General features: G+C 46.8%; 1 protein-coding gene across 1 annotated transcript; it reads right to left on the reverse strand.

Moving 5' to 3' along the window:
- Positions 1–386: 386 nt before the first annotated feature.
- Positions 387–48,033, reverse strand: ADAMTS15 (ADAM metallopeptidase with thrombospondin type 1 motif 15). Its single transcript, XM_081889775.1, has 8 exons — positions 45,557–48,033; positions 26,307–26,439; positions 19,985–20,152; positions 16,183–16,466; positions 14,053–14,230; positions 11,142–11,323; positions 9,774–9,949; positions 387–4,615 (listed from the first exon to the last, which is right to left on the reverse strand). Exons 1-8 carry the CDS (start codon positions 46,550–46,552, stop codon positions 3,835–3,837), a joined length of 2,898 nt encoding a protein of 965 aa, XP_081745901.1. The 5' UTR covers positions 46,553–48,033; the 3' UTR covers positions 387–3,834.
- Between the last annotated feature and the right edge of the window lie 22,207 nt (positions 48,034–70,240).

Here is a 70,240-nt window from a genome sequence, read left to right on the forward strand (position 1 = left end):
ACCAAGGTTCCAATCATCACCCCCTTGGCCATGATGGACGGGGCCAATCCTTGCCTCCCAGCCTTACCCTACCTCATAGGGTTGTTGTGGGGATTTTAAAAGGGGGGAGAAAACCATGTGCTGCACCTTGAACCCCTTGGAGGAAAAGGTGGGGTAGAAATGTAATAAATAACTGGGTCTGATTTTAGAGTTCTGACCGATTTTTACCTTTTCTGTAGTGCGTGTCATGCACACCACTTGTAGGGTATCAGAATATAAACAGTATAGATAAATAGAATACAAACCTTTTGAAATCTGAAAGTTCGTAATATAGATTATAGAAGATGCAATGTGCCCTTCAGTGATTATATGTGCACCAGGACCCAAAAAACTGCACAACAGCCAGATTGTTTAAATACTTAAAGTTTTATTTTAGGTTTGCTATCCACACACAAACAGCAGAGACCAACACATAGTATACATGGTATACACAAAGCAGCCAGTACAATAGGCATTTCCATCCTTTTGCTGTATATCTTGCAAAAGAATCATATCTTTAACAAAAATTAAAAGCCCCTCCCTTCCCAAACACACTGCAATGGGCAAGGATGTCAGTGCTGCATAGTTGATGGAAACCAACCGTTTTGATAAAGGGAAGCCTTTGAAGCTATCAAAGGCTGGATTACTGGGCATGGCAGAAGACAACAGTTAAAAAAAAAACCAACACAAATTAAAATGCATTTTCAGAGAAGTCAGAAAGTCAGTTTGAAGTCTGTACAAGTCACAGATGTGATATCTGCATTACAGAATTAAGAGCACATCCTTCTGTCTCCCCCAGAGAGCTGTAGTTCTGCAAAAGGGTGAGATTTCTATTCGAGACTCCTCTACGCCAAACTACACCATTGCAAGTAAATTTGCAAGGTGTACTAACCCATTATACCACATGTAGCTCTGCTACTCCTTTGTGGTTCTTTTCCTTACTCTTCACTGGCAGACAGGCAAGCAACTACTTGCAAGCCTGGTAAAACTGATATAAATGCAATGTACACCTGTGGTGTACAAAGACCTAAAGCCTAAGGTAAGGTACATGTGGCCTCTCAATGTTATTGGCCCCCTATCTGTGACTATCCTTGGCCACTGGCTAAGCTGGCTGGGACTGATAGAGTCCATCAACATCTGGAGTACTACAGGTTCCCCATCTCTGTCATCTAGAGCTGTACTAATATGTTTTGAGAGGTGTAACTGGTTGCCCACAGGGACAGCCAGGTCTAGAATTTTGAGGGCCTAGCTCTAGAACTTTGGCCACATGGTGCTTTTAGAGAAGAATGTCAACTGAAACCATTTTGCCCCACCCAGTGACTTTCCCAATGTCCTCCATGTTGTAAATATATATATACCTGATACTTTCACAATTTTTTTCTTCTCAGCATCTTTAGAAGAAAATAAATATACCCAGAAGTTCTGATCCCATTCTCAAGTTCTTTGTCTATCGCTGCAGATCTCTTAGTTTCAATGGAACACACCAAGCGTGTGAGGACAAGCAGAATATCAGGCCCAGCGACCTGAATTCACAACCTCTCTTAATATATAATTCCATTTTACAACCTTGTAAACAATCGGTTAAGGAAGAAGTGGGAATGCCACTGTTTTTAGTCAACAGAAATCCCCATCCCCAAATACCATAGAATCAGCACCATTTTGAAATCAAGAGTGCCTCTATTTGCTACATGTGGCAGAGAAACAAACAAAGTGGAAGGGACTCTATCAAGATGATGAAGGGTATGGAAACGAAGCCTTATGAGGAACACTCCCATGAGGGAGTTGGGCATGTTTAACTTGGAGGTGACTGGGAGGTGATATGATAGCCGTTTAGATATTTGAAGATGGCTGACTATCACATGGGAGAGGGAGCCAGCTAATTTTCTCCTGCTCCAGAGAGGAGGACCTGAACCAATTGATTCAAATGATAAGAAAGGTGATTCCAACTAAACCTCTGGTGCTAAGAGCTGTTCAGCAGTGGAATGGGCCACCTGGGAACATGGTGGATTCTCCTTCATTGAAGGTTCTTAAACAGAAGTGGAGGTGGGGCTATCTGTCAGGGATCCTTTCACTGTGGTTGCTGCATTGCAGCAGGCTGGACTAGATGAACCTTGGGGGTACCTTCCAACTCTACAATGCTATGAAAGCTATTGACCACCTTACATCCAATGAAAATAACTTGGAGAGAAAGGTGGTGTTGATTCACCCATTTGCAGACACATGAAAAGGCACTAGCAGAGTTGAACTGAAGGGCATAGACATGGATGGGCAAAAGGCAGGTTGACTGGGAGATCTCTGGCTGATTTGCTGTTTAACAGCAGCAGCATTTTTTTATTGGGGGGGGGACAACGACTGCCATTCCCTAGAATTTCAAACCAGGGCTTCTCCCAGTCCAATTTGGAGTTGCCAGGGATTGAACCTGGGACCTTCCGCATGCCAAGCTATGGCCTCTCGTCTCATGGTGGGAACAAGCACGCGATTCTCACTATAAGGGAACAACCATAGCATTACTGCCTGGAGAGTTAAAGACGAAAACCTTAAGGTGCAATATCACACTAATAAGCTCCAGATATCAGAAGTGGAGTAATGGGGACCACCTCTTCAGTATATCCTTAGTATAACGGTTAACTTAGCCCCAGGCATCAAAGCAGCTGTAAATATCCACCTGACCGTATGATTTCCCCCTTCCCTGCAAATTGTTCAAGTAGCACACAAGGATGGCTGCAGGAAACTCAGTTTGGCCCTTAAAGATTTTTCATGCACAGCACAAAGTCAGCTTGGCAAATATCCAGAGCACTTCAGAGAAAGAGGCGTTCAGATTCACAGGTATTTTGCAGAGGCTTACTGCGATCTCTGGAAATACTCATAATACAGCAATGAATTTGGAAGAGGTGTGGCTTATTAATAACTCCTAAGAAGAGAAGAATCTGGGTTTTCTCACTCCATTGTGCATGTGTTGGAGAGATAAAATGCCCCCTCAAACTGCTATAGGGGTTGTTCCAAGGGAAATAGGCAACAAACAAATGGTTTACTTCAACCAAGAAAGACAAAAAAAGAGTAGAAAAAGAGGTCAAGCACCATTTAAACCTACACGTTTGGCCCGTAAACATGAACAGAAGTAAAGCAACCCATCCATCGTCAGCCCTGCACAGAAGCCGGAAAGCAACAAGGGGGTGGGAATTTCTAGAGACCCACAACGCATCAGGGCTGGTCGGCCTTGGAGGTACCTTACTGTACCGGTTGGAAAGCCTTGCATTTTGCTGTGGGTGCAATGGTAATCCCTTATGGTCCTTTACAATGGGAGGGTGTTGGGGTGATGGGTCCCCAATAGGAGATGACCCCTTTATATTTTGGAATAGGCTGGGGCCATGACTCTAAGGAACGGCCGCCATTGTCTCTGGTCCATCTTGGACGGCAATTTCTCTCAATCTCCGATCTTGCCTTTCTACTTCATGACTGCAGGTTGCACCATGCGAGGCAGAGATTGGGTGGTTTGGCAGCTTCGAGGTAGTTGTTTATTCCTGCTTCACCACTGAGCGCCCAGATCGTCAAACCCTCCTACTCAGCCCCTTCTCATTGGCACTCTCCCTTGCTTGCTCTCATTCTCTCTCTCTTTTGGCCCATTCAGAATCCTTTAGTTCGTCCAAATGCACTATGTAACAGATCCCACTCCACTCAGTCGACTCCCTTTTCCCTCCTTCCCTCCCCCCGGAGGCTATTTTTGTTTCTTTTTTTTTTTTACACTTTCAGCCACTTGATCGTCAAGAGCCAGAATTATGCTCATTAGGCCTTGGTCAATACAAGGGTCCAGCCCGGTCAGCACGGCCTCAGGGTGCAAAAGTCCAGCTCCTGTGGCTTCTTCCTGAGGTTGCAGCGGTCGCGGGGCAGCAGGACGGCCCCCCTGCCCATGCACTTCAGCATGCGTCGCTTGAAACCCCGGCCACATGTTTTCGAGCACGGCGACCAGGAGGAGGCCTCCCACACCGGGCAGGGGTCCCCACATATCCTGATGTCAGTAGGCCGCTGAGTGGCATCACACGCAGAGGCCGCCTGGCCAAGGGCATCACGACACTGCACCATGCGCTTCTGAAGCCCATTGCCACAGGTGACCGAGCAGTCCTCCCAGCTGGTGGTGGCCCACTTGTAAGAGGGGCGTTTGTAATCCGGTCTGCCAGGATCAAGGCGGTTGGAGAGGGTGAGGATGCTGTTGGTGAGGACTGGTGGGCGCTTCCCATCTTTGCGGTATGAGGACTTGTCCTCCCTGCTTTCTTTGGGCAAGTAGAAAGAGTAGCGGACCCGAGGCGGGGTCATCTTCCCCACGGACAACACTTCCACCGTCAACGGTTCCTGGATGGGCATAAAGGCTTGGAGGCTCTCCACAGCTGTCCCGGTTCCACTATAGCGCAACACACTCCCCTTGACCATCAGGTCCCTCTCGACTGCCGAGACGATGAAATGCCCATTCAGGAGGTATTTGCCGTGCCCGTTTTTCACAGCCAGGTAGTTGTCATCACTGACCAAGCCCTTGTAGCCCCGCTGCCGGATGTCAATGCTGGAAGCTCCTGCTGGGATGAGCACCACAAAGTTGTAGCCATGCCTGGATGAGAAGGGGGGGAGAGAGAGATTAGATGTGATACAAGTTAGCAAGTTCGAGAGGGAGGTACTGGATATAACAAACTTATCATTTGGCCTGACCCCGGCACCGACAGACGAGGAACAAGCACTTGGAGCAGTCGGTGGAAAAGAAGCCCAGTAACGAAATGTCTCTGCAACTTCTGAGTTGGAACTGTAATGGTCTGAACCACCCTCGAAAAAGAGGTCAAGTGTTTCATATATTAAAGAAAGAACATTTAGATGTAATATGTCTGCAAGAAACCCACATTGCCAGGATACACAGAAAATTGCTGATAAACAAGAGACTAGGACTGGAATTCATTTCGTCAGACAAAGTTAAGAAAAGAGGGGTAGTGATGTATGTTAAAGAAAGATTAGAACCAAAAATGATTTTTAAGGATGAACAAGGAAGATATCTGGCAGTGGAAATTCAAATACATGGAGAAAAGATCTTGATCGTAGGAGTTTATGCACCTAATGAGGGGAAGGCAGAGTTCTTCAAGAAGTTGCATGAGACTTTAATGGACCACATGGACTCTAAAATCATAATGATGGGCGATATGAATGGAGTCGTCTCCACAAATATGGACAAAGCGCAAAGACAAACAATCTCTAAAGATGGGAGATTACCAAAGACCTTTTTCGAACTGACTGACACCATGGACTTGATTGATATTTGGAGAACAAGGAACCCCCTGGAAAGAGAGGGGACCTTCTTCTCTGAAGCAAAGATGACGTGGACCAGGATTGACCAAATATGGATCTCTAGCAATCTGGCACCAAGGGTTAAAAAAACAGAAATCTGCCCAAAAACCTGCTCCGACCATAATGCAATAAGGATGGACATGAAACTGACAACAGCTGGAAACTTCAGATGGAGAATGAATGACACCCTACTTGGAGATGAAGCTATTTACAAAAAGGCCCAAAAGACATTGAAAGACTACTTCGAGGTGAATTTAAGATCAAATGTGGAAAGAAGAATAGTGTGGGATGCTAGCAAGGCCGTGATGCGTGGTTTCCTAATTCAGCAAAATTCTATAAAAAGGAAAAAACAGAATGAGAGGAAAGAAAAAAATTGGGAACAAATGAAAGAAGGAGAAAAGAAGCTGAGATCCAAACCTAAGTCTCAAGAGATTTTAAGAGAAATAAAGTACCATCAGACTCAGTATATGGAATTGATAAATCAAGAAATAGAATGGAAAATAAAACAAATGAGGCAAAAGACTTTTGAGTCAGCAGATAAATGTGGGAAACTGCTGTCATGGCAACTGAAAAAGAGGCAAAAGTTGAACACGGTAACATCCCTCGAGGTAGATGGGAAATTCATTAGTAAACCAAATGAGATCAGTAATTGTTTTCAAAGTTTTTTTAAAAAACTATATGCACAAGGGCCAAAGCATGAACAAGAGATAGAAGAATTTATAAAAAAATATGGACTTCCAAAGATCACCGAAAATAATAAAAGGATTTTGAATGAGAAAATCACAGACCAAGAAATAGAGGGTGCCATCCAGGGTATGCAATTGGGGAAATCACCAGGACCAGATGGATTGACCGCGAGGTACTACAAAGCACTCAAGGAATGGCTAATACAACCATTGAAAGAAGTGTGCAATCAAATCTTGGAGGGGAAAAAGGCTCCTGAATTGTGGAAGCAAGCATTCATCTCACTCATACCGAAAACAGAAACTGAGAAGCACCAAGTTAAGAACTACCGCCCTATCTCACTTTTAAATGTGGATTATAAAATTTTTGCAGACATTTTAGCAAAAAGATTGAAAAAAGTGCTATTGGACGAGATTCATAAAGACCAAACAGGCTTTCTCCCAGGGAGACATATGTCAGATAATGTGAGGAACATTATAGACATTTTGGAGCTCTTAGAGACGAATATAAACAGAAAAGCAGTTTTGATCTTTGTGGACGCGGAGAAAGCCTTTGACAACATTTGTTGGAGTTTTATGAAGAAGAATCTCCAAGGGATGGGGGTAGGCCAAAAATTTGAAAATGGTATAGGTGCAATATATTCTGAGCAAAAGGCTAAACTAATTGTGAACGGTATGGTGATGGATGAGATTCCAATAGAAAAAGGGACACAACAGGGATGCCCAATATCCCCCCTATTGTTTATATCGGTCCTGGAGGTATTGTTAAACATGATTAGAAGAGACCAGCTGGTGGAAGGGATACAGCTCGGAGCTAAACATTATAAGTTAAGAGCATTTGCAGATGATTTAGTTTTGACCTTGTAAAAACCAGAAGCCAGTACAAAAAGGGTATTGGAGCTTATTGAAAAATTTGGTCAAGTGGCAGGTTTTAAATTAAACAAACAGAAGACAAAGGTGTTGGGAAAAAATCTAACAATGGAGGAAAAAGATAGTTTCCAAAGGGAAACGGGTTTGGAAATAACAAAAAAAGTGAAATATCTGGGGGTAAACTTAACATCTAAGAATATGAATTTGTTTAAAGATAATTATGAGAAATGTTGGTTGGAAGTGAAGAAAGATCTTGACATTTGGTCTAGGCTAAGACTCTCCTTGTTAGGCCGAATTGCTGTTATTAAGATGAACGTATTGCCGAGATTGTTGTTTTTGTTTCAGACACTGCAAATTTTGGACAAGATGGACTGTTTCAAGAAGTGGCAGAAAGACATATCTAATTTTGTCTGGCAGGGCAAAAAACCCAGAATAAAATTTAAGATTTTGACTGACTCAAAGGATAGAGGGGGCTTTGCCCTGCCGGACTTAAGACTTTATTATGAGGCAGCAGCTTTTTGCTGGCTGAAACAATGGCTACTTCTTGACAATACAGATATCTTGGATTTGGAGGGATATGATAACAACTTCGGCTGGCATGCATATTTGTGGTATGACAAGGTAAAGGTTCATAGTGGCTTTAAAAATCATATTGTCAGAAAAGCACTATACAATGTGTGGAATCGTTATAAAGACTTGTTGGAGAATAAAACCCCCAGGTGGTTGTCACCCATGGAAGCCAAGGCGGTAAAAAAACTTAATATGGAATCAGATTGGCCAAAATATTATGAAATTATAGAATACGGTGGTGAAAAGCCTAAATTACAGAGTTTTGAGAAACTAAAATCTAAAGTTCGAGACTGGTTACATTATCGTCAGATTAATGAGATGTTTAAGCAAGACAGGAGACTGGGTTTTCAGAAGGAGAGGTCAAAGTTAGAAATAGAGCTATTGGAATCCAATACTAAGAATTTGTCTAAAATGTATAATTTGCTGCTGAAATGGAACACTCAAGATGAAACAGTAAAGTCAGCAATGATTAAGTGGGCACAAGATATCGGACATGATATTATGTTTGCGGACTGGGAACAGTTATGGACCACAGGCATTAAATTTACGGCATGTAGTGCCTTAAAAGAGAATATAATGAAAATGATCTATAGGTGGTACATGACCCCAGTCAAGCTTGCAAAGATATATCATTTGCCCAATAACAAGTGCTGGAAGTGTAATGAATGTGAAGGAACTTTTTATCATCTTTGGTGGACCTGTCCAAGAATTAAGGCCTCTTGGGAAATGATCTACAATGAAATTAAGAAGGTCCTAAAGTGGACATTTATAAAGAAGCCGGAGGCCTTTCTCCTGGGCATGGTCGATCAAACGATTCCAAAGAAAGACAGAACTTTTTTTATGTACGCAACCACGGCAGCAAGAATTCTTCTAGCAAAGTATTGGAAGACTCAAGAGCTACCTACTCTGGAAGAATGGCAGATCAAGGTGATTGAATATATGGGACTAGCAGAGATGACCGGCAGAATCCGTGACCAGAGGAGAGAGACGGTGGAAGAGGACTGGAAAAAATTTAAAGTGTATCTTAAGAACTTTTGCAAAATTTTGGAAGGATAAGATGTCAAGGGTTGTGAAATTAGAGAATTATAGTTGTTAAAGTCTAAACTTAAGAAAATTTAAAGAAAGTTGTTGTTTTAAAATTGAAAGAAGGATTGCTAAAAGCTAATTTAAAAACAAGGGTGCAGTGAAGGGAAGGTTCGGGGAAGTAATGTATGTTTGTTTGTATGTCTTTTTTCTCTTTTTGTTTTCTTTTCTGTTTTCTATGTTGTTAAAATTAATAAAAATTTATTTAAAAAAAAATACAAGTTAGCAAGTTCGCACAGCATAGGGCTTGCATGGAGTGCAGAATTCAGTCTCAGAACATCTCAGGATGGAAGCTTTTGAGCCAGTTGGGCCCAGAATTAGCAACAGCATCCTCAAGCAGTTGATGGGAAGCCTACTGTGAGCCTTTGGTGTCAGGAGGGTGACACCACACATTTAGAGCACTATTATACTACTTTAAACAGTCATGGCTCCTTCCCACTCAAAGTATCCTGAGAACTGTCCTTAGTTAATGGTGCTGAGAGTTGTTCGGAGACCCCATCACAGAGCTGCCATTCCCAGAGTGGTTTAACAATCAATCCCTCTTTGCGGGGAACTCTGGGAACTGCAACTCTGGGAGGGAAATAGAGGGCATCAGCTGAAACTGGCTTTGAAACCAGCACTTCCCTTCTAAACTAGATGTCAATAGTCATTTTACAACATAAATTGCGCCATCTCTAAGAAAGCTTCAAATAAACATACAGAAGATGTCTTGAGCTGGGCAGCAATAGTAGCCAATGTGGCTTTGCAACTCCCACCATCCCTGACTGGATGCAACTGGTGGGAGCCCATAGCATCTCCTCACCAATCCCCACTCTAAATGTTGATACTTATTCTCTGTTATTGAAATCTAGCCTTCTATGGTCTGAATCAGACATTTGTTGGGTGTAGCTCTGTAATGTCTACAGAAAGCCCCCCAGGATCGCAAGCAGGGCTCTTTCCCAACACTTTCCCACAGCTCAGGGGCAGAGCATCTGCTTTGCATGCAGAAGGTCTCAGATTCAATCCCTGGCATCTCTGGTTAGGGCTTGGAGAGCTGCTGCCAGTCAGTGTTGACATCCCTGAGCTAGATGGACCTATGGTGAGACATGACATAAGGTGGTTTTCTACATTGCATGCCAGAGGTCTGACCTCAGACTTTCTGCACGCAAACTGGGTGCTGCCTCACTTAGCTGTGTCTGCATTCCTCTCTCTGGAAGCAGGCAGAGGTTTTTTAAAAAGAAGCTCACTTACATGGGTTTGGTGAACAAGCCAGAGACCTTCTTGCAGGTCTTGTTGTCTCCACCACACACGCCACATTTGTCATACTTCTTTTTGGAGCCCAGTCTCCCATCGCATCCAGCCTTGATACATTTGCCCTGGACACACAGCGAAGTGGAATCTGGAGAACATGGCGTGCCATCCACCACCTGGGCAGATAAAAGTACACACTTATTCATGCAATGCACAGTTAAACTATGGAACTCATTGCCACAGGAGGCAGTGGTGGCCACCAACCTAGTGGCAGTTAAAAAAATGAATTAGACAAATGCATGGAGGAGAGGGCTAGGAATGCCTACTAGCCATGCTCTACCTCCTGGTTGGGGGCACCAATGCTTCTGAAGACCAGTTGCTGGAAATCACAGGCGGGGAGAGAGAGCTCTTGTGCTCTGGTCCTACATGTGGGTTTCCCATAGACATCTGGTTGGAAGGCAGGTATATACTCCCCTTGAAAGAATGGCACCATGACCAGAACTAGTCCTGAACAATAGCAGAGCCCAATGCACACTTGTACTGGAATGCAGAATGCCGATCTTCCACCCATGAAGATGGAATAGTTTGGGACACACGCTTTATGTTGTGTTTGCATCCCAGTATGGCTATACCAAATGTGTGGGGTTAAGGGCAAGTGAAGCATCGCTAGGTTGTGGGTAAGGTAAAGGTAAAGGGACCCCTGACCATTAGGTCCAGTCGTGACCGACTCTGGGGTTGCGGCGCTCATCTCGCTTTATTGGCTCAGGGAGCCAGCGTACAGCTTCTGGGTTATGTGGCCAGCATGACTAAGCCGCTTCTGGCGGACCAGAGCAGCGCACGGAAACGCCATTTACCTTCCCGACGGAGTGGTACTTATTTATCTACTTGCACTTTGGCATGCTTTCAAACTGCTAGGTGGGCAGGAGCTGGGACCAAACAATGGGAGCTCACCCCGTCGTGGGGATTTGAACCGCCGACCTTCTGATCAGCAAGCCCTAGGCTCTGTGGTTTAGACCACAGTGTATGAGTGTATGATTCACGCAAATCCAGATTACAATCCACATCATTCAGTTGATTCCAGAACACCTCCATTTAGCTCAACGGGGGAAGTTTATTTATATTTCAAGTAACATTTAATTAAAACAACCTCATATGTTCTTTCTCTGACGACGGTTCTTTCCAGTTATTAATTCTCATTGGTTCTTAGTTGAAAGTTTGCAGAAACACATTATCGCTGATTAAATTTTGCACTGCATATCACTCCCCTTCCATCCCCACTGAAGCCAACTCTGCAAACAGCTTTTGCCCCCACATCGGTCTTCCTATCCCAATTTACCAAAGAGACCACGGTTTGGGATCCCAGCTCACCTTTGGAGCCAAGACGTAGAAGTACCCGGTTCCATTCGCTCTGCAGATCAGCTTACACTTGTCACGAGGAGACACTCCGGAATACTTGGGGACCCAAGAGACTGTGGCCGTGAGCCGGTTTGTGCTGTGGTTGTAGCCATTGAAAGCCTCGCACTGCTCTTCCCGAAAGCTCTTCCCGGGGACTGTGTGAAAACAATTTCATGCAGTTAAAAAAAGAAAAAGAAACAACCCTTTGGGGCTGATTCACACATTCAAACAAGTTATCAGGTTATGCCATTATGTAGCGACTCTCCACTGAGTGTCAGAGCCATCCCCAGTGTTTGACGTGCTATTTCACATGCCATGTCTATTTCACACATGCTCACGATTGCAGACAGTAGTTGAGAAAACTCTTTGAGGCCTGTGGCCCTCCAGATGTGGTTAAACTACAATACCCATCATCTCTGGCTATTGCTATTGCTTGCTTGGGCTGATGGGAGCTGGAGTTGTCCAAAGGAACAAAGGAAGCTTGCCTTATATTAACTCAGACTGTTGGTCTATTGGGTTTAGTATTGCCTATACAGCTCTCCAGGGCTTCAGGCAGAAGAGTTTCCAGCCCAGCCTGGAGTCTCCAGGGGTTGAACCTGGGTCCTTCTGCATGCAAAGCAGATGCTCCATCACCTTCCCTGCCCCCTGATTTAGGGTCTCCTCCAAGTGACCATTGTTTTGAAGAAGGCAGGTCACTTTGCTGCATGCATTATATGATGCAGGTTACACTTGAAGGAGGGCCAAAGTCTCATAAAAGAAGCATGTTGTATAAATGAGTTTACATAGGCAGATCAGGGATACAAGAACCTGTTGCCCTCCAGGTAAAGTTGGATTCCAGCTCCCATCAGCCCCAGACAGCGTGGCCCAATGGTCAGAGTCTGGTATTTAAGGTACAGTTTGGAATGACTGCAGGGGACCAACAAAGTACAGTGGTACCTCAGGTTACATACGCTTCAGGTTACAGACTCCGCTAACCCAGAAATAGTGCTTCAGGTTAAGAACTTTGCTTCAGGGGGGCAATAGGTGGCGCATTGGAAGATGGCCAACAATAACATCTCTCCGACCCACACAAGGTAATTAAGAGGCTGCTATGGGAAGTATGCAGTCTTCCCGACCCCCCAAGGAGATGGGGGGGACCTGCCTTGCCAGCGGTGTCCATAATGCACCCCCAGATTCGAAAGAAGGGGGTGCCGGTCACTTGGCACCAGCCCTCGGTGAAGTCGGCTCTTCCTGACGCTGTCTCCAATCTGCATGTGCTGGTTCGCTTTAGCTCGAAAATATAATTGGAAATATATAATTGAAAAGAAGCTAAAGCACATACATCAAGCAAAGTTCGGGAGATAAGACTGCTGATTAATGGATCTCTGGGATCGGAGTGGCGGTGCGGGACAAATAAATCAAGTGATGAAGCGCCATTAAGAGACTGGTATGTCTGGAGTGAAGAAGGGGGATGGAGGAAAAAACTTTTCTTTTCTTTGCCTAATGTGAGTATTAATAACCCTCCACCCCAAAGAAAGAAGAAACGCCGTATTTTATTTATCACAAGCAGGAATTTAAAAACTGGGGGGGGGGGGAATTAAAGATCAAAGAGAGGATTGGTAAATATCGGAGAATGGAAAAATTCTATGACGCAGTTTTAAATGGCGTCTCGCAAGACAGGCTTGTCTAAGAAAGACGGGGGGAGGAGGACCAGGATTATTGGAATGTGAATGATGATTGGAATGCGATCTTATCCTGGCAGAGCCCTCTTTGAGATATCTGACAAGCCTGGGAAAACTAAAGGGCAGACTGAAGATAAACTTTTGAAGGAGGAGGGGAATGGCAGCTGTCCCTATGAGATATGACTTGTGGAGTGTGCAAAACCCACACAGACGATGTTTGCTTCCAACCTGCTTGTGAAGATTATCAGAGATCGCAAAGAAAGGAATATATGACAACAACAAGAAGATGAAGAAAGTAATAAAGAGACTATCTGGACAAAACTGGATAAAACTGTTTAATTAAAGCAGTAATAGAAGTGATGTTCGGACCCTCGTTCGGAGCTTGATGTATGGGTACCCCCAACAAAATTTAAAAATCTGGCTGTATAATTTGGAATTAATGTGATTTGAAACAATGTGATTTGATTGGCCTGTTAATAAAAATTATGTTTAAAAAAAAAAGAACTTTGCTTCAGGATGAGAACAGAAATCGTGCTCCAGCGGCGCAGCAGCAGGAGGAGGCCCCATTAGCTAAAGTGGTGCTTCAGGTTAAGAACAGTTTCAGGTTAAGAACGGACCTCCGGAACGAATTAAGTACTCAACCCGAGGTACCACTGTACTGAGTTTTGACATTGTTATAATTCAGCTACTGTTGGGGGAATATTGGAAAACTAATAAAAATTTATTTGGAAAAAATAGCACTGAGTTTCATTTCCCATATATTTTTAATATGAGAAATCATATACTATATGTTTGCTTTTACTATATCCTGCTCTTGTGATTTATTTCCCCCCAGAAGTCTCTCATCCAGGATTTGCCTGTCTCATCATCTGCTGAGATTCATCGGTGCTTCAGCCTCAGATATTTATTAACTATTATTATTATTACTGAATCACTCTTCTTCAAGCATAGCGCAACAAACATGCACAACAAAATTAAATAAGTAATTAAAACAACTGCAAATTGAGAATATGCATAAAGCAACAGTCACAAAAAGTTCAGTCCACACGTTGCTGTCCAGTGACAGGCATTGCCAATCATCTGGTGGCGGCGGCGGCAGAAGCTGGTGCAGGTGGCAAGAAGATGCTCCAAAACCATTCACTGGCTCCACCCAAGCTGCAGCCTCAGATGGTCTCAGACCATTCACTGGCTCTCAGCCAGGCCCACCCCTTTGCAAAGCTCACCTGAATCAGAGCAGGGGTCCAGACTGCAGGAGCGGTACTTCACTCTCACTCCTTCACAGTACTTCCCTTCGTTGGCAGGGGGCGGGTTGTTGCATTCCCGCTTTGCCAGCTGGACTCCTCCACCACAGGTCCGAGAGCACTGGCCGTAGGGTGCCCATTTCCCCCAGTTGCCATCCACCTGCCAAGGCACACCGCAGAGAGGCAGACATGAAACCCACAGCCAACATTGCAGCTTAATTATATTCATCACATTTCTACTTAGGATTTATCACTAGCCTTGATAAAAACAGCAACAACAACATGAACTTTGTATGCCATGGTTTGCTCAAGCCATGTTAGGCAAGAAAAGGCTATCTTTTGAGCATGTGCAAAACACCCTTCTCTGTAGTCAGTAGCTTCAATAATATTATCTCCTGCTCTGCAAGCAAAGGACAAGAAAGCAAGCCGGCAAGCAATTAATCAAGTCAGTTGCTCATGCAGTGCCCAACAATTCAGTCTTGCATTGTATTGATGGGTAGCCTGTGGCCCCCTTTAGATGTCAGACTCCAACTCCCAACAGACGCAGCCAGCACAACCAATGACCAGGGGATGATGGGAGTTGTAGTCTAGCAACACCTGGAGAGCCACAAATTCCCCATCCCTGGTCCAGATATGGCCACACTTGTGGATGACATGACATGCAGTGCTATTTTTCTTGAAAAAGAGGTGCCAGAACTCATCATGAACACCTGATAGGTGCTGGAACTGAGTGAAAAGGCCCTGATGACATGCAATTATGAAAATTCATTATGTAATTAAATCAATATGCAATTAATTTAAACCCTTGCGGTGGGCTAAAATAGTACTCTGGTACTCTGGATGATGGTGCTGGTGCAATCATTGTACAGTGGTACCTTGGCTTACGAACTTAATCCATTCCGGAAGTCCGTTCTTAAATCAAAGCGTTCTTAAACCAAGGCGTGCTTTCCCATAGCAACGGGGGACTCAATTTACAAATGGAACACACTCAACAGGAAGCAGAACATGTTCTGCTTCCAAGGCAAAGTTCACAAACCAAAATACCTACTTCCGGGTTTGCAGTGTTCTTAATCCAAGTTGTTCATAAACCAAGCTGTTCTTAAACCAAGTACCACTGTAAAAGTCTGTAGATGGCAAACATCCTCTCCAGTAGCACCCCTTCTTCCTCACACAAGAGGCAATGCCTCTTCTGATGCCTGCCTGCTAAGGCACAAGCATGCAACACTGCTTTCTGCTCAGAAGCTGTTTTTATTCCAATGCAAATGTGACCAGTTGATCCATCAACCAATCTGCTTCAACCTTAATTGTGTGCCCCTCCAACAAAAATAAGGCACATGCAACGTGGAGCAAGGATAGAGATCAGCACTGAGCAAATTGCAATCTGCTCTCGCTGCTAAGCATCCCAAACATACAATGGCCCAAAAAAACAACCAGTGGAAAGAAAAGGGATAGGTTTCTAGCATCACTACCTCTGGGGAACCCCTTCATGCAGAACTCGTGAACTCCTTGATTCTGTGCAAGCATGCAGTTAATACTGGGTGGAGAATTCAGCGCTTTGAGAAGCTCAGCTTTTAGGGTTTGTTTTGTTTTGTTTGTTTGTTTGTTTAAAGCAAGTTTCTAGCTGTTACGCCTGTAAAAGAGGAAGCGTGTCAGTGATGGCCGGTGAAATCTCAGAAGGCTGTCAAAGATTCAAATTCTCTAAAGCCCTCGGCTTAGTCAATGGAAGAGGTTGAGATGCGTTTCACACATCTGTTTCATTTACATGATTTAGAGCTTTGTAACGCATAAGTCTAGACCAGGGGTCAGCAAACTTTTTCAGCAGGGGGCCGGTCCACTGTCCCTCAGACCTTGTGGGGGGCCGGACTATATTTTGAAGGGAAAAAATGAATTCCTATGCCCCGTAAATAACCTAGAGATGCATTTTAAATAAAAAGGACACATTCTACTCATGTAAAAACACACTGATTCCCAGACCATCCGCGGGACGGATTAAGATGGCGATTGGGCCAGATCCGGCCCCCGGGCCTTAGTTTGCATACCCATGGTCTAGACCTCCACAGATATCAGCCCTCCCCAAGCCACATCCTCAGTACGGAGCCAACAGGTACTCACCCGGTACTTACTGATGTTATGCCTCTCGACACAGACACCCTTCAGGCAGAACCTCCCTTCTCCACAGCTGGTGCCATCCGCCCAAGGGAAATGGCGCGTCTGGCACATGATGTGTCCCCGTGCCTTCCCTGTGCACCACAGCTTGGTGCAGTACTGCATGTATGGGCAGGGCTTGGAGCCCATGCCAAAGGCCAGCTCACACTGCTGGTTGAGGTTGTAGTTGGAACCAGGGAGGTCTTCGGGCAGTGGGATGGGCTTGGTGGGTTCATCCAAGAGGCAGTCACCTGGAAGAGGGAGGGAGAGGAGGGAAACGGGGAGGGAGTCAGCAAAAGAGAGACTTCATAGATTTTGACAGCTTCCCCAAGCAAGTAAGTTGCCACATTTCTAAACAGTCTAGCTTTCTGCCGAACTCTGCTTACGCGTACACACAGCTCCATTGGATGTGTGTCGCAGATGTCGTACAGAACGGCTCCCAGAGGGACTGTAAAGAAGATCAGATGCACTTTCAACATGATCATGAGACCTGCGGATATATGGCGGTATATAAATTCAACAAATAATGGCAATCTTGATGATGATCAAGGGCTCTGCTAGTGTGGTGTAGTGGTTAAGAGCGGTAGTCTCGTAATCTGGGGAACCGGGTTCGCGTCTCCGCTCCTCCACATGCAGCTGCTGGGTGACTTTGGGCCATTCACACTTCTCTGAAGTCTCTCAGCCCCACTCACCTCACAGAGTGTTTGTTGTGGGGGAGGAAGGGAAAGGAGAATGTTAGCCGCTTTGAGACTCCTTCAGGTAGTGATAAAGAGGGATATCAAATCCAAACTCTTCTATACTGCCTTGGTCAGAATACCTGAACACTTGAAATACTATGTTCTGTTCTGGCGCCACAGTTTAAGAAGGATGTTGACAAGCTGGAAGCTGTGCAGAGGAGGGTGACCAAGATGGTCAAGGGTCTGGAAACCAAGCCTGATGAGGAACGTTTGAGGGAATTGGGTATGTTTAGCCTGGATGAGAGGAGAAATGCATAGGCATATTCCGATATCTCAAAGGCTGTCACGTGGAGGATGAAGCAAGCTTGTTTTCTCCTGCTCTGGAGGCTAGGACCTGAAGCAATGTATTGAAGTTAAAAGAAGGGAGATTCTGGCTAAACATCAGGAAGAGCTTTCTGACAGAAAGAGCTGTTCAGCAGCAGAATGGACTCCCTCAGAAGGTTGTGGACTTTCCTTCCTTGGAGGCAGATAAGCAGAGAGTCCCTTCCAACTCTGCAATTCTATGAAAAGAAGCCAGTGAGACATTCAAGACCAATGAATGTAAGTCAAAGGCTTTGTATCCAAATATGGTAAGAGTGGCTAATCTGTGGCCCTCCAGATGCTGTTGGACTCCAACTCCCATCAACCCCAGCCAGCCTGGCCAGTGGCCACAAGTGGTGGGAATTGCATCTGGAGGTTCCCCAGCTCTGCTCTGTGGGTGTTGTTCCAGGATGTGGTTTGAAGTCGCATGACACTAAGGCAGAGGTTCCCTCATGAGGAACCACCTGAGAACTCTAGGTACCTCTCCTTGAATTCCATTAAAGATGAGCTACAAAGGAAATAAATCAAGTGCATTTTAAAGGTGACAGTCCATATAGAACTTGCAGTCTCAGTCAAGGGAACTCTGCCCTAAATTGCAATACTAACTCAAATAAATAGATTGCTCAATCCAGAGACGGCCAGTTCCATCTTGAGATGAGTCTGTTTCTAAAAAAAAAATTCCCTGATTTTTTTTTATTTTTTTAAATGGCAAGCCTCGCATCGTCAAGAAGAAGTTTTGGGATTGTATGTCTCTCTGATGCCACAAAATCTCATGTTTTGAATCATCATCTACAAAATGGAGATGGTACAGACCTCGAAGGACTATACCATCTTACACCAGTAAACATAAATCGGAGCTGGCAGAAAAAGAGTCAGGGGAGCCAGCTCCCCATTCCCACTCACATGCACAGTCACCAAAGGCCAGACTGAGTTTTGTAAGGACAAGCCCAGCAAGGCCTTCCGTCCAGGAGCAAGTAAGACCTTCCTTTACTGCAGCACTTTCAACCAACTGGGTCTGCTAATACGCTTCCCCCCATCTGCTGATTGCTTACTTGTCCATTTTACTTTTATAACATTTAAAAAAATAAATAAATACATTATTATTTGATCTGGTGTTTTCTGACTTGCAGTACAGTGGTACCTCGGGTTACATACGCTTCAGGTGACATACGCTTCAGGTTACAGACTCCGCTAACCCAGAAATAGTACCTCAGGTTAAGAACTTTGCTTCAGGATGAGAACAGAAATCGTGCGGCGGCAGCAGGAGACCCCATTAGCTAAAGTGGTGCTTCAGGTTAAGAACAGTTTCAGGTTAAGAATGGACCTCTGGAACGAATTAAGTACTTAACCCGAGGTACCACTGTATTATATGGTATACTGCTTTGGACATCTGTATTGGGAGGGGATGTAAAAATCTCACGAATTAAATAGGAAGGCTTCAAAAACAGAGAAACAGAGCTGTCGTAACACAATTCGGGGGGTAGGGCATAACACAGCTGTTTCAGGCAGCATCCAGGTTTTGCATTTTCAAAGACTTGCAGCCCTCCCGGTATAAACTGTTTAACAAAGCCAGAGGAGCAGGCCAAGTCATCCGGATCAGTGCCTGATGACTCCAACCTTGGATGCAGTTGGACTGAAGCCTCTCCGACATCCCTGGTTCTCTAGGCCCATCATTTGCTGAGGCCTCATGCCTCACACTCATTAAAAGCAGCACCACACCACCATTTTGACTGTACAATAACATGGTAGTGATGTACTGAACTCACTGGAGAAGTTCCCCTAGCCCTGATAAAAGGTTTTGATTGACCGGCAATGTCTCAGAAGTTTTTTCTCAAGCAAGAACCTTCAGATTCACTTTAGGCAAAATCCTTTGGCAATTCTAAGCCCAGGTCACAGCAACTTTGTGCAATAAATAAAGGCTTCCTTCACCAGCTCTAGATTCCCAGCAGTGCTTGCAAGGAACAAAGGATGACACGCAAAGTGTACAGTTTGACCAACAATACGCATTCATATTTTCTGTGGGCCAAAGTCTGTAGAGATCTGCAGAACCCCTCTGGGAAATTTTGTTTGTCTTACTGAAATGGTTGGGTGCTCCAACTGAGCAGGAGACTCCAAAATCCATTGGGGGCTTTACTTGAGAATGAACCTCCAACATCCACCTCAAAATTACACTTTGGGCAAAATTCAGCGGCAGCTCTATAGAAAGGTGGTGCCTTATATGTCAATATTCCTGGCAGCTTCTGGCCAAACGGTGGTCTGGAGGCAGGAGGCAGAGAGAGACTTGCACTCATATCAAATGCCATGACTGGATGACAACCAAGAGGCTGGTAGGACTCAGTTCACTAGTGGTGGAACAAATGCTGCACTCGGAGGCCTCCATATGTTTTCTCTTCATAAGCTCCAGCCTTCATCATTGCCAGGGAGAAGAATAGGAACTGCAGAGCAGAAGCTTTGGCCTAACCAATCTCCTTGGTCTTCCAGACACGCCATTCCACTGCTATCCTTCAGGCCTGGAAAAACGCTCCTATAAGCTCCCCTTTGCCTCCTTGTTTGTGACTGAAACTATTTAGTATTCACTGCTATGGACGCCCAGCAAATTTCAAAGTAAGGTACCTCCTAATTCTGGCTAGCTTTGACAACAAAGCAATACACAGGGTGGCACCCGGTCCTGGCACCCAAATGCCTCCTTGGCTCGCCCCTTTTCACCTACCTACTCCCTATCCCCTGCTCACCATGTCCGCTGTCCAGGAAGTCGGTGATGATGGCAGCGCTGCAAGCCGACCAAGGGCTGATGCGGTCAATCTGGATAAGAGTGGGCGACATCATGTGGTTGGTCCTCAGCCTTCCAAAGACCTCCTCACAGACCTTCACGTTGTCATGGGGCATGTTAAACACGTGTCCTAGAAGGAGAAACAGTTGTCATTTGAAAACCACAGAGAGTATCTCCAGCAGCCTTTGGGCTCACAGTGAACCAAGGTGTCCAACCAATCACCTCTCCAGTGATTTCATGGGGGGCTGAGTGTGGAATCTAAATTATTTGGTCAGCCATAGGGATGGAAGCATCTGGCGATTTCAGTTCTCTCCATTTCTCATGTTTCCATTCTTAAATTCCCACGCTTCTACGGCAAGTTGCATTTTTTAAAACTTAAAAAAATATTATTACATTTTAATGCAAATGTCTCCTAATAAACATTTATTTATTTATTTATTTATTTATTTATTTATAATGTCAAAGTGGGGTACAGCATGTTAAAATCAATCAATCAATAAAACATTAGCCAGGTGATGTTCCTCCAACCTCATGAGAAGCCTCTTCAGTGGGGCTGGTGAGTGTGGGCCCAGCCCCCTAGGTCAGGAGGAAAGGGCCTTGCAGGGAGTGGCCTTCACGCCTCACAGCCAGGCGATGTTTCTCTGGCCTCAAACATATTTTTGTATGCAATTTTGAACACATTTTGCCTGCATTTTTATATGCTATTTTCACAAATATATTCCTATTTAAGCACACTTCCTTGTAATATATGCATTTTTGTAAACGCTGTTTGGTTGGGGAACTGCATCATAAAATCCAGACAAGTGCATATTTTGAAGGATGTCTGTGTTTCAGTTTTCATATTGTTTCAGAGCATGTGGACTGAATAGATTTGGCTTCAAATGCAAACTGTATCAATTACTCCCCCATCCCTAGTCAGTCACCAAAGTCCATACAGAAATTCTCTGTGGGTTTGCACTTCAGATTGATGATAGCAGACATTGGAGAGGCACCCAGCACATTCCAGGGCCACTGCCATCCTAAACCCAGGAGTGGAAGGAGACCAAGTCATTGACACAGCATCTTCCAGGGGCATTATTTGCAAAGAAGATATGGCTGTCATGGCAGCAAAAAGCCTTTAGGAAAAGAAACAGGGAGGATAGATGCCTCATCAGTTTCTCCTCATATAATGCTTTTCACTAATGTATGCATGTATATGGACACTCTACAGCAATATATGCATTTTGAATGTATTGCTTTCCTGGCAAGTTGCATTGCAAGATTCAGAGAAGTGCAAATGTCAAAGAATGGCTCTGTTTTGGTTTGTGTATGGTTTGGGACAATGCAGATCAGGTAGGGTCATCTTTTGCTTGGAACTGAATCCAATTTCTCTCCAGCCTGACCAAAGGTGGGTCACAACAGCAGCCCTATAACCATAAAGATAGACGGTAAGGAATGAAGAAGTTGGTCCCCAAACACATGCATGGGCAAAAGGTGAGTCCTGGGTCTGCAAAGGTTGAGCACAATTAAACTACACTAGTCTACACTGTTGGATATTTACACTGCAGTCAAACCAACAATGCATGTTTGCTAGATAGGCACATGATAGGAGTGAAACTCAGAGTTTTCCTGTAAGTCTGCTAGAGAGGACTCTGAGAGCCACTCTCACTGTGCCCTGACAGCCACATATTAAAGGTAAAGGGACCCCTGACCATTAGGTCCAGTCGTGGCCGACTCTGGGGTTGTGGTGCTCATCTTGTTTTATTGGCCGAGGAAGTCGGCGTACAGCTTCCAGGTCATGTGGCCAGCATGACTAAGCCACTTCTGGCGAACCAGAGCAGCACACGGAAACGCTGTTTACCGTCCCGCTGGAGCGGTACCTATTTATCTACGTACTTGCACTTTGATGTGCTTTCAAACTGCTAGGTTGGCAGGAGCAAGGACCGAGCAATGGGAGCTCACCCTATCACGGGGATTCGAACCGCCGACCTTCTGATCAGCAAGTCCTAGGCTCAGTGGTTTAACCCACAGCGTCACCTGCGTCCCTAGCCACATATTACACATCATGCAGGGGTCTCTGCCAACCCTACTGGAAATTGCCCCTGGCACCTTCTACATGCAAAGCTGATGCTGTACCATTGAGCTATGAGCCTTAGACATGAGAGATGACAGAAAGCCACTGCCCATCATGGTAAACAATACTAGGCTAATATAACGTTCAGAACAAGGCAGCTTCAGGTGTTCATTGACATTCCTTGAAGCTTCCCATCACACACCCCAGATCAGATTTCCCTAAGCCTGTCCGGGATGCTCATTGCACAACCCCTTTTGACTTGCATCTTGCGGCGGATGCCTGCACAATGTCTGGTCAAACACAGCTCATCAACAGCGTACTGCGGCCCACGAGGGGCTTGATAAACCTCTCCTCTTTGTCCTGGATGCGTGGGCTAGCAGAAAACAGTCTGAAGAGCAGCGCCAATGGCTTGGCAGGCCCCTGAACACACAGCTGGTAGACTGTGGCTTGGCCTGGTGGGTCACAAGTGGTGTCTTCGCTTCTTCCGTCACCCACCCTGCATAATCCATAAAAGAGGCATCTCGGTCGCTCCTGGGACTCCCAGCTCTCTGCAAAAGCCTGCAAGTAAAACCTTTGCTCTGTTGGATCCGCTTCCTGGCCCTGCGTTGTTTCTCGCTTCTCGCTTTCTAATCAGATTGCCCCCCAAAGGCAGGGGGAAAGCTACACCAGATGCGTGTAACCCTGCCAGGGTCGAGCCTGCAAGCCAGCCACATCCTGGCCAAGGTTCACACCATCTGCTTTATGTGTGGACACTCGCCCTTGCAGAAGGCAGGAGGAGGAAACCTGAGAATCCGAGGGAGGAGAGGGGGAGACAAGAAATGATTTCCTCCTTCCAACTCCCCAGCTACCCGGAGAGGAAGGTCCTGCCACAACTGCCCATTTCCCCTGGACGTCTGAAAGCAGATGCCTCCTATGATTGGGAAAGCTGTTAAAATCAGGGCTACGTGTTTTGTTTTTAAAAAAACACCCACAAACCCCTCTAAATCTGACACTTGCCAAAACCTTAACATTAAAACCAGGCAGCAAACTTGAAATGTGAAGATTTGATTCATCCTGCAGGCACCTGCATCCCTGGGCATCTGTGTTAAACATACAAATATGTTCATGGGGAAGGACCAGAACTCAGTGGCAGAGCATCTGCTGGGCATGCTTAAGGTTCCATGTTTGGTCCTCAATGGCACCTCCAGGTAAAGGTGGGAGAGACTCCCCTGCTTGAAGAGCTGCTTGCAATACTAAGCTAGATGGACCAATAATCTGATTCGGTATAAGGCAGATTCCTGTGCCTTACTGGACCAGCATCATGTTTTCTGCAGTAGGTGAATTGATGGCTTTGGGAACACCATGAGCAGGGCCTGAAGGCAATAGCCCCTTCCTGTTGTCAGTGGCATAACACGGGTTTGCCAGTGCCAGGGGCATGGCAGGGGTGGGTAGCAGGGAACAAAACAGAGCATGCATGTGCATTCAACTGCGCATCACCCAGGAGATTGCAGCCATAGAGATAAGAAAAGAAGAGTAATTCTGTTGTCTGGGGAGGTCACTTGCTGGTTCACTGGTTTTCGACGGAGTTCTTGAAGTGCACAGCTGTATTGAGGCAGCACCGGCTGATGAAATTGTGCACCCCTAAAAATTTTGTGCCTGGGACAACCGCTCTTGTGCCCCCTCACTATGTCACTGCCTGCTGTTGCTCCCCATCAACTGATATTCTGTGGCCTCTGATCTGGGAGGATTGCATACTGCCATCATGGCAAGCAGCCATTGGCAGGCTTTCCCTCCATGATTTTCTCCCTAATCCCTCTTTTAAGCCACCCAGACAACTGGGCATCACCACCCACAACCTTGTGGGCAGCAGATTCCACAAATGAGTTATGCACTGTAGTGGGAAGATGAACTTCCTTTTGCCTGCTTCTGCATCTCCCGCTGTTCAGCTTTATTAGGTGACTCCCAGTTCTAGCATTCTGAGAGAGGGAGGAAAACTGCCTCTCAGTCCTCCACACTAGAGATAGGGAACCCCTTTTCAGCCTGAGGGTCACAACCCCTCATGGGGAAACCTCCAAGGACCACATGCCCTTGGATGACCACCAACCTGGGTAAATTTAAGAGAGAATTGGACAAATTAATGGAGGAGGAGAGGGCTATTGATGATTACTAGCCACTATGGCTGTGTCCTGCCTCTACAGCTGGAGAAAGCAATGCTTCTGTGTACTTGCTGCTGGAAACCACAGGAGAGGAGAGTTCTCTTGTGCTCAGGTCCTGCTTGTGGGTTTCCCTTTATGGCATCTGGTTGGCCACTGTGAGAAACAGGCTGCTATTATACGTAGATGGGTCACTGGCCTGCCTGAACCAGCCCAGGCTCTTCTTATGCCCATGGTGTCCAGAGACAAAAATGGGCAGGGCAATAGATGTGGCTTTTCCCCTTTGTACAATATGCTCCAGTATGCACAAGAAACTGAGGTTTCTATAGAGCAAACAGTCAGGCAATGTGACTTCATGCATCCAGGCTTCCAGCAGGAGCATCACTTCCACTTATCAGAACAGAGCAGGGTGGTGAGATCCAGGCAACGAAGTGTGCCACTCCATCCTGACTGCCACCCTGCCCCACCCCATCCTGGTGAGTATCAGCACTGCTGCTGTTTCAGGGAGGCTGGCTCTGTCACGGCATCATGCCAGCCGCTCCTGATCCTCAGACATGTCTCTCCATCCTCCATCGAGGCAACAAAGAGGCGTTATCACCAGCCAGGTGCTGTTAAGAACACAAGAAGAGCCTGCTGGATGGGACCAATGGCCCTTCTCTAGGTGTGGCTCAGAGACAGTCCCAAGACCAGGTGGAGAAGCCTGGAGGGCCCACATCCAAATCCCTGCTCTAAACCATACATAATTTTATAAACTTTGATACAACCCACGGCTGGGAGGCAACCTGAACCGGGGGCTGCTCATTTGCACAGCTGAACGTGTGTGAACCAGCCCATTCCCACCAGGGAAATCTGATTCCTGGCAGTTCCATTTCCGGCTGTACAGCGGAGTCCAAATCAAAATTGCGGATGCAGAATTTGTTGTGGCACTAATTAAAAAAAAAGTAAAGAAAAATAGCAGAGCCTTTTCCTGTTATCCAAATGAGAGTCTAGCAATTTGGCCACGAATCCTGTTGACAATCTGGCATTCCACTTCTCCGGATCTAGGTGTGTGTCGAATGCGTCCTGGCCATGAGATGTTATTTCAGGATTTCTAAAGCCTGGGAAACAAGGTAGTGACCAAGCCAGAGCAGGCGAATTTGTGGCTTGGGCTCCCTTGTCTTCCCAACAGCTGCTTTCCCAACAGTTTAACTCAAACCTCCCTGCCCCTTTGGGAATAAACTTGGCGTTTCTCTCTCTCTCTCTCTCTCTCTCTCTCTTTCTGACACACACAGGGAACAAGGCTGCAGTCTCAATCGCTTTCTTTTTCTCTCTCACACACACATGTGGAGTTTCCCAAGAAAGCTATTCTGGAAGCTTTGCTATTGTCTAAACTTCCTGAGCAAAGTAGTCATAGTTTTTTGTTTTTTGTTTTTAAAATCAGGCTCATCTCCAAATTATGGATTAAGACTGACTCTGACTGTCTCTCTCTCCATGCATACGCATGCACACATGCGTGCGCATGCACACACACACATATATATACACATAAATGGGTCCAATCCTGTGTCTCCACTTCCCCCTGGTCTAAATCTGCTTCCCAGGTGGAAACCACAGACAGGGGCTCTGCCTCTTTGCTGTGGCTTTGCTTTAAGTGGCCACTTCCTAAGCCACAGGATGATGAATGGAGGCTTCAAGCCAAGAACGGTCTGGCGAACATTTGAAGGAGAGCCGGCAAAACCAGACAGATGCAATAGCTCAGGCAGCAAAAGACTCTACGCTGTTCTGTGGCGCTGGATTGATAGCAATATTCTGGGGGATCCCAGCTCCGAGCATGTTTATGCGTGTGCGCCCCCTTCCTGGCACCTGAGTTTGCTCTCTTCTTCCTCTGCCCTCCTCCCTTTTTCCATGTGTGTTGGTTGTGTCTTTTAGATAGAAAGCCTAAGGGCATCAGTTGTCTTGTTTGCTTGTTTCTATTGAACTGCAAGCTGCTCTGGGAACCCTTTTGGCAGAAGAGTGTGGGGTCAATAGTATAATTATATCATATAAGAAATGGCAATAAGTAAATGATGTTGAATGCATTTTCAGACCAAATCTCATACTTTGCCAAAGCTACTACTTACCTAGCTCGTGAGCTGTAGTAAAAGCAGAGGGGAGGCCATCGTCCTCAATGACAGAGCAGCTACGTTTGGGGTCACACATGGTGCCGACATCTGCCATGCCCAAGGTGTCGCAGGTGGTAGCACCACACAAATCCTGCCAAGAACAAAAGGATGCTCTTTAATCTCATGGCAAGAAAGGTACCCGGTGTTGTTGGCTGCTGAAGCCAAGGTGGTTACAAAAGAGAAACTTTGCTTGGGTTGAGTTTGGCCCAGAACATGCACTTTCAAGGCAACCACAATTTATCTCTATTATTTGTGTATACCCCCACCCTTCGAAATACAATCTTTCCAAGGCGGTTTACAACAGGATAATAGTTGTGATTTCTGCATCGCTAGGGGTTGGACTAGACCAGTGTTTCCCAACCTTGGGCCTCCAGCTGTTTTTGAACTACAATTCCCATCATCCCTGACCACTGGTCTTGCTAGCTAGGGATGATGGGAGTTGTAGTCCAAAAACAGCTGGAGGCCCAAGGTTGGGAAACACTGGACTAGACGACCCTTTGAGTCGCTTCCAACTCCACAGTTCCATGAAATAAAAACAACAGCAAAGAACAAAAAGGTATGTCGGCAAACATTTCTGCAGAAAAAACTAAAAACTGAATCAGCATACAGTCAGGAAGCCTTGCACACAGAAAGCCTTGTGGAACACAGAGACCTTCATTGCATGTCTAGAGAAGGCGAAAAGAGGGAGTCCATTGGGAAGGGAGTTCCACAGCTATGGAGACACCACTGAGCAGGCCTTGCAGCAGGCCTATACTAACTAATAATAGCAACAAGCAAGACAGCAGGGTCTCTGAAGCTGATCACAGGCACGGGGATCAATGGTAGGTCCAACTGTCCATACCAAAGCTCTGCATCCATAGAAGGGAAATGTTTTGCCAATAAGAGTCAACTAGGGATGGGAGGATCAGTCTATTTTGGGTCTGTGTCGTTCTCACACACATTGACTCAAATGCCCATTCTCTTGTGTTTTCTGCCATTGCTTTTAAAACACATAAAGTCTGCATTTAAGTGGTACGCCTTTCCTCCAAGTATATACATTTTTGCATGTGTCCCCCCCCCCCATAACGCACAATCATTTACGCATTTTTGCAAAATTCTGAGAAATGCTCTTTCTGCAGGATAACTGCATTCCAATCCGCATATTAGTCTGGGAAGTAAAAAATTAGACCAGTTCACTTTAAAATGCAATCCAGATGAAATTCTACAGCACCTCCCATCTTAACTTCCTCTATCGGCTAATTATTGTGAGTAGAAAAATAATATCCCTGAGCCAACCGACTCTCAAACTTTGGGATTTTTAAAATAGATACAGAGGAAAATTAATCAAATTGAGATGTGCGATTCAAATTTGGTCTACTAGATGCAAAAAAAATTAAAGCAATGTGGACTAAAGTCTGGGGATTAGGTGCCCCAAATCTTAAGCTTATTAGTTTCATAATAGATCTGACCCTGACTACAGCAGTCAGGCTATCCCTGTCCAGGAACAGCCATTGTTGGTGAACCAGACAAGCTGGGAAAAGGCACGCCAAGCCACGGAGGACACCTGCGATTGCTAACCCCTGCATGTCACATTCACACTTTAAAATCCAAACCTGGGTGTATGCCTTGTGGAGCAGCTCAGGTTAGTAAACCTGCCATTCTGAGAATCCCTTGTACCTGTGGAAAAGTTGGAAAATGGGGCTCTCAGTGGCTGGACATGCCTACCTTCTGTAGCATAGGAGCCAAGTCTTAGGGGCCAAGGTTCCTTCAGGCCCCCAAATAAAATATTTGAAGTTGTTGGGGCCTCCCAAAATTGATGGGCATTGCCCATTCAAAGGGTGTGTACATGCTGTATCTTGTGATCAATTATGCAAGGTGGGGCTTACCTCCCCCCCCCCCAATATTTTATTCAAGTTGGCACCCCTGTTCTGTAGCACAAGAGCAGGGCAGGAAGGATTATGGGCATCAAGGCGTGGAAGCAGGAGATAGGTCTCAAAAAGCATCGGAAGAACTGGACAAGGGATGGAAAACCCCCAGGGCCAAAAAGGGAAGCGAGACGGTTTGGCTTTCAAAGCTTGGAAGCGCTCCTTCCTCAATAGAGGAGGCCGTCCCTCCTGCTCTTGACAAGGTGCTGCTGATGGACTTTCCAGCTTTCTTTGCAACCAAGGAAGCAGGAGAATAAAGGCCTCCGTGGTGCACACATGTGTGCGAGAGATGCTCTCTCGATCGGCAAAGGGCAAGCAAAGAGGAAAGGGTTTTGGCTCCCCGGCTGGAAGCCTGGAGGTTAGCTACTTCCTTGCAGCTCTCCTCCTCTCATCTCGCAAGCATGAAAGCCCCAGGCCGTGACCCGCCCAGCTGGAAAAGACAAGAGCATCAGCCTCCAGCGTCAGAGGCACCGTGGGGGATTTCTGCCACATCCTCATCTTAAGCGATAAGCCCCCTTGCTGCTGTCAGGAGCCAGGGCTGACATCATGGCTTGCAGATGTTGCCTGCCGAGGCCAGTGCGTGAGCTTCAGTTAGGGCAGTGCCGGCATGAGCGTTCTTACAAATTGCTTCCATATCCTCTGGTCGCAAGAGCAGAGCGAACAGATTCAAGGCATGCCCTCAGGAACAACGTTAAACTAAAACAACAATGGGAACGCGTGCTGTCATGTTCCGTGATCACAGTGTGGAGCCCGAAGGAGAGGATGCAGAGTGCAGCAGGTTATGGCAGGGTGGAGAACACCTTAATAACACCTTGCCCAAACGCAGCATAGCATATCCTCTTGGGGTTACACCAAGGGCATGGATCCCACCTCCTCTTGTGATCATTTTGGATTTTTGGGGGTGCTCCCTGGTGACAGCAAGGAGCTCTGGGGGTGAGGGAAAATGAAAGAAAAACCTTGCTGGATCAGGCCAATGGCCCAGCCAGTCCAGCATCCTATTCTCACAGTGGCTGACCAGTTGCCCACAAGCAAGGCCTGAGGCCCAAAAGGCCTCTCCCCTCCTGTGGTTTCCAGTAACTGGCATTCAGAAGCATTGCTGCCTCCATCTGTGGCCGCCATGGCAAGTAGCGCTGATAATCCTTCTCCTCTACAAATTTGTCTAATCCTCTTTTAAAGCCATCTAGGTCAGGCACAGGCAAACTCAGCCCTCCAGATGTTTTGGGACTACAACTCCCATCATCTCTGACCACGGGTCCTGTTAGCTAGGGATGATGGGAGTTGTAGTCCCAAAACATCTAGAGGGCCGAGTTTGCCTATGCCTGATCTAGGTTGTCATCCTTGTCTCCCGAGAGAGCAAGCTTCGCAGTTTAACTCAATGCTGCCTGAAGAAGGCCTTTCTATTATCTGTCCCAAACCTTCCAACATTCACTGAGTCCCTGTGTTACGAGAGGAGAAAAAAACTTTCCTCTAATCATCGTTTCGGTCGCCCTTTTTCAACTCCATCGCATCCTTTTTGAGGTGAGGCAACCAGAACTGTACACTGTATTCCAAATGCGGCCGCAGCACAGATTTGTCATAATGATACTGGCAGTTTTGTTTTCGTTTTCTGAAAACAGGTGACCTAACTCTACATGACCGCTTCTTTTTGGCAATTTTGCCTACCTGTGAAGAGGGCCTTTCTTCTGTCAAGTCCTGAACACCCTGAGAATCAGCGCCATGCCTCTACACCAGCAGCGCACAGTCAGATGACGGGATGATCCCACCAGGAGAGCATTCCTTTCCAAACATCATTGAGGTGGCTGACCTCCAGGACTGGGCTTGCATCCTGAGTCATCCAATCCCACTCAGGTCCCTGCGTGTGCTTCTCCTTCTCAGAGGCAAATGCAGCCTCCTCCTTTCCTGTGTGGATCATTTCCTTTGAAGTGCGCCCACACAAGAGAGTGAGGTGGGGAGAGAGAGGAGGAAGATAAATGGCTGCATGGAATTCACACATGGGCATTCTTCAACCTTTGGGGAAGATGCATCGTATTTCAACGCTATCGTCTTCTGCAATCTCGCCGACAGCTGAAGCAATCCAGGATGAAGATGCTCGGGATGTGAGCCACCAGGAGCCGGCCGTGATAAGTCATAAATATTACACAAAAGAATCAGAACTGGAGGAGTTGGGATACTAGTAGGCTAACTAATGCTCGTGGGGAATGATTGGGTGGGAAAGCAGGGAGCTCAACAGTAGGTGGCGCCAGAGCCAATAACAGGCAGGGCCAATTAATTAGAGCAGGCATAGGCAAACTCGGCCCTCCATATGTTTTGGGACTACAACTCCCATCATCTCTAGCTAACAGAATCAGTGGTGAGGGATGATGGGAGTTGTAGTCCCAAAACATCTGGAGGGCTGAGTTTGCCTATGCCAGAATTAGCACTTCATTCCTATCCTCTAACTCAGTGTTTCCCAACCTTGGGCCTCCAGATGTTTTTGGCCTACAACTCCCATCATCCCTAGCTAGCAAGACCAGTGGTCAGGGATGATGGGAACTGTAGTTCAAAAACAGCTGGAGGCCCAAGGTTGGGAAACACTGCTCTAACTTGCTGAGATCTACAAGGGCAACACCAAAACCAGGCATCTCCAAGCCCTCCAGATGTTCTGGATTACAATTCCCATCATCCCTGACCACTGGTCCTGTTAGCTAGCGATCATGGCAGCAGGTTGGGGATGCCTGACCAAGACTAAGGTGGAAGAAGATGGAACCAGGCAGAGGGCCTTCTCGGTAGTGGCGCCCGCCCTGTGGAACGCCCTCCCATCAGATGTCAAGGAAATAAACAACTACCTGACTTTTAGAAGACATCTGAAGGCAGCCCTGTTTAGGGAAGTTTTTAATGTTTGATCTTTTATCATGTTTTGGGAGCCACCAAGAGTGGCTGGGGAAACTCAGTCCAGGGGGCTAGCATGGGCTGCAATTATTAATTGTTGTTGTTATTGTTGTTGTTGTTGTTTATACCCCATCCATCTGGCTGGGATGGTGGGATGGTGCCCCCATTCACCCAAATGGTTAGCATCCACTGGGATACTAGTGCACAAACAATACAGCTGTTTATCTTCAGGGTGCCATAAGACACTCCCTCCCTCTCTCTCTCTCTCTCTCTCTGGAATATGCTTCTGCCAAGGTAGCCAAGATTCCTCTCCATGCCCTTCCCTCTCCTCTGCTGGATGCTAACCAGAGAAGCCCTTCGTCATTGTGACCCAGAGAGAGCTTTCCATTGTCTCTGCGCAAACTCTCCCTAGCCAGCTCACGCTCCTCTCTGTGGCAGATGATGGTCAACGGAGCAGATAATCTGGCACTGGCTTTAACCAAAAATATAAAAAATAAAGGGGAAAGGGAAAGTGAACGGAGAGCAATGAGCCAAAAACTCTCTCTCCTGTTAGGCAATCACTGGTCCTTAACAGCAATCTGTTAATGCAGCTCACTGGTGGGTCTAGAGCCACTACATGTAACTTTTGGCCCTTATGCAAGAGAGGGACATGAGATTTCTTGCCCTAGTAAGAGCCTCAAGATGACTGCAGGGCTGGCTCTAAAGGCCACATCCACACCATGCAGCCAAAGCATGATGATCCCACCCTGAACAGTCAGAGTGCCTTCCCCAAGGAATCCTGGGAGCTGTAGTTCAAGGGTCCTGAGAGTTGTTAGGAGACTCCTATTCCTCTTGGTGGGACGTGGGTGGCGCTGCAGGTTAAACCACAGAGCCTAGGACTTGCCAATCAGAAAGGTCGCGGTTCGAATCCCCGCGATAGGGTGAACTCCCATTGCTCGGTCCCTGCTCCTGCCAACCTAGCAGTTCGAAAGCACGTCTAAGTGCAAGTAGATAAATGGGTACCGCTCCGGCGGGAAGGTAAATGGCATTTCCATGCACTGCTCTGGTTCGCCAGAAGCAGATTAGTCATGCTGGCCACATGACCCGGAAGCTGTACGCCAGCTCCCTCGGCCAATAAAGCGAGATGAGCACCACAACCCCAGAGTTGGCCACAACGGACCTAATGGTCAGGGGTACCTTTACCCTTTACCTTTTTATTCCTCTTGGAGAGCTCTAATTCCCAAAGGTGTTTCACAATCAAGCCCTTTTCCCAGGGAACTGTGGGAATTGCAGCTCAGGGAAGGGAAACAAGGAATCTCCCTAACAACTCTCAGCACCCTTAACAAATCACAGCTCCCAGAATTATTTGCAGTGGAGCTTAACGTGAAATTGCAGTGGTTTCAATGTATGGTGTGAATGTGGCCCTGGTACCCCTCAAGGCACAATGGAGCCCCAGGGCTCTTTCTGCTGAGTCCCAGGACTCAGCTACATTAGTCAAGAAACAGCGTTTTGAATGCATTATAAACATGCAACACCAGATGGCACCAGGGAGCAAAAATAAATTTCTAAGCAATTTTCCATAGTGTTTCTTTTTTCTTTTGTTACCTTGATTTAATTTCTGGCTTATTTTAGCCCCCAGGGGCTAAAAGGGATCACATGAGGTCAAGGTGAGGCAGGACCCCTGCTGGCACATCTTTGCAGAGTATGAGGTGTATCAATTGCATCTTGATGACAGGCCACTTACGGGCTTGCACTAAGGAGCTTTGACAGGCATTTTGAAGCAAGAGATTGGGGGGGTGTTCCCCAGGGGCTGTTTTCCTGCAGCCACAGGGGATGGGAATCACATTCATCTCACTGTGGTAGATGGACTTCAGGAGGAAGCTAAGTTCATCCATCAGCAAGATTGTCATGTCCTGATTCTCAGGAGATCAAGATGAGAATCTACCCAATTCCTTGGTCAGCACCCATCTGTGCCCATTTTCTGGAGCGATTCAGTCAGGGTGGCAGCTAGCAGAAGAGGAACATGAGTGGGTGGGAATAAACTCTCAGCTCACAAGACAGCTCTGTTGATCACTTATCACACTTTCCAATGACCCATGTTAATATAATTTCCAAGTCAACCTGCCAACTCCACAGAAGGTTCACAGCCAAGGCCATCAGGCTGAATACATCCCCTTGCACAGTGAGGAGTGTTGTTGCACTCCAGCTCCCATCAGCCCTGACCGTCATAGCCAATTGTCGGAGATGTTGGGAGTTGTAGTTCAGCAACATCTGGAGAACCACAGATGTCCCCCACCCCTGACATACTGCTTAAAAGCATGGTTGTTTGTGGTTATTTTGGAATCTCACGCTGAAGAATCTAAGCTTTTGAGATTTTGTTAGTTTAAGGACAATGTTCAAGCCCTTGCACATGCAAAGATAACATCTGAGAACACACAGTAACTTCCTGTGAGAGGCTCCAAGTTCAGGGTCACTGGACCTGTGAACTGCGTGGCTAGCAGGCTAGCCGTTCCTCCCTCATGGTATCCAGCTACGCTGCGCTCTCTGTTCATCCTCTAGTCGCTTTCACCATTTACGCCCACTCTGAAATACAACATGCCTTGCCAGAGAAACTCCAAACCCTGCAAAATAACTTAGCCACCAGATTCAGATTGAAAGTCAATCTTTACGTTTCAGAAAAAATGTACACAACAACATTATTTAGGGACTATCGGTGTAAGATTGCTTGCTTGGGGTTATAAGGCACACTTACCTAGGAGTAAGCCCCACTAAACACAGTGGGAGTCACTGCTGAGTAAACATGCATAAGATTGCAATGCAAATATCACCCCATTTTTAAAAAATAAAAAGGTGTCTTTGCATGCAGAAATCTAGCACACGAGAGAAAGGACCAAGGTAGAAGCTTCCTTCTGTAAGTGTTAGCTTTCTAAGTGCAGGGAGTTTGGGCTTGTTTGCTTGTCACTTTTCTATAAAGGGGGGCATTTTAAACATGTTGTTCACCCCCTCTCTCAGGCTGATGTGGCCACCTCATTATGCTGAATGTATAAATAGGTTTGTAAGCAGGACCCAGAAAGGTTGGGGTTGGCTGTCTGAAGCATCATGTCCTGCTTGTGGCCTTCTCAAAGGCATATGGATAGCTTCAGCTGAGAATGTAAGGAAAAGCTAGCTGGACCCCCTTGCTCTGATCGAGGAAGGCTCACAGATCTTCCCTGCAAGGTCTATGCAGATTCTCACCAATCTGCAGAAACATTTTCTGCATATACTCTTCCACATCTCTTCTTCTGTTGGAGAAATGCAGTCCACAACAATGAAGCCAAGGCTGGTGGAGCTGTGGACCCACAGGTGCACTGGGATGATAACTCTCATCACCTCTGGCCATTGGCTATGTTGCTTGGGGCTGGTGGGAGCTGGAGTCCAGCGGCATCTGCAGGGCAGCCCAGCTTAGTGTTGAGGCAAAGCTGCCAACTGTGGACACAATCCTAGCTTGCCCCTGCTCCTTGTCCAAACATGCAACCCAGAGGAAGCAGAGCATGATGGGTCTTTAGTTCCTGAAAACCTTCTATGTTCAGAAAGTATAGTCTATAAGTCATACCTTAGTTAAGTGGAGAGGGAGAAATGTTGCTTTATGGGAACAGCAGAAGAGCTCCGCTGACAGTGGCCCATCTATGACAGGCATCCTGTTCTCAGGTGCCCCAATGGGGAAGCCCTCTTTCAGGATACCCAAACACAAGAGCACCCCCCCTTTCCTGTGGCTTCATCAACTGGTATTCAGAAGCATTATTGCCTCTGACCAAAAAATGGAAGTTGGTTGTTTCTTTTGCCTTACTCATCCCTTTTTTCTTCATTTTAGTTCTCCTTGCCTTGCAAGCTGAAAGGATCTCTTGGCTTTTTGCCTAAGACTTGCACTGACATACTGACCCACTTTCTCTAGTGAGCCTTACCTCCTGGTTGCAGACAGAGATTAACAAGGAGCTTTTAACAGGCCCTCCTTTAATGCCCCCTTGCCCCGCCCCAGACCCGGGTCACCCAAAGTCATTTTTCCTTGGAGATCATACAACCCTCATTGATCTAGCATACAGCTTATGAGGACAGGCCCTGGATCCTGTCTAATATCATCGCTTGAGATCGCTGATGGATAGTAAGAGGTTAAAGGAAAGCCTTTTTTTTTTTTTTACAGGTGCCTTTCAGTAAACAAATTGTAAGCGAATCATGTAGTGCTATGACAGAAGGTGCCTATAGTAGCTATTAAGTAAGCCACTGTTTTCAGCCAGACCACATTTGCAGTATGGAAAGAATAAGACTGGCCTGCCTTACAGGACTGTTGTAAGCAGAGAGATGGGCAGATCAGATCACTCTATTTCCTGACCAGGTCTGTTTTGTACATGTTCATTCATAGGTTTTCCCCATCCCATTTCTGCATCAAGCTGCCCATTTGAAGATGTAAATCAGGTCAATGTGCATCAGAATTTATGAATGCCGAGTTCCTCAGGAGGAAGCTAAGTTCCTCCAAGTTCCTCCAAGCTAGGAGGAGTCGTGGGATAATGTATATGAAGTGCCTTTACCTCTATATCTGGCCTGTACAAGAGGTTGCTCACGATCTATTGGTTGATCGCGTGATGTCCCTGGTCGATTGCGCGGGATCCCCCCCCCCAAAAAAAAAAGCTCAACAACTTTGGCTCACAGCTCACCCTCCCTAAAGAAAGCTCAACAACTTTGATCAATACAATGAGTAGATCACTGCCAGAGTGAGTACATCACAGTCTCTTGGAAGTTGGAGGTGTCTGCTCTATATAAATGCTAAATATTGTTGATTGCATTTACACCGTGGTTTCCTCTGTTCTCCAAGCAGTGTACAGAGAACAAACCACAGAACTGGACCTCACCAAGACAACATTCTGATGTGCCTTCAAGGTCCTGCACATGGGGATCTTTCCAATATCACTTTAAAAGTCACTGTTGGTGCATTCTCCCAAGTTTCATCATGCAACCAAGCACCTTCTAATTAGAGTAGTGCATCATATGGATTGGTGCCCTCTTTTGAGTGAGCTGAGTGTTTTGCAAACATTATCTTGCTGCAGTCCTAGCAACCATCCTGTAAAGTAGGCTCAGTATTATTATCCCCAAATTGCAGATATGGAAGGGTGGCTTAAGATCACCCAGAGAGATCCAGGAGATTTCTGCAGGAGAGGACTGTTGTGCTCACATCCTACTTGTGTGAGCTTCCCATGGGCACATGGTTGGGCAGTGTGTGAAACAGGATGCTGGACTCTGTTCTGATCTGGCAGGGCTCAACCTATGGGGCAGAGTTGCAGTTGCTGGGCTACACCATTACCACCAAAGAATGAGACTTCCAATTCATACCTGCTTAGAAGATCAGGATGAAACTGCTGGAGCATAAAGTCAATTGCAGCTGCCTCCACAGTAATGCAATAAGCTGCCTAACCCTGAGTCAAACTATTGGTCCATCTAGCTCTGGGCTGTCTACACTGACTGGCAGCAGCTGCCTCCAGGATTTTAGACAAGCTGTGTCTCCCAGTCCTAGTTGCAGATTCCAGAGATTGAACCAGAGATCTTCCGCCTGCAAAACAGATGTTCCGCTACTGAAGTGCAGCCATTCTCAAGTTTGGTGCCACTCCTGAACTGAGTAACCTGCCTTTCCCAGAACTTCCTGATACCAGAATGAGAAAGCAAACACCCCAACCCACCCGCCAGCTGCTCTGCACGGGACTTGTCGACTGCCACTGCAAACTGCCTATCAATTAGCTTGTCGCCCTCCCTCCTTTTTTAATGAAACAAGAGCTCGGGGTTTACGCAACAGCCTTTTTGGCAGGCAGATACATTTTGCGGTATCAAGAGACCACAGATGGAGGAGTTCAAGAAAGGCAGATGTCTCCATTGATCCAGTGCCCTCACATTGGGGTTTGAGGAATGCGCGGCTCAGTAATGCGCAAAAAATGCAAGCTGGCTATTATTCGGAAGATGGGACAAGGCCCCAGGAACGCTGCAGCACAAACTCTCCCCAAACATAACCCCGTAGGCTGCCTTTTTCATACTTGTGAGCTGCGTACCCACTACACCTTTAAGGCACATTCAAGGGACATTCTTCCCCTCAAAGAATTCTGGGCACTGTAGTTTGCCCTTCACAGTGTTACAGTTCCCAACAGCACTTATCAAACTACAGCACCCAGAATTCTTTGAGGGGGAAATGTGCTCCAGATGTGCTTTAAGGGGACAGTGTGTACACAATCTTTGTTGTTGTTTAGTCGTGTCTGACTTTTCATGACCCCATGGACCAGAGCACGCCAGGCACTTCTGTCTTCCACTGCCTCCCGCAGTTTGGTCAAACTCATGCTGGTAGCTTCGAGAACACTATCCAACCATCTCATCCTCTGTCGTCCCCTTCTCCTTGTGCCCTCCATCTTTCCCAACATCAGGGTCTTTTCCAGGGAGTCTTCTCTTCTCATGAAGTGTCCAAAGTTTTGGAGTCTCAGCTTCAGGATCTGTCCTTCCAGTGAGCACTCAGGGCTGATTTCCTTCAGAATGGATAGGTTTGATCTTCTTGCAGTCCATGGGACTCTCAAGAGTCTCCTCCTGCACCATAATTCAAAAGCATCAATTCTTTGGCGATCAGCCTTCTTGATGGTCCAGCTCTCACTTCCATACATCACTACTGGGGAAACCATAGCTTTAACTATACGGACCTTTGTTGGCAAGGTGATGTCTCTGCTTTTTAAGATGCTGTCTAGGTTTGTCAATCTATATCTTCTTAAATCAGACAGGTTCTGAGCCAAAAAAAACTGTAACCCCATCCCTGGGAAGCATCCCCAATAAATGCAAGGTATTTGGTTGCCTCCAACGCTAGTCCTTCTCAGAGGAGACCTGCTGAAGTTAGCAGACATGGCTCATTCATTTCAAAGGGTCTGCTCTTGAGTAGGACTAGCATTGGACACAACCCACAGATGCAAAGAGGAGAAGCCGCCTACTCTTTTATTGTCATTGCTCACAACCGACCCAGAGGGAGGGCCTCGGATTCAATGGCACACAACTCAAACCCAACAGAGTAGAAATGGTTCTGGATTCTACCATTGTAGTCTGCAGTGTGAGGTGGAGAGAATCACAGAGCCGAAAGCTCCTGCTTCTGGGGGGAGGGTGGAGAAACAACAACAACCCGGCAACAGATATCAAGGGAGGAAGCGTTCTAGTCGCACCTTCTCCCTGACATGTTAGTTTTCTGGATGCAATGATTTTTGTTTTATTTAAGTCTGGCTTAAATAAATCTTGCATTGCAGGGGGTGGGCTAGATGACCAGTGCTATCCCTTCCAACTCTACAAATTCTATTCTCTGTTTCCTTCCAGCCTCCCTCCCCCACCAGCCTGAAGTCGCATGACTCTGCACCCACATTTATCTTCTCCATCTGATGTTTGTAAGGATCAGGACACGCAGCTCAGGTTGAACTGAAGGTCAACACTAAATCCAAGCCTTGTAGTCATCACATTGCCTAAATAGCTACAAACTCGTGGAGCCCAATTTCCTGCGATTCCAGAAAAGTGTTTTATTTTGGAACCTGCTCAGTGGAAACCCTCATCCTGAAAAAAAGGGGGAAAGGGAGTTACTCATCTGCTCCAGGATAGAATTCCACAGAATCGGGAGGAAAATGAAAATCTAAGACACCTTATCTATTAAAAATATGTATTCTTCCTCTCTCCCCCCCCCTTTCTTCTTTTTCTTTTCACTGTTCCCTTGGCAGTTGCGAGGCTGAATCACTCGTTCGCATTCCTAACATGCAGAAACTGTTCTTTTCTCTCCCCTTTTCCATAATGGCAGCTTTCTGACAACCCAGCAAATAATATCACATTTGTCACATTCACTTCCGTCGCCACACTGCTGGGATTACAGCAGCTGGGGGAAGCCTCTGGCTCCCTCCTTCCAAAGCCGGTGGAAAAGTTCCAGGTCTCGTTTTCAACAAGGCAAGGGTCTCATGCGCCCGAGCCACATCCTGCTCTAATGCATTCCATCTGAGGCTCCTGCAGTCCCAACTCAATAGACCAGCAGGGAAGGAGCAGCCAAACCTGGCTTGTTCCAGCCTGATATCATGGGAGGAATTGAGGGGACAAGGGAAGGAGGGTTCGTCACAGGGCGGAGTCCCATGTTCACTCACCGCCTCAAAGTCTGCGTCTCTTTCTAGGAGTTTTACAGTCCAATCCCACACATGTTTACTCCCAGTGGCGCAGCAGAGGGAGGATGTGAGGGAGCACAGTTTGGGGACCTTTTTCAAAGCATGAGCGATAACATCATTCACTGCAACACCAGAGGAATTGATTGACTCTATTTTCTCCAGCAACTGAATGAGGTTTCAAGGTTGCCGTTTCCCCCACCTCCAGGATTTGTGGGATGTTAGCATTGAGGAAGTCAGAGAACAAGAAAAATAATCAAGGCTAGGTACTTCCTTCCATTTCTTTGATGAGGTACCTGCTTCACACCAGTCAGATAGGAGTGTTGTTGTTGTTGTCATCGTCCTCAACATGTCTTTGCAAGATAGTAGCATTTCTAATTGAAAAGGCTGCCATTGCAGTTGGCAGAAAAACTTGTTCTTGAAGCTCAATGTGTTTTCCAAGCTGAACCTCTACAGTCAGAAGTACCACGGAACTCAGCTTACTCCCAGAAAGTGATGCACGGGATTGCAGTCAATGCCATGAATGATGGTCTAACTTGTAAGTATGTCTTTGGTCTGGCTAGGGACGAAAGGAACACACAGTCCCTATAGCTGTACTGCAGGGGTGGCGCATGCAGGGGCCAGATACAAACTTGGGAGGAGCAAGGGATGTGACTCTTACTTTTTTACAATCAGCTGCATACTAGCCAGGCAGAAATCAGAGGTTTGACACACCTGCACCTGTCCTGTCCTCCATCCAGGCAAGCAAGGAGCAGGATCACAGTTCAAATCCAACCAGGCAAAAGCACTCAAAGATGCCATAGAACAGGCTTGTTTTGTGCTTCGAAAGGGGAGATCCTTGGGAGCTAAACAGAAAGACCTGGGTGGAGGCGCATTTAGCATCCAGGCCTGAGGTTCCCCATCCCTGCCATAGGAGTTGCCATCACGATGCATTCCCGCACTTCAGAATTTGCCATCGCACCAATGTCTCCTCTCAAACAAGTCTCACTGAATTGCATGGGACCCTCCTCCAGGTGTGAGTGCAAACGATTGCAGCCTCTGCCATGTGTTAAGAGGGCCATGCCTGTGACATGAGTAAAAGCAACAGGCCACCCCAAAACATCTCTGGGTCTGCTTCTCCATCCCCTTGTCCTCGACCCCTTCTCTGAGATTCTCACAAACAGAAGTTCCTATGGAAGTTCGCAGAATGGCTCAAAGCTTTGCAGGGGCTGTGCCTATCCAAAAAAACCAACCCAAGTCTAGGTGTGAGTCATGCAGGTAGCTGCGGTCATTTGGCTGTAGTCATGGAAGGGAATGAAGAGGGATGGAGCAGTCTCTGAGATATTTCACACCCATGAGTGGTCATGTGTGTTGTGCTGGTTCCTTACACACACAAATACACAATCACAATGCCTTTCATTCATTCTTTCTCCATCAGCAAATAGAGATGTGGCCCTCCCTATATTCATTGCATCATTGCGATCATTGAGTCATCTAGTCCAATGCCTTGCAATGGAGGAATCGCAGCTATTGTTGGAAATGATGGGAGATGTTGTCCATCAGCAATTCAAGGGCCAGACTATGGCCATGTATCTGGGGTTAAGATGGCGAGGCATTTTTTTGCCTGAGATCCAAGGCAAGAAGCGCCTCCTTAATTTTGCCTATCACAGCAGCCAGCCGCACGAACACAGGGGAGGAAGCCTTCACTTAGGCAACAGAACCCTGGAGGAGGAGGAGGAAGGCGATGAGCAAATGGTAGAGATGGAAACAGAACGGTCAGAACGTTTCCCGGTACAAGTTTGGCCAAAGCTCCTGCCGTGTCAAATGAGAAATCCCAGTTGGATGCATACAAATGTTTCCTGCGAGCAAAACTGGGAAGGCTGCCATGGATCAGAACAGTGTGTGTAGCCAAGGTTCAGCCCGAGGATGACAAGGGATTCCTTGAGGAGATTTCCAAGTCAATCACCTGCCTGAAGCCCGTCCAGGTGTAGGGAAGCAAAAACCACTCGTTCTTAGGCGATGATGGCTGCTGAGCGACCAGGTCTAGAGGGAGCAGTTGCATTCCTGTCGGGCACGAAGCCCACAGCATCAAGGAGTAATCGCAGAGGATGCTCAGGCTGTCAGCATCAACATGGAGATGCAGGAGCCCAGGGGCTACAGAGGGGAGGAGTTAGGAACAGGCCCAGCCAGGTTTCAGGATGAGAGCCAGTGTGGTGCAGTGGAAAGAGTGCCTGGCTAGGACCTCGGAGACCAGGGATCTAATCCCCACTTGGTCACAAAGCTCACTGGGCTTTCTTGAGGGCCAGGCATTGTCACTCTGCCTGACCTACCTCACAGGGTTGTTGTGAAGATGAAATGGGAACTAGAACCTTGGAAGCTGAGAGAGAGAGAGAGAGAGAGAGAGAGAGAGAGAGAGAGAGAGAGAGAGAGAGAGAGAGAGAGAGAGAGTACACAGGCGCGCACACACACAGAGATATAAAATATTGGAAGATCAGGGTTCCAGTGTAGTGGTTAGAGTTTTGGACTAGCATTGTAGAGAATTGGGTTAAAATCCCCACTCAGCCACGAGGTTTACTGGGTGACCCTAGGGGTTAGTCCCTGCCTCTCATCCTAACCTACCCTGTAGGGTTGTTTTGAGGATCAAATGAGGATGGGGAGAACCTTGAACCCCCTGGAGAACAAAGTGAGAAATAAATGCAATAAGTAATAGATTCCAGAAGGAAATACATGATGGATGTCAGCAGAGATTGGTCCATTAGGGCAAATTGGGCATTGTCTGCCAACCTTAGGCTGCCCCCACCTGCCTGCCTTCCCACTTACACCCAGTCCGGGGGTGGCACTGCCTGTCACCTTCCTCCTCCATTGTCTCAGAGTTGCCCTTGTATAACTCAGCAGCGAGGAGCAGGAGGACAAGGACCAAATTAAAATGAATTGGCTCTGTCTGTCATTGGCTTTGGCGCCACCTACTGTTGGGCTCCCGGACTTCTACACCACCAGTCTCCACGGACAGCAGCTGCCACTGATCTGACATCCCTGACTGCCATGAGATTTCCACTGGCAAACTAAGGACTTAACTTTGCTCTCTCCGCTGGATTTCACAAACACCACCCCAAACAAAAAAGGAACAGCAGGAAAGGAAGTAGCAAATCCTTCTAATTAAGCGGGGGAATCGCAGGAATGTTTATTTAAGGGCAAAGTCGTGCAGCCAGACAAACTTAACTTGTTTACGTCCACTGTAAAAGGATGTTGACATGAAAAATTACTCTGGGGGGATAAATCCCACTTCACACATGAGGCGAGTGAGAGTTAACAATTTCTAAAGAAAGACAGTAGATTAGTGGTGGGGGAGACACCCCAATTGGTCTCAAGTTTCCCAAACCTCATGCAATAGAGGGTTCTGCAAGAGATTTCAGAAAGAGATTGGTGCTCTGCCCAGCTGTTTGGGGGGAGGGGGAGTTCAGAAAACAAAGCAAATCCCTAGCTTTGTGTGACCAACAAGAACATGAGAAGAGCTGGATGAAACCAAGAGTCCGTTGATCCTAACTTCCTTTTCATAGGACGTCCCTTACAGCAGAGATAGGTGTTTATGGCCCTCAATATGTTTTTGGATTACAGTTCCCATCATCCCTGACCAATAGGTCATGCCAGCTTGGGTGGAAAGAAGCTGGAATCCAACAGCATCAAAGGTTCCCACCACAACCACATCCCACAACAACAGCTATACTGTAGGTAGACTGCCTCTGAATATGAAGGGTCTCCATTTAGCTATAAGGACTTATGTCAGCAGCCATAACCATTTTATGGTGCAAGGAAAACCTATGAATTCACTATGCAGGGAAGGAGGAAAGGGTTTTTTTCTCTTCTGTCTGCTGAATCTGCTGCCAGTTAATTTCAGAGGGTGATCCCAAGTCAGGAGCAGAACTTCCGATGCTCCAGGGGCAATTGGACTTCCAGGTTCCTCACCCCTGCTCTACATTTTAGCATCCTAAGGGTCAGGGGAGGGGAGTGGATGCATCTCTATCCACCTTCTCCACAGGTTTTCCTACAATTTATGTATCTCCTACTATGTAAAAAAAATGATAAGGTTTGAAGCTGAACGTTGGAAGATTTAGGACGGATTTTAAAAAGTACTTCTTTATGGAGTGCAGACTTAAACTGTGGAACTCCCTCCCACAAGAGGCAGTGGTGACCACCAATTTGGATGGCTTGAAAAGAGGACTGGATAAATTCATGGAGGAGGAGGAGAGGGCTATAAGTGACTATGAGCCAGGATGGTTATGCTCTCCCACCACAGTTGGCGGCAGCAATGATTCTGAGTACCAGCTGCTGAAAACCGCAGGGCTCTTGTGCTCAAATCTTGCTTGCAGGTGTTCCATAAGGGGCATCTGGTTAGCCACTGTGAGAACAGGATACCGGACTAGATGGGCCATTGGCCTGATCCAGCAGGCTCTTCTTATATTCTTAATCATCTCTATTAATTGCCTTTTTCCTCTTGAAGTTTTTGTAATTACTCTTAAGGTGCAACTACAAATGCCCCCTGCAATGGTTTTCTCAGCCACATCATGGCAGGCAAACCGAGACACTGCATTGGGTAATTGGCAGCTCTGGCCCAGTTGGCAAAGGCAGGAAGGAGAGAAGGAGGGAGAGACAGAAGGAGGAGAAAGGAGGAGAATCGTGGCTCTGCCCCGCCCAGCGAGATGCTCCACTGGCAAAGGGCAGCTTCTTGTCACAAATGACTCTTCCTGAAAAATGTCTCTCTCTTGACCCATTTACTGGCCTCGCAAAAAACTGTGCCAACGGGTGTTTTTTCTCTACCCTCTTTTTTTATTTCTTTCTGGGCTGCTGTTCAAAAGGAATTCCATGTATGCCAAGCTCACAACCCACGTGCTCCCCTCTGAGCTGCAACCAAGCAATTGGGGTGGTGGTGGCAGAGAGCAAGGCTGGACTGCATGCATCCCACGCAGAAGGTCCCAAACCCACGTCCCCCTGGCAGCTTCAGCAAAAAGATCAGAACATAAAAAGTGAGCCCTGCTGGCTCAGGGAACATGCCAATCTAGTCCAGCATCTGGTTCAGTGGCCAGCGGGATTCTTATCTGGGGAAACCGGAACGCTGGAGGCAGAGTGCAGCCATCATAACCAGGAGCTTCCTTAAGACATCAGGGCTGGACCTGCCAAGGACCCACAAAAGACACTGCCAATCCAAGCAGGCAGCAGTGTAGTGGGCTAAACAAAGGAGAACGACATCAAAGCAGCTTCCCTGGTTCCCTGCACTTCTCTGGAAAAATCAGCAGAGCCGAAAGTGACCAGCCAAGTAAGCGCTGTTGCTTTTCACTTGGGCAGGCACCTTCTCATGGCTCATAGGGGGCAGGTGCGACCTAATCCTGAATTAATTTGGGGAGAAGTCTCCACCCGTTGAAAACAAATGGGGCTTATTCCTAAGTAAGTGTGTACCAGACGTGGTAGCCTGAAGGTCACTGAGGCCACAGCAGCCTTCCTCAACGTGATGCCCTAGAAACACTGGACTAAAACTCCTATCAGCCCCTGCCCTGCATGGCCAAGGGTGAGGAGTTGATGAAAGCTGTAATCTGACAACATCTGAAGGGCCCCAGACTGGACTAAGGGAAATGGGATTAATGGGGCTTCGGGAGGAGTCAAGAGTGGTGCAGTGGTTAGTGTGTCAAACCAGCCCCTTGGGAGATCAGGGTTCAAATTCTCACTCAGCACATGAAGCTCACTGGAAGACCATAGGCCAGTCACTGCCTCTCAGCCTAACCTACCTCATGGCGTTGTGAAGATTACAGTGTCAGAGTAGGACCTGGGAGAGATCAGGATTCAGCCACACATTTACACAAGCGCACATACACAAGTCATGAGGCTCAGTGCCAGACCTTGGGCCAGTCACCTCACAGCAACCCTACCTCACAGGGCTGTTGTGGGGATTAAATGATGGAGGGGAGAACCACACTCGCCACCTTGAGCTTCTTGGAGGAAAAGGCCGGATACAGATGCAATAAACCAGAACCCCGTACCATACACACAGAGAATGTTGGATTAGTAAAAACCATCATCGTTACAGCGCCTCCTGCTGGCCAAGGAGGGGAATCAGCCTCACCCGCGCTGCCGTCCAACCTCAAGGCTCTTCCCTCGAAGGACCCATTCGACGCCCCTGCAGGGACCATTAGGGGAGAGGCGAGACGCACCCACCCCGCCTGGCGGCACCTCGTGGTCCTCCTGCCCTGGGGGACGAGCCGGAGGAGCCCTGAGGCAACCCGTCAACCCACCCCGTCAGATCGCCCCCACCCACCTGCTTCGTGAAGAGGATGGCGGTGTCCCAGTACTCGGGGTGCTTGTCGTTGCCCTTGTTCAGTTTCTTCTGCCAGGCGCAGAAGTTGCGCAGGCTGAGGGCGGCGTTGCTCGTCACCTTGGGCCCCTTGTCGTCCTGCCCGATGACCAGGAACTTGACCACGGCCAGCTGGATGGGGTTCTGGATGCTGGGGTGCCGGTAGAGGCGCGCCGCCGTGGCCATGAGGGTCAGCAGGTAGTGCTGCAGGTCGCCGCCATGGAACTTGGCCATGGACTCGTCCGCCACCACCAGCGTCTCCACGTAGCGCGGAATGGAGACGAAACGCTTGGCTCGGGGCGGTGGAGGCTGCGGCGCGTGGCCCGTCCCGTTGCGGGGGCTCCGTCGGGCCCCGGGGGCCCCCTTGTACTTCTCCAGGGCTTGCAGGATGGCCGGGTTCCAGCCCGAGCCCACGCCGCAGCGGGAAGTCGGGACGGCAGGACCTGGCGCGCTCCGGCGCTGCAGCAGGTGCTCCCCGGGGCCGCTCCACAGCGCCCGGTTCCCGCCGCTGTTCTCGACGGGGCGGATGAGGTATTCGGCGCCGCGGTAGCCGAAAGCCCCAGTCAGGCCCCCGCAGAGGCTCAGAGCCGCGAAAGAGTCCGCGTCCGCATTGACGTCCCCGGAGTAGAAGCAGCGGCGCAGGTCTCCCTCCTGCTCGGCCGCCCCCGCCGTCGGGGCGCTGCCCAGGTACTGCGTGGCGAAGGCGGGCGCCAGGAACTGGGCGTCGGGGCGCAGGTGCAGGTAGAAATCCTGGTGGAAAGCCGTGATCTGGAAGGTGGCTCCTTGCCCGACAGGGGTGCCCTCGGGGGGGCCATGGAAATACGGCCGGCCGCCCTCCGGGGACGGGTCCAGGCGGATGGGGGTGACCAGCTCCGTCTCCGCCGGGGCGCACAACCCTCGCGGGACGGTCAGGCAGAGCAAGAGGGCACCCTGACGGAGGAGGAGCAGGAGGAGCGGCATGGCGCGGCGGGGAGGGCGCGGACCGGGCTGGCCGGGGCAACTGCAGGTCCTCTGCGTCGGGGAGCAGCCCGCTGCCCGCTCGCTCACTCACTCAGCAAGGCATCGCGGCCGGCGCGCTCCTGCTACCACCCCCCTCGACGGTGCCTGGCTTTGCAAACAGGCAGCGCGCTTGCTAGGAGAGCTTTATATACATCGCCGCCGTGTGCCAATTTCTGTCCCTTTTCCTTTCTTTTTTTTTTATCAAGGCTTCGGAGCCAGAGTTGCTTTTCCTTCGCCTGCTGCTTTTTTCTCCGAGGGGAGGTGCTGAAGGCGCTTATTGGGCCTGCCCTCAGCCACTTGCAGCTCGCCCGGTGCCTCCTAGTAGCGCGCTGCGGCGCGCTCGCCTCGCGTTTTAAAGAGCCAGAGCGAGTTTAGCTGACTTTTGCAATTATGGGGCTTCCTCTCTCTCTCTCGCTCTCGCTCTCGCTCTCGCTCAGAGAGTGAGACCATCTGCAGCGTTTGCTGTTCTTTTTCCTGCCTCCTCTGCAGCCCCTTCGCCCCTCTTCAGCGCAGCCCCTCTCTCATTGAAGTTCCTCAGTTCCACTGACTCTGCTTTTTTTCACAGGGCTGTTGTGTTGTGTTTGTGGCCAGATCTTCTGCGTTTTCCTGAACCCCAGGAAAGCCTTGACAAGCCAAAACAGCCAGCCAAAAGGATGTTTGTGTGTGCGTGTATGTGTTTTTCTAAAGAAAGATGCACTCTGAATGTGCCAAAAAGTGCCTTGGGCTGCTGCATTCCGTCTCCCTTCTCTTCATTAGCCTTCGCCTTATCATTTCCTACTTGGAAAGCACTCTGTGTGCACTTCTGAGCACCGCCTGTTACCGGCCGCTTGCAATTGAACAAATAACCTTTTCCATTGGCCTCCTTCCTTCCTTCGTCCGCAGATATTCCTTCTTTATTTTCACACTCCTGTTCGCACACACCTTGCAGCCTGGAGACCAAAGACCTTGCAGGGGTAGCTCAGAACAGTGTGACCACCATGGACCTGTCAGAGAGCAGGGTTCAAATCCCCCCATGTGGCCACGAAGCTGACTTGGGTGACCTTGGGCCAGTCACTGCCTCTCAGCCTAACCTACCTCACAGGGTTGTTGTAGGGATTAAATGAGGGGGGAGAATCACTTTGTACCCCACCTTGAGCTCCTTGGAGAAGAAGGTTGGTTAACAACAGCCAGTGTGGAGTCACAAAGAAATAGGCAAACTCTTGAGTCTCAAAGGCCTGAGTCTTGACTGTCTCCTCGCCTACAAAGTCCAGAAACGGACTTAGAAAAACCTCTCTTGCTCACACAGCCTCAGCCCCTCATCAGAAAAATGGGCGTAATTTTCTGCTGATCAGACTTTCATGGACTGTTGTGAGGATTGTGACAATATCCCTGTCTGTCAGGGTTTGGAGGGTGCTTCCCGATGGGTGTTGATGATGGAATTCCCTTGCCAAAGAGGTGTATCCAGCACCTTCCTGAGGCAGTGTATAAATTTTATAAAACAAAAATATCTGGTACACACTATGTGATAATGTGCATTCAGTGCTGCAGGCCTTTCGGGGGTGCTGCAAGCACAATGTCATTCCCTATGTTGTCCATGTCCCACACTGTTTTGTCAACCTAAATCGTGTTCCACTGAGAAGTTATAATCCATTTTGTGCCAATGAGAATGCATTTCTCAAGCACTTGTTGCCTACGTGTGGACACAGAAAGTGCTTTCTCAGGTCCCCTCTGATTGGGACAGACCCACTGACGTTGCAGGACTGTGCTGCTCCCCTCCCACACACACACACCCCATGTTAAACTTGTGCATGAATGAAACAGCTTGTATTTCTCCTCCATTTCACCCAATGTTCTCTTCCTGGGGGAAATCCAATTGGAAAAACCTGCTGTTGCCAGTGCCACATCTGCAATATCTCAAGGACCCATTTGCAGTAAGAAACCCTCTCCCCACCTGAAAGCACCACCCCCCCAGAACACTGGGGAACTAGTGCTATATGAATGCTCAGTATTATTTTCAAGTTGTCTGCAACGAATTGTAAGGGAAGCATCCATGTGGATGTGAAAAAGTCTCCATGGGATTCGCAACCCTCCAGTAACCTCTTCTTATCACTAGCAGCATCATATGAGCTTTGTATGCTGACATCAGCAGAGGAATGAGAGGATGCTGTCTGTTGCTTTTCCTTGCAAAACAGAGCAGAGAGAGCTGGCCAAAGCATAAACAGAAAGAAATGCAAGACTGAAAATGGTTAACTCCCATCCATAGTTGAAACAGACACAAAGGTCAGCCATTTGAAAACTGCAGAGGAGGCGTTTATTAAGCAATCTGAAATAATTAAGAACGTCCCTTCAAAAAATACAAGACGTCTGCATCTTGGGATTATACCATGTGATGCAATCCTATATATAAACCATATTGAGTTCAGTGGCACAAACCCCCATGTTGTTTGTAGGACCGCAGCCTTTTCGGAAGATGTAAAGTATTTCCTAAACACTGACAACAGCTGATTATAGATCAGGCTTATTTAGTGTTTTTAAATTGTTTGTCTCTGCACTCAGGACAGTTAAAGACATGATAAAAAGAGGGTCTGGTTAATAGGTATTGTTTTATTGGTAGTTGATGTCTTATTGTGTGTATTGCTGTACAGTGATAGTTTATCTGAGCTGGTGTGCATGGTCAATTAAATAAAGTTTATGGATATGCAGCAGAGAGCAGGGAGGAGGAAAAGGCAGGTTTTGACAGTCTGCTGGACAGGCATGCAAGATGGAAGAGGAGACTATAAGGTTCCATCATCAAAGGGATGTAAACATGACCGCTTTGGGCACTGCATCCTGCCCAGGTCTCCCCTGTGATTTGCTGTTCCATCCCTGTGCCCTGATCAAAGCAGGATTATTCCTTCATGAAGATGAATCATTCATTCATCTTAAATATTATTCTAGTCACATGGTTGAAAGGCTTTCTGCTAGGAGAGGTGATTTATTTTTATTGATTTATTTTCAAAAGTTCCATCCCACCTACTTTACCAAAGAGACTTGAGGCGGCTAATGAAAAGTAATAAAAACAGAATAAAACATACACAATCCCCTTATATGATGATTATTATTATTATCAAATATTTATTTACACCCCACCTTTTTCCTGGACAAGGACTCAAAGTGGCTTACAGATCAAATAAGAACAGCTAAAAACACAGGGAAATAACAAAAGGTCCTTTTCGTTTAACAGATTTTAATGTATTTATGTAGTTTTAATTCTATCAGTGTTTTATTGTTTTTTTTAAAGCTACATAAATACATTAAAATCTATTAAAGGTAAAGGTAAAAGACCCCTGGATGGTTAAGTCCAGTCAAAGGCGACTATGGGGTTGTGGCGCTCATCTTGCTTTTCAGGCTGAGGGAGTTGACATTTGTCCACAGACAGCTTTCCAGGTGATGTCTAAACTGCTGTTGGCACACGGAGAACCATGACGAGTGCCAGAGAGAACAGAAATGCCGTTTACTTTCCCACCACAGTGGTACTATTTATCTATTTGCGCTGGTATGCCATCGAACTGCTAGGTTGCCAGAAGCTGGGACAGAGCAATGGGAGCTCACCCCATCATGCAGATTCGAACTGCCAACCTTAAAATCTATTAAAACCATACCAGTAATTACAATAAAAACAGCACGGCACTAACCATTTCATTAAAAGTACAGTGGTACCTTGAGTTACAAACGCCTCAGGTTACAAATGCTTCAGGTTGCAAACTACGCTAACCTGGAAGAGTTACCTCAAGTTGAGAACTTTACCCCAGGATGAGAATGGAAATTGTGTGCTAGCGGTGCAGTGGCAGCAAGAGGCCCCATTAGCAAAAGCATGCCTGTAGTTAAGAACAGCTTCAGGTTAAGAACGGACCTCCGGAACGAATTCAATTTGTAACTAGAGGTAAAGGTAAAGGGACCCCTGACCATTAGGTCCAGTCGTGGCCGACTCTGGGGTTGCGGCGCTCATCTCGCTTTATTGGCCGAGGGGGCTGGCGTACAGCTTCCGGGTCATGTGGCCAGCATGACTAAGCCGCTTCTGGTGAACCAGAGCAGCGCACGGAAACGCCGTTTACCTTCCCGCCATAGCGGTACCTATTTATCTACTTGCACTTTGACGTGCTTTTGAACTGCTAGGTTGGCAGGAGCAGGGACCGAGCAACAGGAGCTCACCCCATCACAGGGATTCGAACCACCGACCTTCTGATCAACAAGTCCTAGGCTCTGTGGTTTAACCCACAGCGCCACCCGCATCCGTAACTAGAGGTACCACTGTAGTTATTTTCCAAAAGCCTGTTGGAACAAGAACATATTCACCTGCCAGCAGGAGGACAAGGAGGGGTCCCGTCTAGTTTCTCTAGGGAAGGAGTTCCATTATATTGCCCTCTGATGAATAACTTATCAATATGCAGTGCATTTTAGCAAATTTCAGTAGCACAGAAAGAACATAAATAACAAAATATCTTTTTTATAAAAAGAAAAAGGAAAATGCCAGGCCTCCTCCGATCACCTGAAGCAGCATAGCGATGGAGCCTGACAACCCACACTTGGCAAGGTAGGTGCCACAACACAAAAGGCCCTGCCACTGGTTGCTAACAGCAGCCTTGCACCCTGAGGCCAAGAGATTTAAAGCAGGGGCTCAGATGGCAATCAGAACATGCAAGGGAAAACATATGGGGAAAGCAGAACTGATCCATAAGCTGTCTGGACAGGTGGTTCAATGTGCCTTCAGCACTTGAGGTGGCACAATGTTGCATCGGAAGGACCAGCGTTGGGCAGCGTGGCAAACCCAGCTCTGTCCCCCAATAGAAACTACAGCCAGGGAGCTGTCCTTCAGCATCTGCCACCTGAGGCACTTGCCTCACTCTACCTAATGGTGGCAAGAGCACTGGGGAAAAGATGCCCCAGGTCCCAAGCCATTAAGGGTTTTCAAGGTGAACCGCAGCACCTTGAATTGAGCCCAGAAATTAGCTGGCAGCCAGTGCAAATCACATGGGAATAGTTTGATAAAATCAAGTTGGCCAGTTTCTGCCAGCAATTTGTGCCCCTTGACACCTGACCCTCTCTAACACACACACCCTGGGGTGCCCGCCTTCCCCGCCCCTGTGCAACACGTTTGCACATAAGTCACGTAGTCAAAACCAATGCTTGTTTTTATTGCCCTGAAATGGTTTAATGGTAAATGAAGCCATCCTTGCAGACAAGCTGGTTTCTGCTTTGATTTAAAGATTTGGCAGGGAGACAGCTGCAGCTGAAGAATTTTATGCATTTCTGAAATCTAAACCAACGGGGCTGTCTACCAGGAGGTTGAGAGAGAGCTTTCCCTCCACCCCACAAGCCTGTCTTGCTAGCGCATAAAATTAGAGATCTGTTGCTAGCGCTCACATCAGCCATCATCAAGGCCTCTTTTGGGCCAAACCTGTGACCCACAAAAGCTTTCTGAGCAACTCAGAGCGAGTGAATGGGTGAATTTAGCTAATGAGCTCAGTTACTTGAATGAACAGTACTTTGCTTGCGGGGGAAAAGAGGGAATTTTATTCAGCCGCACTTACCAGGGCTCAAGGACTTCAGAGACTTAACAGAACTTCCCCACCCAGAAGCACCTCACTCCCTTAGAGAAAGTCAGATGTTCCTTGTTTGAAAAGATTCTCCCTGATTCTGGGACGTGACAGTTTATTGCTGGAAAAGGAGAAGGGGGAAAAAATGAATGAGTATAGCTGAATGGGCTGATTCAGTAATTGCATATTTGACGTGTGGTTTTTTTAATTGGAACTGTCTCCTCCGAAAGAGTGCTGGGCCCTAATTGTGTGTACCTCTTGAGATGCATGTCAGATGATCCTTCAGAGACAAAAATGACGTTCCCATCATTGGTGGAAGGGAGGGAGAATGCAGGCAAGTGGGGCTCCTCCAGGACTTTTCTCAGAATTAGAGTGATGATGTCATCTGCCAGAACACCGGGGTCATTGAGGGATCCTCGTGGCTCCAGCAAGTGAATGAGGGGATAACATGGCTTTCAAGTTTTATGATTTTGGGGTGGAAGGTTAGCACAGAGGAAAGCAGTGGATGAGGAGATCAATGAGGCAGAGGCTGGGCCTTTCTTTTGATGTAGAAAGGGATACACAGTTTTGAATGAAGAGTTTCAGTGGTGGCACTTGTCAATACAGTGGTACCTCGGGTTAAGAACTTAATTTGTTCCGCAGGTCTGTTCTTAACCTGAAACTGTTCTAAACCTGAGACACCACTTTAGCTAATGGGGCCTCCCGCTGCCGCCGAGCGATTTCTGTTCTCATCCTGAAGCAAAGTTCTTAACTATTTCTGGGTTGGCAGAGTCTGTAACCTGAAGCGTCTGTAACCCAAGGTACCACTGTATTTCTAATTAAAGGCCAAAGGTGAGAGCTCAGGGCGTTTAACATACGAGGTCAGAAGGAAGCTCAACTGAGCTAAATGAAATTTACACCCAGAAAACTCTGCACATGGTTGCAGTTATGCTGATCCCAGACCAGGGATCAGCAAACTTTTTCAGCAGGGAGCCGGTCCACTGTCCCTCAGACCTTGTGGGGGGCTGGACTATATTTTGAAAAAAAAATATGAACGAATTCCTATGCCCCACAATTAACCCAGAAATGCATTTTAAATAAAAGCACACATTCTACTCATGTAAAAACACGAGGCCGGCCCCATGAATAACTCAGAGATGCATTTTAAATAAAAGGACACATTCTACTCATGTAAAAACACGCTGATTCCCAGACCGTCCACGGGCCGGATTTAGAAGGCGATTGGGCCAGATCTGGACCCCGGGCCTTATTTTGCCTACTCAAACCCTCCAAGTGTCCCTATTTTTCAGAGACGTCCCTGATTTAGAGAAACCATCCCGGTTTCTGATTTGACCCCAGATTTGATCCCATTTTCCTTAGGATGTCCCTATTTTCATTGAAGAAATGTTGAAGGGTCTGGAGTTATCCAACCCCCAAGGCAATCCTGTATAGGGAAGTTTTTTAATGTTTAATGTTTTATTATGTTGTTATATATGTTGGAAGCTGCCCAGAGTGGCTGGGACAACCGAGTAAGATATGTGGGGTATAAATAGTAAAGTTATCATTATGGAATTGGACGTCTTGATTTTCATCAGAGAAATGCTGGAGGGTATGTGATCCTATTAATGGGTATTATGCACTGGTGTGTGTGTTGCAGGGAAAGTCAACATGACACATTCCAGATTTTTAGACTATGATTCCCATCATCCCTGACCATTGGCCACACTGGCTGGGGCTGATAGGAGTTGTAGTCCTAAAATCTGCTTACCCATCCCTGATGCCATTGGATCAACGTACCTACAGCAGGCTGGACCTTTCCCACTCTGGCCTAGTGGGTCATGTTCATACTGTGAGCTGGAGGTTCCTCACCTCTACCCTAAGCCCCCGCTCCTTTTAAAAACATTTCTGACTGGGTGCTTCAAGCACTGCAAGGAATGTGGGTCTTGCCACCATTTAAACGTCCCCAAATAGCTGCAAGTAACCCTGCACCAAGTGCATTGTGGGTAACTGCTTGGAGCACCACTGCTGCCACAGTTGCCTATTACTGGGAAGCCCACCAGGGCCCAGTGACAGAAGAGGGGGGAGGAATCTGCTAAAATACACTTTCATACTGTCCAACATGTGCTCTCCTGGTGCCCCAAAATGCACATTTTTGGCTGCCGCAAAGGATTGCGGCCATGAAAAATGGTTGTTTTTTTTCAGGACAAGATCTTGGCCCAAAATCACATTATTTCAGGGCACCCAAAATGGCCTGAATCTTCCAACCTTAAGCTCCATTGGATGTTCACTAGTTAGTGGGTTGCCATATGTCTGGATTTTCCACAAAAATAGCTCTAAGATGGTAACCCTAAGTTACAGTGTTATGCGAGAGGGAGGAAAACTTCAGAAAAAGCCTCCGGAAGAAATCCTGGCCCTCCCCTTGTGTGCAGTCAACTTACCCCCACTGAAGCATTTGCACAGATCTCTTTTCGCCACCCCTTACTTTTTGTATTTGTGTTTCGAGTACGGAAGGGTAAAGAGGAAGGAGAGGGGAGCAGTCGAGGAAAAGGTCATTAATTGCTAAGTCAACAGGAAACGCCTCCCCTTAATGGGCACTTGGAGACTTTTTGGCAAAGGTTGAATGAGGACTTTGCCGAAGGAGGGGCACAGAAACACAATGGGCAGGTCAACTCCATCCGGCAGAGCACCGACTCTCGAAAGGCACCTGATAACGGGCAGACCCATGAAAGCAAAGCGCTTTTTAATTGTATCATTAAGGGCAGAAATACACACTTCGGCTGAAGAGCACATAAAGAACATTTCCTCCTCCACCCCAAAAAGGGAAATCCTGGGAACTGTAGTTTGTGAGGGAATGTGAGGGATGAACTAAAGTTCCCAGGATTCTTTATGGGGGTGAGAAATGTGCTTTCAAGTTACGGGGTGTGCACAGCCACAGTACATCAAGAAGACAAATGGTTTATGATGCAGAAGGTGAGGTCCTATGGCCAGAAGATTTCATGTGGACTGTCTTAGATGTTGGTGGTTGTGGCGCATTATGACGATGTGTGAACATGTTCCTCTTCTGTGCCGATTCATGGAAAAATATCAAGAGCCGGGTGGAAGGTGAGAGGACTGAAACTACATTTCCTGCTTTGGTTACATTTTTTGAGCCAATATTTATGATGAGGTGTGTGGACCAGCTTCTGATGGAGAGGCACATCTGGAGAAGGATTCAAGGGCCCATGGCAAAATGCTGCTTTTGCCACCTAAATCTGATTTCGGCTTGTGGGGTGAGGCAAACTATGATAGATTAAAATTACACTCCAGCATTACTGCGCCATTTTCTTCATTCTGAATCATCAAACCACCTCCAGTTCACAAGGGACTGTTTAAATCAGTTGACTCATCAGTCAAAACCATGAAAGTTAGTTCTAAACCAATTTTCAACCAATCATCTTGGTTGAGTGCCTTGTGACGTAGTATATACCCTTTAACATCACATCTCCAAACAATTTTTTTCATAACGAAGCAAACTTCCATAATTTTGGGGTTCCTTTGCCAGGGACCACCAGATAAAGAGACCAGGAACAAGGCCATTGGATAAACTAAAGTTAAATGTATTGACATAAATACATCAAGATCTGCAACTCAAAGTCTGTGGGGGCTTAACTAATCTGAGGAGTAGGGAAGAGGGGGAAATTCGATTCAGCTCCCATTTAAAAGTGAACTGAAGCAAATTTGCATTTTCCAAACACAGCTATCCTTTGAAATTCACATTTCTCCAAAAATTTGCAATGGAGTTTTCTGGCTAAGTAAATCCAAACTACCCTGCTCTACTCTGGAAATCAGAGCACTTATTCTGGAAGCACATTCACCCTCTTCTTTCTCTGACTGCATCCATCTCCCCCTACTACAAAGGCACATTTCTGTCTCTTCTGGAAGCCTTGTGTGAAATGTCAGTAATTTAAAGCCAGAAGAAAGATGAGGAAAACCCAGAGATCTCACCCTATATTCTGCTTCGAAAACAACAATCACTCTGGTTTAATATAGCCCTTTCAAGAGCTCCAAGCCAAAGATAGACTGGAAAGGGCTTGAGGAGCTGAGGAAATGTTCTCTTTGTCTCTCCACTCCACTTGCCTTCACTTGAAAGGCTGGCAGCAGCAAGAAGCTGGATGCCGGCCCAAGAGTGTGCAAGGGACATTCTTCCTGTTGCCTGGGCCAACAGCTCTCAGGCTGACCAAGAAGGATTGCCTCTTGCGATGGACCAAGATCAAGCTAAACCTAAATGTAATCAGATGCTTGTGGGAGAGATGCATTGTGGGGCTTATGGCCGTTTCATTCATCCCAAAGTGGTAAACTTTGTCTTGCTAGCCAGCAAGGTAAAAAAGGTAAAGAGGTAAAGGACCCCTGGACAGTTAAGTCCAGTCAATGGGGTTGCACCGATCATCTCACTTTCAGGCCGAGGGAGTCAGTGTTTGTCCACAGACAGCTTTCCGTGTCATGTGGACAGCATGACTAAACCGCTTCTGGCGCAATGGAGCACTGTGACAGAAACGAGAGCGCACAGAAATGCCATTTACCTTCCCGCCGCAGTGGTACCTCTTTATCTACTTGCACCGGTATGCTTTCAAACTACTAGGTTGGCAGGAGCTGGGACAGAGCAATGGGAGCTCACTTCATCGCAGGGATTCGAACTACCAACCTTCTGATCAGCAAGCCCGAGAGGCTCAGTGGTATAGACCGCAACGCCACCTGCTGTGCCAGCAGACACACCCAAGTCAGGCTCCCTAGTGAGCTTTTTTTTGTATGAAGCTGTAGCCTGAAAACACAGAGGGATTATCCATTGCACTGAGTTTTCAAGTCTGGGACATGGAGAGATGGTTTGCCATAGTGGGAGTTGCATTCCCCTGGAAAAAGCAGTTCTGTATATTCTGGGTTGAACCTTGTCCTTGGAGGATCAGGTGGCCTTGATGGCAAGGAGAGCTTTTCCCCTAGCTCCAGTTGCTCCACCAGTTTTGGCCCTTTTGGACAGAGATGACTTGGTCACAAGGGCTGCCCTTGAGGACAACTTGGCAACTTCAACTGGTCCAATATGCAGAGGCCAGTTTACCAGCTGGGGTTTTCTTTAGAACTCATATCACCCATTTTATTTTTTAAAAAGTCATGTTGGCTGCCATTTTGTTTCCAGATCCAGTTCAAGGTGCTCACACTAGTGTTTAAATCCCTAAATGTCCTAGGTCCCAAATAAATAAGAAATGGCAGCCTTCCTTACAGACCCACTTGGGTGTTGTGATCAGTGGTGGGCTGGCTCTTGTTGGTCCCACTATCTTCAGAGATTCACAGGGGTGACCCCTAACCTTTGGAATTCCCTCTCCACAGAGGTGCATCCACCACCTTCATTGGACAGCTATTGTTGTATGCTGAAGACACACCTCTTTGTCATGACCTTTGGCTACACACACACACACACACACACACACGGAGCCATTCTAGATATTTTTATAATTTGTCTAAAACTGTGTTTAATGCTGCATTTTTTATTGCTGTAACCCACCCTGGGAACTTCTGGTGAAGGACAGGTAATAAATATTACAGTGGTACCTCGGGTTACAGACGCTTCAGGTTACAGACTCTGCTAACCCAGAAATAGTACCTCGGGTTAAGAACTTTGCTTCAGGATGAGAACAGAAATCGTGCAGCAGTGGGAGGCCCCATTAGCTAAAGTGGTGCTTCAGGTTAAGAACAGTTTCAGGTTAAGGATGGACCTCCGGAATGAATTAAGTTCTTAACCCGAGGTACCACTGTATTCTTATTCTTTGATAGCCAGCCCACACCCCATAGCTGCAACCCAGACAGAACTAGGTTCCCTACTCCTCCCACCTCTGCCATCTAGCCAGCTCTCTTCCTACTCACCCTTGCTCCTTCCTGGTAACAGACCCTGGTTTTGCCACCTAGTGTGCTTTCAGACTGGGTTCCCTGACTGGTACACTAGTACGGCCGAAGCTTTTTCAAACACCTGTTTGCCCTGCTCATTTTGCAATTTTAAAAGCTACACTTAACACATCTTCACTACATCTAAAACCATATGGTTACTGCTGCCTCTCCCCACGATATGGCTGCCTGTGGCATTCTCCAGCTTCGCCTTTGCAAAGCTAGCCAGCCACTCTGCCAGGTCCAACAAACAGGGAGAGCATGTCATGGTTACTAAGCAACCATAGGAGATGCTCCTCAGTCACCTATGCGGCTGGAAAGCATATCCTGGTGTTGCCTAGCAACCGCAACACAGTCCTCCATTTTCTGGAGTCATCAAAACGGTCGCCAAATAAGGCAGTGACGACGGTGTCAGCCCTGGCCATGCCAACAGAGCCCCAAAAGGGCTTATATTAGAAAAGCAACAGGATGCCCATCAGATTGGCTGTTTTTTGTTTTTGTTAGTTTTTTACTGCTTTCCAAATCTGTACCCTAGAACATCTGGGGAGACACCCTATTAGACTGAACTGTAGTGGGTCATCTCTAGCAATTGCAAAGGGATTGTTTGCGTTTGGGGAATTTAAATAACTCCAGGTGATGGATTTAGAGTCTTGAAGGTTCTTCCCCTGCAGCCAAATAACACTGATGTTGGGTTTTTAACATACCTTGAAAACCACAGGCTTGTACTGTATTAGGGACTTACAGCTTAGCATGTTTTGCCAACAAATAAATCAATAAGCAACACTTGGGATGAAGAATTCAAGGAGGGTGCAGGTTTTTCTTACATCAGCGTCTAGCCGGTCTGTCGATTTTTTATTTCATTGGCCCCAAACTGAGACAGTGGCATTTCATCAATAGTACTGTGCAGTTTCCTTCAACAGCCTTTGAGAACACATTTGAGCAATGAAACGGCGAATGTCAAAAGTAATTCATATTGGCTCTTACAGCATGGACATTGATTGCATGCAAAGCTTCCTGGTGGATAACTGAGATGTTCTTACAGAATGAGCTAGCCAAGTGATGTTGGTGTATCCCATCCCGTCAAGCCCCACCCACCAATGTGGATGAGAAGCATCATGTTTCAAGATGCATAAAACAGAACAAGCTCATGTGTGGATGATGGTACATAAGCACACACCAATTGATCCAGGTGTGTGCTTAAATGCTCTGGTGTGGACACGACCTTTGTATGAAATCACCAAGTGCATCGAAGCCTTGTGAACCACAGAAATCCATACTCTAAATAAGATAAATGCAAAATTCAGGGTCATTGCTAGTGTCAGCTTCTTCTGATTCATCCCCTGAACATGTTAAAAAGTGCTGAGTGTGAGCCACCGCACTGGGAGCATCCCACCAACCACAAATAGTTGACTCATCCACCAGCGACTCAAGATGTTGCTTTATTTTGTTGCCTGCTTGGGATTGCAGAAGCAGGATTTCTGAAGTACCTGGCAGGGCACAATAGAATAACAAAATTGCAGAAGGCACTCCCAAAGGTCATCTAGCCCAGCCCCCCCTGCAGTGCAGCAATCACAGCTAAAGAATCCCCTGACAGATGACACCCCTAACCTCCGTTCAAAAACCTTCAATGAAGGAGAGTCCACCGCCTTCCAAGGGAGTCCATTCCACTGTCATATAGCTCTCAGCAGCAGCAGGTTCTTCCAAATGTTTAGTCAGAATCTCTTCTTGTATTTTATTTTATTTTTTACTAATAATTTGTTTACAACATAGTCCGCATCAACTCACACATACAAACAAACCCACCATCATTGACAATTTAATTATCAAAATTAAACTCCTATTCCCTTACATAAAGAAAACATAACAGAAAAATAAAAGACTTCCTTTATCCTGTAAATGGCCTCCTTATTTACTTCTTGTTTTTTATATGTGATTATTACAATTTTTCCTAGTTATGACTTTAAAAAAAAACGCAAAGTCTCCTGTAGAAATTACTGTAATCGAAACAAGTCCAGGTATATATTTTGGGGCACTGTTTGGTAAATTATTTTCTGCATTTCCCCCATTTTTTTTGAAGTTCTTGTCTGGGTTGTCCCCTAATTGCCTCTGTTAATCTTGTATTTTAAATCCATTGGTTCAGATCCCACCCTCTGGAGCAACAGAAAACAAGCTTGCTCCCTCTTTTGTGTGACAGCCCTTCAGATATTTGAAGATGTCTATCACGTCACCTCTGTGTCTTCTCTTCTGGCAGTCTGCACTCAGTTCAATAGGTCACAAGATATTCAGATCTGATGCAGAAAAAAAACACAGAAGTTAAAATGAACTTTGAGAATAGAGCTGTTATTCTAGGTTAACTCACTGCATCCAAATATGTACTGTACTGATGAGAGCCCACAGCTCCCAGACAATCAAATGCCGGGCCGCTTCTTCCCATTTAACAGTGCATGCATCTAAAAGTGTAACTGATTGATGAAACAAAAGCGTGTTGAAAGGACAATGCATTAAGGCCGCAATTATGTGTTTGCAGACACATCGTAGCACATGACAAAATGAGTGGTAGCCTTCTGCTTTGTGCAAACTCAGCAGCACACCTGGGTTAGTGGCCTACAGTTTAGCCTGGGGAGGGGAAGCATGCAGTATTTGGTGGGAGGGGAGCAGATCTCCTACCCCTGGGATGGGAAAAAGTGCTTAGAGCTGGGTGTGAACCTCTGAGAGGTGAGCTGGGCCAAAAGACAGATTGGAAATGTTTGGCAAGGCTGTTCTGTTTTTGCAGCAAAACAGTCTCCCACACATTAGGCCTGGGACTGAGGTTTAATAGACAACCCCGGAGCGTCCAGCCAATATTGATATAGCATTATATTGCACACACTTGTTCGGCACAGGGTTCATTCCAGATTAATAAGCCTCGTGCTGAGTGTCCCTGTTGGAAGTGCGTAGGCAGAGCCCTAGCTTGGGTTGGAGGAAAGCTTGCCTCTCCAGTATTGCAAAGCAACAGACCACAAGAGGTTGCTCAAAGTTTACACATCTGGAATAAACCTGGCTCTCAGCATGTTTGCAACCCAAATACCAAGGATGTACACTTACGGGCCAGGCCAATGGTTTTACAGTTCATTCCTTTTTCTGAACAGCCTGTAAACACAGCAACCACACAACCCTCCAACTTTCGGAGCGGGCTGAGAATCATTAGGGCTACCCCGGCTGCTCACGCCCATAGAACATCTTAGATGTCTGAAAATGAGAGCAGGCCTTTGCACAGACAGAAGGCTTCAGTGGTCTCTGGATGACTCTGTTCTGAACGTAAGGTTGGTCCAGTGTCACCTGGTGCCTGTTGGACTGGTGGGGTGCAAGGCTGGAGGCCCAACAGTAGGTGGCGCCAGAGCCAATGACAGGCAAAACCCACAAATTCTAGTTTTGTCCCCATTCTCCTTGCTGTTCCCTACAATGAAAACCATGAAGTTAAGGAGAAAGAAGAAGCTAGCAAGCAGGCAGGCGGGGCTACCTCCTGGGCTGCTTCTAAAAAAGAAGGCAAACAGGTGGCAGCAGGCTGGGGCATGGGGGCAGCACCCCACCATACCGCCCAACATTTGAAGACCCAAAACTGGTACAAACATCTTCCAAGGTGTGCTTCCGTGTGAGTCATGTGACTTGAGCGTCACTCTCGCCCCCCCAAAAAACCCTTTTTCAGGGCAAGAGCACAGAGCAAGAGTGTGCGAGATCACAACACCCAAAATAGCCATGAAAAAATGGATGTGCCACTTTTTCCAGGGCACTTAGCACACGTGCCCCACATGCCCTAATGGACCAGCCTTAACTGGGTTTGTCAGAGGTGATCAAGGCATGTGCAGCAGTACTACAAGCAGAACACACATCTCCTGTATTTTAGGATGAGGATTGGCAGCTGACAGCCCTGGGGCTTAATCTGTTCCATGCCCTAGCATAGACACCTCTGATCTAAAGGAGAATCCCTTATTTTGGACATCAGCTGCCTGCTAAGAGTAACAAGAATGTGGAGAAAGGTGCTCCAGTAACCATTGTATAACTGGTTCTTTAAACCAGATTTTGACAAGATCCTTCATCAAAGGCTCCTGAGCAACTTAGCAGACAGGGATAAGAGGATGAGTTCTCCTAAAGATTCCTGTCTAGTTAAGCAACAGGAAGCAGAGAATAGGAGTAAACAAGTCTTGAAATAGAAGGAAGTAAGGAGTGGGGTCTGTGTTGGTTATTGGTGCTTTTTAACTTGTTCATTTGGAATAAAGTGTGAGCCATGAGACAGCCAGATTTGTGGATGACACCCAATTATTCAAGATGGTGAAAGCCTAAACAGACTGTGAACTTTCCAGATTGGATGAATAGGCAAAAAAAATACAAGTGGTAAGAGATGCACATTGGGACAATAATAACAACAATCCTGATTTCGCAACACTGATGGGGTTTGAACTGCTAGGGAATATGCAAGGCAACTGGTGACATTTTGACTCGGCAGGACTGCAATTTTTAACCTTGTTGTTTTGATCGCAGTAGGACTTGTGCAACATTTATTTAGGGAAGTGTGCTGTTACATATGCACAGAATGTCTTTGTCTCCTGGCTGAACAAAATATATTTTTCTTTGCACATCTATGGGCAGGTGAAGAACTTCCATATAAGAGAATCCAATAAAGATTTTCACGAAAAGATTGACTCCATACCTCTTATTTTTAAATTAAGCCATACCATGGGACCTAAGTTTTTGAATTCATGTTGATTCCACCTACACATCCGTTGCATTAAAACTAAGCCTACAAAAACGCACAATGTCAGGGACATTTGCTCCTAGTTGGATGCAGTTTTCTTCCCCTCCCCCCCCCCCAAATCAATTTAATACTTCCTTATCCAAAACATTCTTTTCTCTAAACTGACAAAAAAGTATTCCAACCAACAGACCCCAAAAAAGTAGAAGTTTATAAAACAGTGCACAGTGTGGAGATAGATGGAAATAACTTTTTTCCTCTTGCTTTCACAATGCAAAAACTCTGAGCTCATCTGATACACGCACACAGTGGCAGGAGATAGCAGGCAGGGGGAAAAAAGCACTTCTGTGCACATTACATAATTCAGTTACAGCGGGAGTGGGGAATTGCATCCAGCCAGTCAGATCCATAACTGGTCTGGCGGCCATTTTTGACAGGTGGGCATCTGCAGGTAGGTCTGGGAGGGACCCCTGTTGAAGAGCCACTGGGGGTCAGTATATGCTGCGCCATGGTCTGGCTTGGGATAAGTCAGGTTCCTATGTTGACCATGAAACCGACTGCCTAAGAAGGAGGTGCTTTTCAGGGGGGTTGGACTTTGGGTCCCTTCTAACTGTACAATTCTCCAAGGTGGGCTCTCCTTCACTGGAGGAATTTTTCATCAATGTTGGGTGGTCATTCTGCAGGGATGCTGTCATTCCAAGATTCCTGGAATGATCTCCGAGGACACTTCCCAACTCTGATCATCTGTGTCCTTTACACTTGCACACATTAGCCTAGGCAGGGCAAAGGGAGAAGCGTCCACTTTGCTGCGTTAACAGTGCAAACATTTTACAGTTTTCATCCCTTTCGCGTTTCAACGTTCGGCTTTGTTGCGGAAGCTGAACCAGTGGCGAATGAGGGGGCAGTAGCCAAGGGCCACGATAAGTGGAAGACTCTTCCAAAGCATGTGGCTGTGCCCACCAGGAAGGAGGAGGTTAAACAGCCCTTTTGCTTGTCTCTCCTGAGTGTGAGTCGCTGGGCTAAGCAGGTGTTGCTGTGGTCCTCTTCATTTCAAAGACCCTCTTAAAAATTAGTTGCAGTTGTAAGTCGAGGGATCCCACCAGGATTTCCATTTTTAAAGGAACATCAAGCCACATTCTACTAACTAGAATAAAACAAGAGTGCCCCCTGGTGTTTACTTAAATCTAAGTTTATTGACTAATTTATTCTTCTTATTATTATTATTATGACCCACCTTTCCTGCAAGGTGGCTTACCCAGTTCTCTCCCTGCAACAAGGCTGCAAGGTGGGTTAGGCTGAGGCAGTGTGGACCAAGCCCATGAGCTTGAGGACTGGGTGGGGATTTGAGCCCTGGTCTCTCCCAAGTCTTAGTCCAACCCCATAACCACTGCACTACACTGGCTCTGTTAATTGTGCAATGGAGGCTGAACCTCTACGCACACTCATTTAAGGAGTCAGCACCATCAAACACAGCGGGTCTTACTTCAACAGAGACTTGCATAGGTTGTCCTACGAGTTGCTTTAAGGTCACATCTCTGTATCTGCAGCAAAGCAAGTGAGAGCAAGGAGAAACACCCCAGCTGGGGTGAGTGTTGCGTTGCATATCTGCAATTCAGCTCACCATGAGAAATTAAAATTCTGGGTGTTTGCATGCCATTCTCCTACCCCCTGCCCCATTCCTAGCAAAATGTCCATCTTTGTGGCAGATTGGGTCCCTGGAGAGCTGCTACTCCATCAGTTAGAGCCAGAGCACACTACCTGTTGCAGTGGGGTGGGGGGCCATGTTTTGCTCTTCCTTTATATTTTATATTTTATATTTTAACAAAACTTAGATGCTGCTTGATTGTAATAAAACCTCTAAGCAGTTTACAAGAAATACTACAATTATCTACAAAGCAGTTAAAAACAATAAAGATAGTAAGATAATTCAGATTAACAGCATATATATATAAAAAGAATCAGATCAACATCTGCATGTTTGGATACACTCACCAAAGCAAAAAATGTATTAAGCGGGCACTGAAAAAACAACGACAAAGGCACCTGCCTTGTGTTAATAGGCAGGGAGTTCCAAAGTGTAGGCGCTGCCACACTAAAAGGCTGATTTCTTACAACTGTGAAGCAAACCTTACGTGGCCTCCATAACACCATCAGTTCTGCAGATCGGCTGTGGGCACATGTGCGGCACCTACATTTCACAACAAAACAGAGAGACAACACTGACATCTGGTGGTGGCTTTATGAAAGGGCAACAACACATGGGCTCTGTTATCAACGGGCGAAGTTGTTTAAACATAAAAAAATTGTAACAGTCACTGGACAGGGAAGGGATTAAGTTAAGGTCTTAAAATCTGGGTGTTTTAGGAACTGCCTTGCCAGAACATTTGGCAGGCTTCTGTGACAGGGGAGAGCTGTTCTGTTCCTACTGACATTTGCATTCCAGGCTGAGAGTGCCATCAATACAGGAACAGCCAACTTCCTGCGACTGGGGATTTCAGACATCTGTGTGCATGTTCAATGTATCTCGGCCGCTTTGCGAGTGCAGGTCCTGGATGACTTTGTGCACCTGGAAGGAAAAGAGCTCACATGGTAATAAGCTAATGAGACTCTAAGCCAGCTAGTTTGGACTCATTTGAGAAAGAGGTGAATGTAAGGAGAGACCCACAGTGGAGCAGGCCAAATACACATCTAGTCCACTGTTTTTGCAGTAGCTGCTCAGATGCCTCCAGGAAGTCCACAAAGAGGATCTCAGTGCAATAGTGTTATCCCATCAGTAACCTCCAACAACGTATACAGAGGCATATTGCTTCTGGTATTGATGATAATATAGCCATCATGTATCCTCCCTGAAGGGGACACAGGTGGCGCTGTGGGTTAAACCACAGAGCCTAGGACTTGCTGATCAGAAGGTCAGTGGTTCGAATCCCTGCGATGGGGTGAGCTCCCATTGCTCGGTCCCTGCTCCTGCCAACCTAGCAGTTCGAAAGCACATAAAAGTGCAAGTAGATAAATAGGAACCACTCTGGCGGGAAGGTAAACGGTGTTTCCGTGTGTTGCTCTGGTTCACCAGAAGCGGCTTAGTCATGCTGGCCACATGACCTGGAAGCTGTACGCCCGCTCCCTCTGCCAATAAAGTAAGATGAGCGCTGCAACCCCAGAGTCGGTCACGACTGGACCTAATGGTCAGGGGTCCCTATACCTATCCTCCCTAAATTTGGCTAATCCCCATTTATTACTGTCCAAGATGGCAGCTGTCATTCAACTTTGTGCCAGCCAGTGGCGTAGCATGGGTTGTCAGCACCCTGGGCAAGGCAAGTAATTTGCACCCCCTAACCCGTGGATTTGCGCCCCCTAACCCTAACCCCCAGATGTTGCACCCGGTGCGGCCAGCGCCCCCTGCACCCCCCACGCTACGCCACTGGTGCCAGCAAAATCCATAGTTTAGCTGTGCAGTACATGAAGAAGTATTTCTTTTTGTCTGTCCTGAATCTCCCACTGTTCAGTGTCCTTGGTGAATAAGGCAATGTCTATGGGGAGAAAGCCCATCTGGCCTGAAGGTTTCTCGTTCTCAATTCCACTCTATGGGGATATGGCACATCTTCTCATCTACTGCTACAGACTGGGGTTGTTTTCATTTCCCAGTGCTACAAAACTTCTTTTTTAAATAATAAGAAGAAGAAGCTATTTGAATTTGATTTTTAATGGTCTTATATTTTTAAGTTCTGCATTAACAGAAATAACTTAGTGACAATTACTAACAGTAATTTGGAGTACATGGAAGACCTTTACAAATAATAAAAACATGAGTTCCAACATCAAAGGAGTACATTTTGGGCAAAATGCAGATATTGTCATTCTCAAGTGTATTACTTTTCTATTTTGTTTTTGCAAAAAGGTTTGTAGAATGTACTTTGTACACAGGGCTCAGTAGAAAGCAACCAGAATGTTATCACAAAGAACCTGCAAGCTGATGTCTTAATGAGAGCTCCCTGTGCAACTACTAATGGTATCCCTGTTTTCATATTGAAATGCAATGGCCTAATGTCTGGTTCCCAAGTTACATCAGGGTATGATTTTTTGCGTGAGGGAGGCAGCTGGTGTGCTGGCAGATAGCAGCTGTCAGAAGCATCAACTTTTAGCATGGGTTGTTTGTTTGTTCAGAGACTCATATCATTCAATATGTCAAAGTTGACATTTGCGAGAACCTGGCCACCTTGCTTCTTGCTTCCATGGGTGCGGGTGCAGGAGAATGGCACCAATGTGTGCAAAATCCCATTGCAGAAAAATGTGGGAACTAACCTCAGAAGCAACGTTCAGTGTAGCATAGATTAACCCAAGTATGGTTGTGCTGCATTCTACAAAATGCAAAGCAGTGAATCAATGCGCACAGGGCACTTTGTGTGAATCACTCCCTGTGATTTCAGGAGCATAACAGGGATAGGATATTTGAAAGAGCAGGAAGGACAGTGTGGTGTAGTGGTTAAGAGCAGTGGACTCGTAATCTGGTGAACCAGGTTTGAATCCCTGCTCCTCCACCTGCAGCTGCTGGGTGACTTGGGCTAGTCACACTTCTCTGAAGTCTCTCAGCCCCACTCACCTCACAGAGTGCTTGTTGTGGGGTAGGAAGGGAAAGGAGAATGTTAGCCGCTTTGAGACTCCTTCGGGTAGTGATAAAGCGGGATATCAAATCCAAACTCTTCTTCTTCTAGAAGGGGCAAGTCAATTCGCCCTTCCAGTTCAGCTTATCTCAACAAGGATCTGCAGGGGCAAGGCGAAACGAGTGGTTTTCTGAACACAGTGGGGAGACCATGAGTTCTTCAGGGTTAGACTTAAATTAACTTACATTAGCTAGGACCCTTTTAAAATATGATCTCTAATGATGACAGGTGAAGGTAGACTAGACCCAACCCTTACACTCTTGGAACTTTTCCCATTCACGTCTTCTGCTCTTCTGATTAAAGGAGATCCTGGAAAGGTGGAAATCTTGACTGCCAGGGATGCCTTAACATAATTCTTCCAAACTTGCTTTAATAAGCCCTTGGAAGGCTGGCTGAAGCTACGAGAAATTCCAGGTTTCCTTTTATTCAACCAGGAACACTTAATGAAAACCAGGACGACCTAGAATCAACAACTACCAAGAAGTGTCTTTCTTCTAAGGTCAGAAGTGTCTTTCTTCTAAGGTAAAGGGAAGGCATGGGAATGAAGTGTGTCTCATTCCAAAGGATTGTCTTTGGACTATTACAGGCAGCATTCTGTACTTGGTGATGCTTTCAAGAGCCAACAAACTTATTTACTCACTTGCAAATAGCCCAGTGGCTGCAGAATCTGTACAGGCAAATCTCTGCCTTGACAAGTCACAGCAATATCATTGCTGCTGTTACAGCAGGGAAAAGGGTTCAGTCCAGCAGGCAGAGGCTTCCCATCTGGTGCTTAGGACAATCCTCAGTCCCAAGGACCTCTCCCTTGTTAATGTACTTCTACCATATCTTTCTGCAAAAGGTGGTGCAGACAAAGGAGTCTGAAAGAGGTTCTGGTAGAACCCTTTGCCTTGCAGATAAGTGAGTATTGTTGACCCTTCAGCACTTGCAAAGTTCATGATACAGCTCCACTGAAAATGAGTGGCCATCTAGAAACTGATGGTGCTGTCCCAAAGGAAAGCTGTTTCTATTCTACCTAAGAGTTTTGCAGAGAGGCTAGTGTTCCTCAAGAGAAAGTTCCCCCATTTCTGCAATAAGAAGAGGCCAGTTCACTGTAGTAGAAGGAAAGGCTCTGCCACCTTGCTAGATCTAGGATCCTTATATTTAGGGTGCTTGGGTTACAATTCCAGACTGCCATGCTGGAACCACAATGGCCATGCTCAGTTCCACCTCCACTGCTGGAGGCAGGATGCTTTCGAATATCAGTTGCTGGAAATTGCAAGCAAAAGGCATCTGGCACCCTGGTCTCCTTCAAGAGGAATGGTGGGATATAAGGCAAAGAAGTCCTCAATGGCAACATCACCATTAGGTTGGTCACTGTGAGAATGCTGGACTAGATGGGCCAATTGGCTTGATCCACCAGGCTCTTCCCATGTCCATATGTGCTTAAGAAGAGGTTACAAGGAGGACAGCATTCCCTAAGACCTCTGCAGAGTAGCTGCTTTGGGTTTTAGGAAGACAGGAAAGGTAACAAATCCCATAGCTGTGCTAGGTTGCTTTGACACTCGCCCATTTATCTGGAACCGCCATGCTTGCTCCATTCTTATTTTACAGACAATGCCCAATTGTTAGGTTTCCTCATTGCAGGTTCCACCCATTTTGTTTCCTGTTCAGAATGTCTGGGGCAGTGTGGGGTGTCATGAATTGGTGCCTGGACTAGTAAGCTTACGTTTCTGGTGGAGGGGTTGGGGTGGGCTCTAATTGCTGGCTTCCTTGCATAAGTTAAAACTGTCTCCTCCCAGAGCAGATGCTGACTTAACTGAAGGGGAAATTCATCACTAACCTCCAGCAAATCCAAACAGGGAGTGATAGCGCAGCCAGAACCTGCAAAAAGGAAACTTGCAATTAACATTGCAGGGGACTTAGAGGTAAGTTTTATGACTGCCTTCAAAGGAGACCAGGGCAGTTTTATGTTTTCGACTGAGACTGAATTCTATGTAAAAACTGTAGGAGGATCTTGGCTGTAGGGAAGGGCACTGCTGAACTGCATAGCACTATATTAAATGCTGTGTGGAACTTCTGTTTTAATTCAATCCCAGGCATCTGCAGGTAGGATTGGGAGACACCTCTGCCTGAAATCCTGGGCAGCCACTTCCAGTCAGTGTAGACAATGCTAAGCTGGATGGACCAATAGTCTGACTCATAAGTATAAGACAGCTTCCTATGCTCCTTTGTTAAGGACAAGTCCCTTCACTTTGCAAACTGAACATCTGATAGGACTGAGCAAGGACCTTTGCTTCCCTATGAACAGCAATCAGAATTTCCACAAATCCTCTTGTTCAAAACACCAGCAGAGGGCTTCTTTCCTTGGCATCATCAGACCACAAACCAGCTTCAGGACTGGTTCTCTCTAACCTCTGCTGGTTCAGCTCCCAGGTCAATTCTCCTGGCCCCCTCCCCACATAAATGGCTCTTCACTAAGCGATCTGCTCCTGATTCAGCCCCAAGCTCCTGCTCTGTCCATTCAGATCTTCTGCCCGTCTCCAATCTTATTCTCTTTCCCTGTACTAAAAGACCATCTCTGGCCATGGACCGGGTTTTCTCTGCAACAGTTTATGCTCGGCTGCTGACTGTCACACCCCATGGATCTTATCCTGCCATCACTTATTGCATCACTGGAGCCTCCGCCGACAGCATATTTAATATGGGACTGTTTAGAACACGCATCAGCGAATGCTCATCACGCTTCATTTCTTTACAGTCAAAAGAATCACACTTTATAAAAAGAAATTTGGTAATAAGAAACTTTGCCCACCCCCCAACCCCCGGAAAAGATGCA

This window comes from Podarcis melisellensis, assembly GCF_964234715.1.
Source record: "Podarcis melisellensis genome assembly, chromosome: 15".
Classification (NCBI taxonomy): Eukaryota; Metazoa; Chordata; class Lepidosauria; order Squamata; family Lacertidae; genus Podarcis; species Podarcis melisellensis.

Excerpts from the sequence above, each read along its gene's own strand:
- ADAMTS15 (XM_081889775.1), bottom strand. The coding sequence starts at position 46,552 with ATGCCGCTCCTCCTGCTCCTCCTCCGTCAGGGTGCCCTCTTGCTCTGC. Across the intron at positions 16,467-19,984 it reads CTTCCTGGACAGCGGACATG|GTGACTGCCTCTTGGATGAA; the intron begins GTGAGCAGGGGA and ends TCCCTCTTCCAG. Across the intron at positions 4,616-9,773 it reads GGCTTGTTCACCAAACCCAT|GCATGGCTACAACTTTGTGG; the intron begins GTAAGTGAGCTT and ends CTTCTCATCCAG.